The 71,289-nt window shown below is 48.5% G+C and overlaps 1 protein-coding gene across 1 annotated transcript; it reads right to left on the bottom strand.

The window, feature by feature from the left end:
• Positions 1-13,884: 13,884 nt before the first annotated feature.
• Aldh1a3 (aldehyde dehydrogenase 1 family member A3) lies at positions 13,885-48,971 on the bottom strand. The gene is made up of 13 exons (XM_041649390.1): positions 48,823-48,971; positions 44,116-44,220; positions 41,583-41,723; positions 35,637-35,766; positions 35,017-35,078; positions 34,160-34,288; positions 31,587-31,700; positions 30,384-30,486; positions 28,497-28,681; positions 24,258-24,422; positions 22,451-22,608; positions 20,802-20,876; positions 13,885-15,845 (listed from the first exon to the last, which is right to left on the bottom strand). The coding sequence occupies exons 1-13, from the start codon at positions 48,919-48,921 to the stop codon at positions 15,773-15,775; spliced, it is 1,539 nt and encodes a 512-aa protein (XP_041505324.1). The 5' UTR covers positions 48,922-48,971; the 3' UTR covers positions 13,885-15,772.
• Positions 48,972-71,289: the final 22,318 nt, after the last annotated feature.

Raw genomic sequence — 71,289 nt, 5'->3', positions numbered from 1 at the left:
ATAAGTACTTAAAGAAACAGTGATTGAAAAAAACAAAAGCAAACTCTTGCTGGGTGGTAGCTGAGCAGTAGAGTACCTTCCTAGCATAGACAAGGCCCTGGGTGTGTTCCCAAGCACAAAGCAACTTGCCAATGTAGCCTTCTGGCTTGCAAAAGTAACACAGAACAAAACAATAGTAAGGTGCTTGTTGTAGAAAACAAAGACTACAGATAAGCAAAGCACAGTGTCTGTAATCCCAACTCAAACACTACCTTTTGACATTGCTAGTCCAGGCCCTGGATGTGGGCTTGGTGTACATGGATGTCCCGACTCACATGGTTTTCACTTACGATCTTTTGATTTCATAACAGTGCAACAGTATATGCATACACGTTTTCTGTTTTTCACTTACAGTATAGTATTTAATCAACTGTAGGAGGTGTTTAACACTTTATTATGAAATAGGCGGTGTATTAGATGATTGGCCCATCTTGGGAGCGTACAGGTGTTCAGAGTGCAGGGAAAGCCATGTTGAATGAGTGAGGCAGACATGATGTCTGTTTGGATTAGGACGTGTCTCCAACAACGAACCTCTCTGTAGTTAGTACAAACTGGCAGTCTGGCTGGCTTCCTGCAGGGGTTGGAAAGGGGTCCCTGGGGGCAGAAAGGTCTTCTGAGCCCCTGATGACAGCCATGAGGGAGAAGGGACCTACTGCAGACCAGAATTAAGCTCAGGCACAGACCTTCAAGGGAGGAACAATAGTCTGGCCTCTGGGTACTTGGTAATGTTTTCCAGGTGTCTGTTCTATCACAAACACACAGGTGGGGCTGGTCCAATTTTGTACAGTGCTCATCTTGTCCAAATTCCTGGGAACTGTAATGGATGATGGGGTCTTTAAAAGAACCAATCGCATGATACCTCTGTTATTCAGCAGCGCACATGCGCGCGCGCACACACACACACACACACACACACACACGTGCATGTGGAGGTCAAAGATCAACTCTCAGGAGCTGGTTTCTACTTTTACTATATATGTCCAAGAGATCAACCCAGATTTCAGGTTTAGCAGTGTAATGTATTTTAGATTGGTAAGTTGTCATGTGTTGTTTGAGTTTACTGAGAAGTTGGCTCTGGAAGAGCCTGCAATATGGCTTAATAATGCTTGTCTCATAGTTATCTTGTCAGACCAAGAACGTTGATCTTAAGGTGTCCTTCAAGGCTGCCAGCCCCCTAACTCTGTGAGAAAGGGAAGAGAACAGTTAAACAGCCCCAAGGACAACTAGAAGGTGAGCAAATTTCTAAGGATGTTGTTGTTTATCCCAAGATATACAAGTGTCTACAGTGAGCCTTCCGGTCAGTTTCTGTTGGATGTCCTGAATGCCTGATAGATGATCTTATTTTATCTGTTGTCATTTGATTTTTTTATCTGGAAAATAAAAAGAGGGGATGCTCTGCTCTGCCTAGACTGTCTTTATTGGAAACTCCAGCTGACTACCTTAAAGGGACTTCACTAGTTGATTTCTGTTGGATGTTTTGAGATTTGATGATATTTTTCTATCTATCTATCTATCTATCTATCTATCTATCTATCCCTGTTTGCTACTTGCTATTTATTCTTTTACTTGGACTTGCTATATACTTAATAAACCACTCATTCAAAGCGGAAAATATAAGCATCACAGATCAACTGTACATAACAACTGACAAGCACTGTTACCCCTGATCTCAAGGGGCCAGAGTCTTCATTTATGAAGAGCTCCAGAGAACACATGCACATAATTCCAGAAGTGCTGCCCTTGGGGTTCTGTGGATGGCTCTCAACCCCAGCTGCATATGAAAAACATGAAGGATCCTCTGAAACCAGCCCATGCTTGACCCCTCCCATAAGGACGCTTGTGGGTCTGGATGGTGTCTGGCTATTGGGGGTTTGAGAAGCTCCTTGGCGGTTCTGTCAGCAAGGGTAGAGAAGCTTGCATTGAGATCACCACTCTTGACAAGAAAAGGGATGAACAGAGTCGTCCTCGGAGCTTTATCAGGTGTTATAGCCATTGGCCCAGAACGGCACTGAACAAATGTCCCTGCTCTCATACTTATTCCTATCTTCATCTTCAGGATGGCCAAGAGGAGCAGCAGATGGGAGGATGGGGCTGAGCATACACTGGAGAGGAAGAGATGCCACCCATTAAAGGACAGCATTCTACTGCCCAAGTCACCGTGACCTCACTCACAAAGCAACGTCTTGCTAATGAGTCACTGAAGGATGATGCACTTTACTTCTCCAGGGAAAATGAAAGATATTTTAAAATTTAAGATGTAAGTTTGGGACATCTAGTTCTGGGCAATGTCAAAAAAAACCTTTTTTTAAAATTTTACTTATGTGTAAAGAAACATCACCCTAGTTAGCTCCTAGATATTTAAGATGGAGAAAAAACAGCCAACTGAACAAATGTCTGCTGAGCTAGCTCTCAGTCACTGCTACGGCTGAGGGCACAAACATATAGGCCTTCATACTCAATATGCGGGGTTCTCAAAATCAACATGGCCCTCTCAAACCATACACGACAGCCTATCATTTTAAGAATGAGACTTCTAGGGGTCAGCCAGGGTACAGATGGCAGTCCTGTGACTTATGAGTTGTTGACCTTAAACAAGGTTCTTGTCGTCTCTTATCCTCAGTTTCCCAGTTACAGGATCAGAGCACCCTTCTCAGACTATGTATGGAGGCCAGGGGTGGATGGGTTGTCCAGAGTACGCAAAGCCTTGGGGAAAACAAAACAGGAAACTAAACACACCACACACCACACACACACACACACACACACACACACACACACACACTAACCAAACAAATAAAAAGCATTAACTCCACAGATTGCTGTGAGAATTTAACAAGATGATTTGACAAAGTACCCAGAGCCTGGTACTAAGAGACAAACACTGCCAGCAACATCCATCATAGCCAGTTGGTATCAAAAGTGGTGCAGCTCCGATGGAAAATCTTTAGTCTGACTTTTATCAAGCTGTCTTGTGGGAAGATCCTGGCAACTACGTATAAATATATAGGAACGGGGTACTTCACAGGAGAATGAACAATTAGATGTAACTCAGAGGTCCCAATAGAAATTAGGGATTAGATAATCTTACCAAAAGCAATCTACAGATTCAACTCAATGCCCATCAAAATCCCAGCAAAATTCTTCAAAGACCTCAAAAGAATGGTACTCAACTTCATATGGAAAAGCAAAAAATCCAGGATAGCCAAAACAATTTTGTACAAAAAAGAACTTCTGGAGGCATCACAATCCCTGACTTTAAACTCTACTACAGAGCTACAGTACTGAAAACAGCCTGGTATTGGCATAAGAACAAACAGGAAGACCAATGGAACCAAATAGAAGACCTGGATATCAATCCACACATCTTCGAACACCTGATTTTTGACAAAGAAGCAAAAAAAATATCAAATGGAAAAAAGAAAGCATATTTAACAAGTGGTGCTGGCATAACTGGATATCAACATGTAGAAGAATACATCTATCGCCATGTACAAAACTCAAGTTCAAATGGATCAAAGACCTCAACATAAAGCCAGCCACACTGAACCTTATAGAAGAGAAAGTAGGAAGTACACTTGAACGCATTGGCACAGGGAACCACTTCCTAAATATAACCCCAGCAGCACAGACACTGAGAGAAGCAATTAATAAATGGGACCTACTGAAACTGAAAAGCTTCTGTAAAGCAAAGGACATGGTCAACAAGACAAAATGACAGCCTACAGAATGGGAAAAGATCTTCACTAACCCCACATCAGACAGAAGTCTGATCTCCAAAATATACAAAGACCTCGAGAAAATGGACACTAAAAGATCACATAATCCAATAAAAAAAAATGGAGTACAGACCTAAACAGAGAACTCTCAACAGAGGAATCTAAAATGGCTGAAAGACACTTAAGGACATGTTCAACATCCTTAGTCATCAGAGAAATGCAAATAAAAACAACTCTGAGATTCCATCTTTCATTTGTAAGAATGGCCAAGATCAAAAACACTGATGACAACTTATGCTGGAGGGGTTGGGGGGTAAAGGGAACACTCCTGCATTGCTGGTGGGAGTGGAAGCTGGTACAGCCCCCTTGGATATTAGTATAGTGATTTCTCAGAAAATTATGAAACAACCTTCCTCAAGACCCAGCAATATATAACCAGCCAGTGCCCATGAGAAGGTTAGGGGACAGCAGCATGTAAGAGCGCATCAATCTTTCAAATGCCAAAGAGCAGTGTTTCTCTACGTGTGGGTCTTGGCCCCTTTGGGGGTTGAATGACCCCTTCACAGGGGTTACCCAAAACCATCAGAAAGCAGATATTTATGTTACGATTCATAACAGTAGCAAAATTACAGCTAAGAAGTAGCAACGAAAATAATTTTGTGATGGGGTCACTACAACACGGGAACCGTACTGAAGGGTCGCAAGCCTCAGGGAGGCTGAGACCCACTGCTGTAGCGTGAATTCAGAATCGCTCAGCCAGAGAAACAGACTAAGATAACAGGTGAGACAGGGACTATGCTGCTCTTGGGGTGGTGGAATTCCGGGTGAGCGTTTGTTATTTTTAAAACTTCTCTCTTTTTCTTCTCAGTTTTTCTTTGGTAAACAAGTATTTCTATAGTATGAAAACAGAAGGCAGTCCCCTTTTAAAACAACAAATTACTTGTCTAGTTCAATGTCCACTTTCAAAGTCTTTGAAGCATAATAAATTTTGTCTATGGCCTCTCCATTTTAGGAATTTAAATGAGGATCCCAAATAATCACCAAATAATCTTAATTTTATTTCCTTTGGTTGAAAATGCCTGTTCTTGATGTGTCTACACTCTCTATAAGCCAAGCATGGCACCCTGCTCAGCCCCTCACTTACCATTTTGGGTCTCCATGGCAGGTCCTGGAAACACAGCGGATCCCTCTGTCCCCAAGGCAGATCCCTCTGTCCCCACACACCAGTACATACTGGGTGGTCGCTGTGACGTGCCAGCCATCAACCCTCGAGGCAGCAGATCTCTAGAAGGAGGTCTTGCTCTTGTCACCGGAACCGCCACTGGGCAGCGGCCACCACTGTGCAGGCGGGCTAACGCACGGACACATAGTCACAGTGCTGCAGACTCACGTTCATTCTGGTGGCAAAAGGCATCAAATTAGAAAGCTCCTCCCTTGCAAGCCCTTCTAGGGACTCAGTATTTTCTTTGGCTTTCCCCCTTTCTCTGCAGTATTTCTTCATAATCCATGTATCTATCTGGCCAGCTCTATCAGACAGGAACACTGAAAGTACAAAGTCTCCCCCCATCTCACCTTGACACTGGGCTTAGATCTTGTTTATGTGAAAAGAAACTCAAAATTATCACAAGCAGCTCTTGCAGTGTTTAGTTGCTCAATCAACCCTTATCTATTTTATCTGGCAAAATAGCCAGGCCCTGTGTGGAACCAGGTGCCACCAACATGGCAAAAATAAGTCCCCTATTGGCGGGACTTATACTTCCACTGGGAGAGGGCAGGCACATGGTTGGTCACAATGTAAGACCATCACTTGCCCAGGACTGATATCTATGGATGTCTGGGGGTGTGCATGTGATCCCCAAATGGGAGCCAGGCAATGGTCCCAAAGAGAAGGGGTCTGGAAGGAGCTGTTGCTGGTTATGAAGTCAAATGAGCCCTGTAAATGTTGCGTCTCTCCAAGGTGACATTTGACAATATCTAGAGATATTTAGGTTGTCACAGCTTGAGAAAGGGGTGCCACAGGCACACAGTGGGTAAAGGTCAGATGTGTGACTGAACAGCTTCCCGTGTATCTGGCCACATAGAGTTCTAACCAAAGTAGGACTCATCTTCTAAGACTGAGCAGACTTTGCTCTATGGCTCAACTGCTCTTCTATGCATGGATTCCCCTGACCCTGGAGACCCACCAACCTGAATGCCTGTGCTGCTTTGCCTGAAGAAAGGTACAGACCGATTTTAAAAGGCCTTCTTAGACCTGGCCCAAGACAGGAAGGTTTTTAATTAATATGTGTATGTATACATATATATATTTAAATGCATGTTCCCATAATCCATCATATACATAAAACACTTAAGACAATCCTAAAATGTGGAGTGAGGATATAACCAAAAATATCAATAAAAAGAACTAAGAGTCATGAGACAGCTCAGATACTACATATGTTGTGGCTGTCACACTGAGGGCTTTCTGTTAGGTATCAGCGGTGTGACATTCAGTTGGAACTTTTCTTCTCATCTGCTAAGAATAGACCCACACCCTACACCCCCACGTCCCCACAACCCCTGGCAATCTCACAGAACTACTGGGTGACGTCACATTGTAGACTTTGAATAGTCACTCCAACAGGGCTAGCGTGGCCAATATTTAAAGCAGAGCGAGGACTTGGAAGGTCAGCAGGGTCTCATGCCCTCTTTTGATGAATACACTCAGAACATCCCTGGATCCCAGTTCACAAGTTCTAGAAGCTTCTCTCAAACCATGTAGCCACTGAGCAAGCCACAGAACAAAGAAGAGGTAAAGGGTGTGTCTGATTTCTCCTCTAAAAGCTTAGGAATGAGACACCTGCCCTGGAGGGGTGGCGCGGTGGGGACAGGATGGGTCTGGGGGCAGACTATTCCAGGCAGGAGCAAATGTGGCCAAAAGAGTCCACAAAGTGGCCTTGCTCCTAATACCCACTCTTCTCTGAACCAGAGGACTAACCATCCAAAGAAAGGTATTTAGAGTCGAGAAGAAAGCGAACACAGGAGAGCCAGGCAAACTCCGGAACTGTGTATATGTCTTACAGCCCAGTAGAACAAGAGAGGGAAAACATCGAGACAGAGTCTGATTGAAAACCAATCAAGGCTCCACATCGCTCATGAAAATCCAGAAACTGAGACCCACAGCTATCATATCATCTGCTTTCAAGCGACTTTCTAAAGCCACTGAACACACAGGATGCATTTCAGAGAGCCCCCCCCCCCCCCCCCATGGCAGCCGGTCCTTCTCAGAACAGAACTGGCCTGGTATATAATGTGTTAAAGCTACACACACACACACACACACACACAAAGATATTTTAGGCTAATTCTCACCCAGCACGCTTGGTTCCCCTTTCAGTTTCCTTTTGCGAATCACTCCACAGATAGAGGATTCTGTCATAAGGAGCAGTCTTTAAACTGCAGCTCTTATTTGGGTTTACACCCTAAGGTAGGCGTTTTAGGACAAGGTATCTGGATTTACTCCATTTCTGCCCTTAAATAGCTCAGTGCTTCCTTGTGCTTCCCTTAGGCAGAACAACGCAACAGATCATCACCGTGGTAAATTATGACTTTTCATTTTGTACCCTGCAGAGGGCCTTGAGAGTCTTCTTCAGTAGTGACCACTTTAATAATGTTTTAAAGACCATCCTTTTCCTTTTGGCAACTCTTCACGCCTATATGAATGAACATTCCTAAGTGATTATTGACAAACAAAAACAAGGAGCTTGCCCTTTATTCTGAGCAGGCTTTACTGAGCCATTTTTGGTGAAGAGTGAGCTCTGATGAGCTCGTGATGCTGGAGGGGAGGGAAGGACAACAAAAGAAGTCATTGCTCGGAGGTTTCTGACTGAGGAAAGCCAAGGGTGTTTCTGCAGAAGGTTTGGGAAGGACAGTCAATATGGGCGCTGAATATCGAGTGAAGCATGCTGGGACTGCTCACATCAGTTAGCTCCTTGGGTCAAAGCCTGGTTGAGATGGATAGCCAATCACTGTAGATACCGCTAGTGCTTTCGCTATCCTCTGAATAATACTGGTACCTACATACATGGATGTCAAAGGATGTTGTTTGAAACCCCACATGAGTGCAGAAAGGTTGGAGGACAGAAATGTTCTACATCTAACTTAAGGCTATTCTTTCACTATCCTAACACTGTACATACACCACCATTCACAGGGGCCTGCTGGCATGGTTACGAGGGGTGCCACAGTGAACAAGGAGGTCTCTGCCTTAGGGGGCCCTAGTAGAGACCTTGAGTAAGTGGGCGGAAGATGAACATATGAAGGAGGATATAGAAGAAAGGAAAGGGAAAGGGGGCACGGTAGATAGTGCATGGTGAGGGAAGGCTTGGGAAGTCACAGGCGGAAACATGGGGCAGCAAAGCAGAGGCTTCATCCATGGAGGCTGGGGGCAGTGGCCTGGGCTGTGCAATGGAAGGGGGCTAGACTGAACGGAACGGGGAGAGTACTTAAGATTCCATGAAGAGGAGGGATGCATCCCATCAAACTATTAAGAATGTATGTACATCATCCTGTTTCTAGGGGAAAACCTATTGCTTTCATTCTGCTAAACGGGCATAGCAATATAGCAATAAAATGGCCTCAATGACACATGGCTAGCCCCATAAATCAGTGCATAGTTCACCCCCCCCCCATCCGAGAAGCTTCTTGCAGTAGATGGAAATTAACCCAGAGGTCCATAACTGGACAATACAGAGAGTATGAGACTTTGGAACACTCCGTACTAAATGGTAAGTCTTGGTCATACACCTCCCCTCAAGGCTCAGGGATCTATGGGTAAGAGGAGGTGGAAAGATTGTAACAGACAGAGGTAGTAGATGACCCCAAGGAAACAGCAATGTTGAAACACAATGGGGCTGATGCTCACAAGAGACTGTGGAAGCATGCACAGGGCCTGCACAGGTGCAACTCAGACAAAAATCCCAGCCCTGAGAAGGGGAAGTGGGCACCAAGTCCTACCTCCCAACCGAGAAGCTGTTTGTAGTCGTCATTCCTGCTAGGACAGAGAAAATCAGTTTTCAGCCACACTCCAAGGCAGGCCCTACACCCAGGGAGTTGTTGATCAACACAAAGCAGATTCCATGTTTTTTGTGTGCTTTTTGTTTATTTGGTTGGTTGGCTTGCTTAATTTGGTGTTTTGTCTGGGTTTTGATAAAAATAATAAAAAGAAGAGAAGTATATGGGAGGAGTTGGGTAAGAGAAATAATATGACAAATACATTGTATAAATAATTTTAAAGAATATTAAAAGAAAGAATGTATGTCTACTGTATCACTGTGTCTGGCAGCTAGAGCAGAGGGAGGAGGACTGTGATCATATAGCAGAGGCAGCAGCAATTTCCACTACGGAAGAGGTCGTGAGAAGAAGAAGACAGACCAGGATACTTTTGGGGGATGGAGCCAACAAGGCGGTAGACTGAACTCAAAGATGATAAGACTTTCTAGGGTTCTTATTTTTAATTCTCTTTCTCTTTCCCCTCTGTGTGTGTATGTGTGTATGTGTGTGTGGTATGTGTAGTGTGTACGTGGTATAAGTGGTGTGTGTGCGTGTGTGTTCTGTGTGTGTGTGGTGTGTATACTGTGTGGTGGTGTGTGTTGATGTGTGTAGTGTATACATGGTGTGTGAGTATGTGGTGTCTGTGTGGTGTGGTGTAGTGTGTGCATGTGTGTATAGTGTGTGATGCGTGTACGTGTTGGAGTGTGTTGTGTATATGTATGGTGTGTGGTGTGGGTGTGGTGTGTGCATGTGTGTGCTCTATGTGTGTGGTGTGTAGTGTGTGATGTGTAGTGTGTGATGTGTGTACATGTTGGTGTGTGTGTTGTGTATGTGTGTGGTGTGTGGATGTGGTGTGGTATGGTGTGTGTATGTTGGTGTTGTGGTGTGTGTTAGTGTGTGTGTTGTGATCATAGGACAATCTTTGGTGTTGGTCTTTGCTTTACACCATGTTTGAGATTCCCAGTCTCTTCTTCATTGCTGCCCATATCAAGGTAGCTGGCCAGTGAGCTTCCGGGAAGTCTGCTCTGCACCTCCCATGAGGATTCCGAATTTGAATTCAAATCCTTACACTTGACCAGCAAGTGCCTTACACACTGAGCCATCTCCCCAGCTGGTTTACTCTTCTTGTTGTTGTTGTTATTATTATTATCATCATTATTATTAAAATTTATCTAAGCTATCAAGGAGATGCAGAGGTCTGGGTGGAGGTAAAGCTTGGCTGGCCCTAAAGCTTCCTTTAGGCCAAATTAAGTGTTGGTAAGCTATTTTTTTCTGGACTGTGAGCGAAGACAATGAAAACCAAACCATTAGTTGAAAACCAATTTAGTTGAATGCTAAAGTCTTTCAAATGTGCATATTGTGGCCCCTTTAATACTGCTGTGTGAGGGTCCAGCTCATTAAAAACAGGGTATTTGGTGAGCATTTGCTAAGAACATAACTCTTATGACTTTTTTTCAGCCTGCTCCAGTCCTTGCAGGGGTGGGCGCATACAAGAGAAAATTTTAATGGCCTCGAACTGACTGTTGGCATCCTTAGAGCTTCTCCATCGCTATCTTTATTGCCACCCCTTGCCCTTCTAGGAGTCTGCCCTCGTCTGCACTGGGAACACAGCGGCTCAAGCAAGAGTTTTTCTCAGTAGCCACAGAGAGGCGACCACTGGCTCAGAAACGCGCCCCAGGAGTGGAGGAGGGGAAAAACCTCCAGGCCACCCCGCGCCACCCAGGTGCCCAGAGCGTGGAGAGCCTGCTGGGCGGTCGCTTCCCGCCACCGGCGCTCACGCACCCCCATGCGCACACACGCTCAGATCCCCGCTCTATGTTCAAAGTCAGGCTTTCTTCAAACGCAAAAGAACTTTGTAGCCGCCCTGGTGTTTCCTACTTTTGTTTCTGAACTCTGCTCCCCGCCCCCATTCCGCTCCGGTCTCGCGCGGGATTTCGAGGTCCCCCGGCTCCCGGGTTCCAGAACCGCACCCGCTTAACCCTTCAAAGGACGAGGGTCGCGGCGCGGTCTGAGAAGCAGAGAGGAGACCCGGGTCGCCCCGACATCCAAGCGCCCCCAGAGCTGTGACCTGCGACCTCTCGGGCACAGGCCGGGGTCCGGAGCACGCGGCAGTCAGGGGCGCGGGGTGCCGGCCTGGGGAACAAGGCTCGGGGGTTGTGGCGCGGGAAGCAGGGCGCGGGGCAGGCGGCCGCGGCTGCACGGTGGGGGACCCGAGTATGGGTCCTGGAGGCATGGGCGAAGCTTTGCTGTCCAGCCGCTGGCTTCAGTCGTGTCCCCGACTTAAGGGCAGGGTGAGGGCCGGAGCAGCACTTACCTGCAGCGGTGGGGTCGAGGCGCTGAGGGTGGGCGACATCAGCGGGCCAGGGCCTGCGGGTCCTACCGTGCTCTGCCCTGAGAGGCTCTGGCCGCCAGACACACTTCCTCAATCCTGCGGCCGCCTGGCGGGCGGAGAGGGCGGGTGGCGCGGAAGCAGGGCCGCGCCAGAGGGTCCGCTGCCCACGGCCTGGGCAGACGAGGACGCGGACCCCCGGATGGCCTGCCTCGGTTTCCCTAGCTGCTAGATTTTGGTGACCAAGCTCACTGCTGGCGCTTTGGTAGACGCTAGGGCCCTGGGACTTTGTAGGGTCTTCTCCAAGTTCGGATGCCCTGCTGTCTTCCCTGGGGACAGACACAGTGACAAGACTGCTCCGGTCTCTGCTCAGCCTTTAAGGAAGGAAGCCTTTAAGGCTCTGCTCTAGTAAATGATTGATTTCTATGATTGATTTCTATCTTGTATGTTTGTCATATATTCTGGCTGTAAATATAGAAGGACAAGGATAATAATGTGTGTGCAGGTCTTTAGTGAGCAGTACAGAAACTGCCTTTTAGACGTTGGTGTTCTGTAAACGGTACCTTTCCACCACTAGTTCGCTAAATTAATTATGGACATTTGCAAAGATATTACTAGTTGGTGAATCGTCTCAGATTTTCAACCTCTGGAGTATCTGGGACTACAGGCCCATGCCACATTGCCTGGTTGATTGTGGTAAGGTGTAAAACATGGCGCGATGTTGTGCCAGATGATGTCACTGAGGAGAATAACCAAACTCTGGCTAAACTCTCATGGCTAAGCTGCCGGCAGGCTTCTGATGCGCCTCTGATTTTCCCTCAGAGAGGAGAGTGCTCTGCCGAAATGCAGTTCCGTACCTAGACACTTCCGCGGTAAGGTAACAAGGAATATTCCCGAGACCAGGCACAAAGCGCATAGACGGATCGCCAGAACTCTCTCTGCCAGTTCATAGAATTTGAGCAGCTGTGGGCCGCCTGAGACACTTGAGGAGCAGGGCAAGTGTTTACCTAGGATCGGTGTTCGCCAGGGAGACTGTCGCGGTTCTCCTACGCTCTGTTTTCCCTTCACTGAACATGGTTCAGAAAAAGGCGCAGTTCTGCACTCCTGTCCTCACCACCGAGGTTCTCAGACCAAATAGCAAGGGCAGCAGTATGACTGCTATCAAAAAGTCCCTAAGAGTTTGCAAGGCGTGGCGTCAGCAGTTTGAATGAGCCTGCTTTGGCGTCTACTTCAGAGCATACATCGCTGCCACCTAGCGTTACTAGGAGGAAATCCATGCCTCGTGGTAGGACAGACACTAGGACACTTGGTTGCCAATACTTGCTGTGGCAAGAAAATTTCCGTTTTAAACGAGGTTGGGAATAGGCTAGGAAAAATGCCCAATGTAGAAAATCATCTGGAACATTCGACACATGTATGGCCTGATCCCAGCATTTAACTTTACCCAGTAGGCGTGCATTAGTCCCAAGTTTGCAAAGGAGACTTTCCTGCAGCACAGTTAAGATTCCTTTTCCCTTCTTTTTCATTCCCGCAGACTCATGTTTTTGCTCGCATTACAACCAGTTTTCAGAACCCTGAGGTTGGAATGACCGTGTCCAACGGGGTTCAGCTGGTAGACCGTGGTCAGAGGTAGGTCAGCCACCTACTTCTCTGAATGAAGTCCACCGAGGCTTACTGTTCTTTTTGTCTTTTGATATTTGTCTTTATTCAGTCAGATCCTCGCTTTCTTCTGATATTCCCAACAATGATTTAAACCCCAATCTCCACTGTTGCATGGACTCTAGCGAGGAGTGAACATTAGAAAGTAGCCGCCCAGCTGGGCGGTGGTGGCGCACACCTTTATCCCAATACTCAGGAGGCAGAGGCAGGCGGATCTCTGTGAGTTCAAGGCCAGCCTGGTCTACAGAGAGAGTTCCAGGACAGCCAGGGCTACACAGAGAAACCCTGTCTCAAAAAACAACAACAAAGCAAGAAAGAAAAGAAAAGAAAGTAGCCACCTACCAAAAGGTGACGCTAGAGCACCCCAGTGTCTTCTTTTAGAGAATACACCTAACCCCAGCCTTACAACTGCACATATACACGCCCCTGCACACCTTTTACACACATACTCAGACACACCTATTCCACCTATTGTCTCTAGAGTGCTTCTCTTCAGGAAGCCATGCCCTAATTCGTCAAACAACAGGAAGTGTGATTTTATACCATCTCTTCACCTTCAGCTGAGAGCCAAAACATCCATAAGTATAGTAACACACACCCTAGTGCATGCTAGCAGAGGTCCCAGAAGACAGTAAAAGTCCAACCTCCCCTGGGCCATTTTTAAGGGGGCGGGGCTTCTCACACATGTCAGCCCCCTGGACTTTGGGCAGCTTGATCTTTCCAGACCTACCCAAGTCCAGTATCAATGTCAGGTCACAGCCATGTGACTGACATTTCTTGGCAATTAGAAGCCTTAAGAACTTCAGTTAAGTCAGTTCCACACCCTTAGATCATCATAGAGAAAAGTCATACACACACACAAAACCCCAAAACTAAACAAACAAACAAAACATGGTCACTATTTGGGGACAAAATGGTTTCCCTAAATGCTCATTTTCTGTACTCAATCTTCATTAGTTTGTGATTAAAAGGGGCTTGGGCAGCATAGAGAGCACCTTACACTTAGCCTGTAAGGCACAGGGCTGTTCAACACTCAAGACTATAGGAATGGGCATTACCATCAGGTAAAAGAAGCCCTGCGTGTCACTGACTGAAGGAGTACAAGTTTATTATTGCCATCCCCATTGCTTATCAAAAGCCACAGTATATAAGTCTCGGAAAGAAGACTCTGCCACATAATTCAAATGAGGTTAGTCCTTCAGTGAAGAAAAAAAGAATGTTTCTCAAGTGTCCAATTTTATTTTTGTCATTGCTGAACATGATCTGAAGTTAGCATCAGAATTCCCAGTCCAATCAATTGAAAAACCATACCACAGGGGTCAACCTTAAAGAAGTGAAATCTAACATTATATAGATTTTCATTTCTAAATACAGTATATTACAGAAGGTTAAATATACTACCTCTGTGTACTTACAACTATAAAAAGATACATTAATGATACCAATTATAAATAATGTAACATTTCATATTAAAGGCGTTATTGTACAATGGAGGACTAGCAACCCTCTAATGTACTACGGTGAAGGGTAGTGCCTAGAGATATTGAGATGCTGAAAGGTCAGTGTATGAGGCCAAATCCCGGTTTAATCAGTTACTGGTAGTATAAGTGCTGAGGGGGAAGGAAGGTAAATGGAATATTGCTCGTCTCTGGCATGGCTGAGAGCCCCAGTTCATGCATCATTGTCTTGATGCACACACTGGTTCTGGTAGGAGGCTTTGTTTTCGCTGTTGCTCAGTCCAACTTAAATCCTTTAGTGGAAGCATCACAGCCAATTAGAGAGGTGTGAGTTACTGACAGATAAAGTACCCAAACAGCAGCCAACCCAATCCGTTCGGTTCTATTCTTAGAGCATCCCGAGAACGGCTTTAGTTTTCCAAGCTAAACTATGGAATTTGCATATCACATGGATGCATCAAAGAGGAGAAAATGTAATATGAAGGAAATATCCAGGTCACTTGGTTGGTGACCGTGTCCCTTATGGGATTCGGGTGTCATTCGCTAATCAATCAGAAATGGAAACCCAAACGGGACTTTATAGCTACGGAGCTGTTCAGTGGCAGCTGTCTCTCAGTTTACTGATCTAAAATGGTAATGGAGCTGGAGAAAAGAAACAGGGAGCGGGTGCACCCATCACCGAATGGGGTGGAAATGGGTAATTTGCGAAAGTGAATGAAGGCTCTGAGTGTCGAATGTGTGGTTCAACTGCCTGGGTTTGCTCAGCTAGGGTAGCTCTAAAATGGGCCATCAGTGGCAAAGGTGGTACTAAGGATGCTCTCTGCCTGAAAAGGGCCTTTGGGATGGCTGACCATCTCAGGACTACAGGGCAAACTCTTTGGGATGTTGACTTGCTCATTTCAATGTCAGGGTGGTTTTCAAGGAGAATCCCGCCGTCAGTGTTAGTATGCAGCCCTTGGGACCAGCACCCTTACAGATCAAAGCCTTCTGACGTCTTTCCTTGGCATGTGTTTCCCCTAAGCTGCCCGCACTGGGTCCCTGGGATCCTCCTTTCCTACCAACACCTACCTTCGCTTGTGAGTAGTCCCACTTCAACCTCAGGATGAAGAGGGACTTGTTCCCTGCACAGGTGAGGAGCCCGTGAGAGAGCCGCACAGGCAGTAAGCTCTTTCCACATTCCTCCTGGGGTCAGCAAAGCATTTAAAATAACTGCAGGACACTCCAGAGACCATCCTTGTATTAACAGAGCCCTGGAGGTCTTTGCTGTGTCCTGCACTTAGGCTAAAGGCAAAGTCACAGCTGGAGACCAGTTCCTCCCCAGGCAGGCCTGCAGCTTCACACGTAACATCCAGCCACCCACAGTTTGGTCCATAAAGTATGAGTTGTGAGAGGAAAATCAAAACCAGCAAACTCTAGTAGACCGAGTGTCCGGAAGAGAAGGTCCTGGGAAGATGAGCGTGGCCGTCCTGCTCTCGGCTCGTGGCAAGTTGGAGTTGCCACAGACAGTTGTCCAGCGTTGGAGGAAGAAACTGGTCTGCTGCTCAGGGGTTCTTGTCATTCAGTTTGATGGTGACCGTTTTCACTTCTGTATACTCAGCCAGAGCGTATTCACCTCTGTGAAGACAGAAAGGGGACAGTTCACAGTGTCAGCTCAGGGATCTGGGAAAACTCTTCTAATGCCCGAGCTCTCAGGTGCACAGTTTGAGTGCTGGGGTTTGCGGTGCCTGGAGGGAGTAGGGGCAGTAGGCACTCTGATGTCCTTAGTAAGTGTCGGGAGCTGAAAGAGTGAGTTTAAATGCTAAGTTCCTGTGTACGGTGCTTTTGAAGCCCTTAAAAGAGCTAGGATTTGCTCCTGAGCCAGGAGAGAGGAAAACAACAGAACAAACCAAGGGTCAGTTCTCTGGGTCAGGCAGGTGGCTGCAGAAGAGGGGCCCTTGCAGGTGGATGAGGGGAATCTGGGGTGTGAGAACTGCACAGATTGTGGCAGTTTTAAGCCATTTTTTTTTTTTTGGAACTTGAAGAGAGAGAAATAGCTATGTCTAAGCCTGAGGAGGCAGCCCGGGGCCCACAGGGACATCTGGCTCTGAAGGGCACAGCTGTAAGAGGAGCTGGGTCAGACTGCAGAAGAAAGGGAACAGACACTGGCCTAGGCTAGACACAGGGATGTGATGGACCTCGGGTTAGCATCTTTGGAATGGTTCTTTCTCTAATGACTTATAGGGGCCAGGGACTGGAGAGGCCATCTATATATTAAAAGATCACAATCCTGTCTCATCTCTAAGACCTGCAGGTGAGCTGCTCAGCTCAGTGTCATCAACACCACTTCTGAATGTGATGGAAATGCAAAATCCGGGTCCTCCCCCAGCACTACTGTGGCAGATAAAACAGGGAAGGCAAAAGAATAAACGGTGTCCACATCCCGCTCCCCTGTCCTGGAGCATGTGGTAGGTGGCCCAGCAAGGGGGAACCGATGCTGGAGATGAAATTCTTGTGGTTAATCAATTGACCTCGAAACAGACTTTTCTGGGTCATTTGGGTGGCCCAGTGGTTCTTAAGAATTGAAGAAGAGAACTGAGCAAAAAATGAGACAATACACAGAAAGGTACCACTGGGCTGGTTGGGAAGATGGCCGGGGCCTTGAGCCAAGTATGAGGCTAGGAAACTCAGCCCTCCTAGCCTCCGGCCTAGCAGACACCTCCATCTGAGCTCAGAGAGAGCTGCACCTGTTTGTAGAGCTTGGTGACACATGTTGGAGTCATCAAAGCCAGTATATTGATGGGATGAGAAATTTGCTCAGTGGGGTCAAGGGGTTTGTTTGTGTTTAGTAAGTTCCCTGGGTGGTTCTGATGCCCCCTTGAGTGTAAGAGCCATGGTGGCTCAGGACTATGGAGTAAAGATGATTGGAGTCCCCAAGATGGATTCAGCTGTGCCGTGGGAATGCCACCACTCAGTTCCAACACCTAGGGAGAATTCACATAGGCCACTCACTCTCTGCTGAGTAAGGAATGTCACCGTTAAGAAGGTGTGCGGTTTTTAATGTACTATATGTACTTACAAAGCAACAGGGAAAACACAAATCACCAAGTGGAAAAATTCAACAAAGGACATACTCACTTTTGCAGAAAAAGAAATTCAAATTCCAATAAGCGTGAAAGGGACACACACTGTCTTACACCTGAGGACATGTAGAATCACACAGAGACACTTTCATTTGGCTGGGCACTGAATTCTAGGAATTCATTCTGAAAACCACCACCCTAAGTGCATAACTATATACAAGGAAGCTTATAAACAAGGTTTGTAATAATAATAACAAAGGCCCGTGGAACTAACACCAGTGCCCATTCTGACGTATCCAAAATGCATCTTCACGGGCAAAAAGTAGCTTGCTTCCACAAACAGAGAGAATGAGTTGGATTTGTGCATAGCCACAGAAAACACACCATAAAATTTCCAAATGAGCAAATAGTATTGCTTTGCAAAAGTCCTAAGTGCTGGCGGTTTACTCGATCTTGGAAAGAAAAGGGGGTGAAATCGTCCCGAATTAGCTTGTGTCAAACAGCTCTGAAGGGTCAGCACATTCTCGCAGGAAGCAGGCTGTAGATTCCTCCTTCTTCTTTCTATTTCCTCATCTGTTGTTCTGGTTCAAGATGCTGCTGTCCTCATTCAACCCCTCACCCAGTCTTTTTGACATCAGCCACCAAAGCCAGTTGGGAGCTTAGCCTTCCTCCTAATAACCCCCTTAGGATATAGCTGGGGACAAGGATTGATAATGGTTCGCTGACAAATGCCCAGAATCTAACTCGAAGCTTCGAATATTAAAGATGCTTAACAAATATTTCAAGAGGAAAATTGACAAGAGCTCAGAGATCATGTCCTTTGTGAAAGTGTAGGACCACACTCACCTCTCGCCTACAGGGTCTGCTGAGGATATGTCCTTGAACCAACTGTGGTCAGCAAGGCCGTCTTTAGAGACTCAGCTGGGAGTCTCAAGGTCAAATTTGAAGAGCAACACAAGACAGGCCAGAACAAAAGCTTTTTCCAGAAGCTTTGGTTTAGGTTTCTATTTGTTTCTGCCATTAAATTTTTAAAAAATTTAAATTTAAAATTAATTTTCTTTTAATTTATAAAAACAAAACCAAATGAGACTAAGGGTCAGGGAGGAAGGTCTGGCCTTGCTGCATCTCTGTTGTATGAGTTTTTGTTGGCTGTCTCGGATGCCTTACTTACACGGCAAAGCAAAGAAGCAGAAAGCAATGCACCAAAAGGAACAGATTTTTCAGGCTCCAAGACCATCCCAGAAACACACTCTGGAGGGGCCGGCAGATGTGCAGCCAGTAGCCAGCCTAGCTCCGGGTGACCAGTTTGGGGAAAACCATGGAATCCACCTTATGGTGCTCCAGCACAGAAAAGGGGAACTTGTTACGACAAGGAGACACTAATTCAAAACAACTGAAAATAGAAATTGTTTTCAAGGCAGTTTCCAGGTTCCTTACAAATGGATTTTAAATATTTCATCAAAAAAATAAGCTTTGGAAAAAATAAATGCCAAAGATTAAAAAAAAAAAAGACATTCAAGAAAGTCCCTAGCAAAACTGTCAAGATGAAGCATGGCCAAGGTCTGTGAGCTTAGCAAGCGAGTCTGTGGCAGGCACAGGGACCACAGACCCCAGGATATGGGTGGCCCAGGTGATTAAGCTTTGTCGGACACCTGCAGAGGTTCTAGGGTGGCAGCGGCCAGGCAGGTGTCCTCCGTGTGCCCTGCAGTCACTCTGTGTCCTTCCAGTGACTTTCACTTAGGGAACTGACGTGCTTGCTGCCTCCCCGCCTCCAGAAGGAAGGCTGAAGATTGCTGGATTCCCTGGTCCTCACAACCCGCCTGGCTGAAGACAAAGGACCAGAGGAGACAAGTGACCACTTGCGCTCTGGTGGCTTCATCTGAAGGGACTGACAGAGATGACTCCTAGGGCCAGGGTCGGCTCAGTGGTAACGAAGTTGCCTCACATGCGGGATGACCTAAGTACCTTTCCCAGTACTGCAAAAAAACAGAACAAAATCTCCCCAAACAAAATTTAAAAACACCAGTAAGACACAGGTGGGCTCTGCTTAGCAAGTTCTGAACTACGGAAAGCCCAAGGCCAGGGTGACAGTCGGTGCTTTTCTTAACTCTTGTCCTTTTGGTTCTGAGCCTAACCTATAATGGCTGAGCCCTTTCTCCAGCCCTACTTTTAACACTTATGATCCGCTAGCCTCCTGGGTCGGTTTTGTCCCCTGAAAGCTGTTATCCCCTCTTGTGGATTGTCTCCACAAGAACATGAATGACTTTTCGGGGGCTCTTGCAAAACCTTCTGGAGTCTGTGCTCAGCAAATGTCAGCTGACACCAGCGTTACTATTGGAGGAGCCTGGAAGGAACTCGGGTGGTCCTAGCCCTGGCCTCCCATGCTCGGCTGGAAGGCTCCTCTGAGAGGCCATGAAGTAGAGACTCCAAAATGGCAAACACAACAGGCTGCCAATGGGGCACCGAGCTCCTGCCATGGGTCTTTGTGGCCAAGAATCAATAAGTTACTGCAGGAGAACCAGTCACAGGACCAAGGAGGGAAGAAGATGGTGTGGGTTTTGTTCCTGTGTGCAGACGATTCTTGAGTATCTTATGAGTCAAGGATAGTCTGAGCAGAGCGGAGGTGGAGTAAGGGGCCCTAATTCCATGCAGACCAGTCAAGAGCTGGTGGAAGCCAGTCTCTACCCGTTGGAACAGCCTCAAGACTCTACAAGCAGAGCTGCTCGGTGAGGCCCAGGCTGGTCTGTTCTGACTACAACGACAGACTTGTAGAAGGTAAAGCATTTGTATATAAATGACACAAACTGTTTAAACAAAAGGGAGAACATGAGCTCTCAGAAAGGTCCAAGAACAGCCTTGGGGTGTTATCACAGATGGCTCCCTGGGATCATTGAACCTACCAAGATGTTTGTCCACACTGGCTAATAAAACCCAGGACAGCAATAAGAGGGAATGGAGAGAGATGCCAGCATGTAGTGACTCCACCCAGGGACACTCTACCCAGCTTTGGGCCTGGGCCAGAGGCAAGAAGGCCTATCCATTAATCTTAGGAGGTCAGGCAGGAAAGAGACACAGAAGAACTTGTTCAGGCCCAGAATGTTCTGCTGGGGCCATGGAGGTACAGCACGGCCCCTCAAAAAAAAAGTATCCAGAAGGAATTAGAGTCACCCACAGTATGACCTCAAAGCTTGTGCCAGGCTCTGAAAGCAAAAGCAGGTGGATTCGGAGCCTGACCGAGCCAGTCTGTTTTCTCTGATCAAAATGGAGATGTGTATGCTAAGACTTACAGTCACCACCCCCTCACACCCATCCTGCTATCCTAGGCCAAAGAACTGTAGGGTGTCCCTGGGGTGATGGTACTGCGCAGAGCATGAAGCTGAGGCTGCAGGTTGGTTCTGGGGATCAGGGCAGGGACAAGGGTGGGAGGAGAAGGGATAGATCCTGAGCAGCCTCCATCGAGGACCACTAGCCTTCATGGAAGAGTGGAGGGTGAGGGGTCAGAAACACTTACAGTTCTCTGCCATTTCCAGACATTTTGAAGCCACCAAATGGAGCCTGTGTGTAGAACGCGTTGTAGCAGTTGATCCTAGAGAAAGGGAGAAAGGCGCTCTGGTTACCTGGAGCGAGAGACACTCGCCTGCATCTTGAGACTCTGGAGGCATAGCGATGCCCACCCAATGCATGGCCTTTGGGCAAAATTTCTATAACTTGATCACAGCACACCCCTTACGCTCTTTACTCCTGCTTCCTTTCTTCCCGCCAAAAACTACAGCTGGAATATATGGAGGAAGAGAGCTAGGGGAGGAGTTAATGTGAAATGAGCAGGCCTGACCTCAGAGCTCTGCTTCCTACACTACATATATGCCTTTAAGCTTATTCAGCCCCTTTGAGTCTCGCTCCATTTTTCCAGAAACGGGTATGAGTACCAAATCCTCAGAATTATCAGAGAGAAGTGTCCATACTTAGCGGCTTAGTTATGTTCTGCCTTTAGAAGCCACCAGAGACAAAATCAGAGAGGTCGGGTGACACAGCTCAAAGGTCCAGGCTTTGGAGCCTCCTCAGCTATGTCCCGTGACCCTTGATCACCATGGGTTCTGCACCCTCAGAACAACCAATTCAGATCCAACCAACTTCACACACCCAAAGTTCTCGTGCAGAAATATTTTTCTCTTTGACAGTATTCTCTAAGCAATAGTGTGCAATAAATATCAACACAGTATTGTATTAGGTATATTAGGTATCACAAAGCATGTAGATGATTTTGAAGTATGCAGGAGGGGATGAGGTATATCTTAGTAGTAAAATGCCTTTATAGTATGTTCCAGCTCCTTGGTCAGTATGGTATAGATAGAGCGATAGATAGATGGATAGATAGATAGATAGATAGATAGATAGATAGAAGATAGATAGATAAATAGATAGACAGATAGATACACAGACAGATAGATAGATAGATAGACAGACAGATAGATAATAGATAGACAGACAGATAATAGCAAATAAGCAATCAAGCTGGAGGATGTTCCTAAGCTGTCTGCACACATGAGAGACTTGAGTGTGGTGTAGGAGAGACTTTGTGTTGCTTTCATTGGTTAATAAAGAAACTGCTTTGGGCCTATTGGATACCAAATGAAGGACACTAAAAAAAAAATCCCACACTAGCTCAGAATTGAAAAATTGATGGTTATTTATTTAGGGGTAGACTCACAAATCAGAGTCCTCTGCTTAAACAGAGATCAAAAACCGAAATCCGCAACCAAAACAGAGAGGCCAAAACAGAGGCTAAAGGCATCCTCTACACCAGCATATATAAGAGGCCACGCCCCAGTGAGCGGGTAACCACCAGCTGTAAGAATTCCTACAGCATGAGTGGCCGTAGACTTTGGTCTCTCAGCAAGGAATGAGTGCTCTACGGTCAAACCCTGAGGGCCAACTGTACTAGTTGCATGATGCTGGAGAAATTATTCTGTCTCTTTCTATGCCTTGACTTCTCCAGGTGAAAAATGAGGACTTAAGGCCATTGGGTGCCCATTTCACAGGACGGTCACCAAGTCACTCAATGAGAGCACATCATGCAATCTCCGCTAATGGGAAGAAGATGAAGCTAGCAAGCCTGCAGCTCAGATAACGCAAATGCTCCAGCATGCATGTTTGGCTCACCAGACTGTGCCCGACTCCAGCGCAGAAGCCAGCTTCAGGGCTTTGTCGAGGTTTTTGGTGAACACTGCCGCCGTGAGTCCGTAGTCAGTGCTGTTCGCTCTTTTGATCACTTCTTCAAGATTTTTGAACTTTAGTATTGGCTGCACTGGTCCGAAAATCTGTAATCAATCACAAGGAGAGTAATAGCAGACCTGCGTGGAGGGGATTGTGTGCCCTGATCAGGCACCCAGTTTGTATGTCTTTCCATAGTTCCAGGGTGCCTCCCTCAGGACAAAGAACCCCCAAGACCTCTGTAATTGTGTGATGGCTAAAATTTGAATGAGGGGGATTAAGATAGAACAGAAATGGGAGACCCAAAAGCATATGCATTGCATCTATGGTCCCTCCATGCCAGCACTGTTTTTGAGAACTGTGTCAGAGCCTGCACAGCAGGGTATACAGAAGGAGAACCATTGGCTGGCGCTCTGCAAAGTCCTCTAGAAGGGTGTCCGCACGTGGGTGAGCGCTGCTCTCCTGGTGGCTTTGTACCTTAATAAAGATACTTAAACTGTTTCTGTAGTGAATTCCAGGGGAAGGATGGGGCCAATGGTCACCGAACAAAGGAGAGAGGGAGAGGAGCAGTACAGGGTTGCCCACTTAGAGGGATTCTGAAGGAAGCTTGGGATTGATTCACTGCTGGGCAGGATTACATGCCAGGACTCTGGAAATGGCTTCTCGCCTTCCTCAGGACATCTTATCAAGAAGTGTGCAAAACAGCAACAGCATCGAAAGAACAATTTAAAAAGAGATGCATATAAAGATCTGAACTCTGACGCTGGGCCGTGGTGGCACACTCCTTTAATCCCAGCACTTGGGAGGCAGAGACAGGCGGATCTCTGTGAGTTCGAGACCAGCCTGCTCTACAAGAGCTAGTTCCAGGACAGGCTCCAAAGCTACACAGAGAAACCCTGTCTCAAAAAACAAGGGGAAAAACAATCTAAGCCCTGTACCACCACAGAACTGTGAGAAACCTTTCAACACATCTAGGAGAAAGTACCAGGCCAGGCAATGGTGGCACACACCTTTAATCCCAGTACTTGGGAGGTAGAGGCAGGCATATCTCTGTGAATTTGAGACCAACCTGGTCTCCAGAGCAAGTTCCAGGACCGGCTCCATAGCTACTGAGAAACCCTGTCTTGAAAAACCAAAAACCAAAACAAAACAGAAAAGGACACTCTCCTTACAGGGAAGCCCATGCCCACCCCTCACATGGCCGTTCTTCTGTTCTTGAAAATCTAGTCACTTGACCTCAAACTCGCTTCTTTTGAGCCTGTGCAGAAACAGCCACCATGTTGGGATTGAGAGGCAAAGGGGAGATTTCCGCTTTTACGGGGATCTGCTTAATCTCCATTCTCCCCAACTGTGGCAGAAAGGTCAACGAGAAGAATTACAGCTGGGGCACATTCCTTGAGGGACTCTTGGTGTTTAAGAACAGTCTGAGGAGTGTGAAGTACCACAGGTCCTGAGTCCATAGTTTGGCGCCTGGTAACAGTCACAAGGCTGAGAGATGTTGGCCCCAGGGCTGTGCATGAGTTGGAAAGAGATGAACTGCTGTTGCTTGGAGACCATGAGCAAGGATGGAAATGGGGCTGGAGCAACTACAGCTGCTGTAGGTCTCGGGGCTCACCAGAAACTCCAGATCCCAAAAGACAGCAGGGCCACCCAGAATGGAACTGTCCACCCTGTAAAGACTTCTGGGACTCCTGGGGCTTCAGAAGAATTCTTTGAAGGAACCCTGGGCCCCAGTTTTGGCTGTAGCCACACCCACCTCCTCTTTGGCAATCCTCATGTTGTCTGTAACATCTGAGAAGACAGTAGGCTTGATGAACAGCCCTCTGTCCTCCATGGCTGACCCCCCGCATTCTAGCTTGGCTCCTTCTTTCTTCCCGCTCTCAATCAGTTCGAGGATTTTGTCAAACTGCTTCTGATCAATCTGCAAAACACAGAAGGGAATCAGAGGCACTTCCTCCCAGAAGGGGACTGTTGTCTTATTTTCAAGGGCCCTCAGCACCATCAGGGGTCCTCTGCTCTGTGTCCTTGTCAAGTCCTAGATCAGAGAACAGACAGCCTTGTGGGCAGATAGTCCTCCCGTGCACAAACCGGGGCTCTTTGGAACAGGGGACCACGAAGAGGTTGGCCGTTCTCACCTTCAGCTTAAGGCCTCGCTCACATGTCTAGCTCCCCTCCTCGTGCTGAGAGGTCAAGGGTAAGGGTTCAATGGGTTCTGAAATGGTTGCATTCCCTCAGGTCTTGGCATTCTGCTAGGATTACTAGATTTAACAAGTAAAAACACAAGATGCCCAGCTAAATGCGACTATCAGAACCCCAACGCGTGATCACTTGTAGTATAAGTATACACCAAACAATGTTTGGGATATATTTAGGCTAAGACACCTTCAATTTGTCTAAATTCAAGTCTGGTGGTGTCAATATTTACCTGTGCACCATAGCTTGGGGGATGGGTACTACTGGAATTATTCCATCATAGTGCAGAGGAGGGGGCAAGAGCTTGATTCAGCATCCCTGGGAACAGGGGCATGAGCCTCACAGTAGGGGATGGGGGCTGCTTCTTGGCTGGAGGAAAACAAACTCAGAAAGGTCCTTTCTACCTTTCACTACCTCCTCATTGACTCCAAGGTGCCCTGTACGACAAGCTACAGATTGACACCCAGCTGCAGGACACAGTACTCAACCATCTGTCAAAAAGCCTCTTGGGGATGGCTTGGCATAGAAGATGCTCATTCCATCCTCATCCATAGCTTTCTTCCTCAAATCCAAATGTTCTATCATGACCCAGTTGACCCAGTTTCTTCCCTCCCAGGCTGAGAGAGATAGAATTTAAGCAGATACACTATTCCTGAGGCTTTTAGATAGCAGACTTGGTTACATTCCAGTAACACTAAGTAGGAAAGAAAAATTCAGGGCCAAGGAGACAGCTCAGTTGGCAAAACTTAAGGACCTAAGTTCAGATCTCTGGAATCCATGGGAAAACCGGGGCATGGTGACCCATACCTATAATCCTCTCAAAAAATAAATGGTGGCCAGCGATAGAGGAAGAACCTGACCTTGACATTTGACCTCCACACAAACATATAGTACATGCACATACAATGTAAACATGGCTGCACACACATATGAACACACACAGGCATACCATAAATATGTAATATAGAAAAAGGATGAAAAATAAACAAGCACATTTCGAGGATAGAAAGTTCTTTGAGTTTCTGTGTAAGGGACAATAAAAGAAGAACCAGATATCAAATGGTGGTACCAGCATGACCTCTTTCGTGGCGAGATGGGGAAGAAATCCAAGTGCATAATCACACTTGCTTGCCTACCTATAAGGAAATCCTGGAGGAAGATTCTAGGAATAAAGAACCATGGGACTCCCCACGATGGGGAGAGGTAAAAACGGGTGTTGGTGGGGTGGTGAAGGCGGGGGAACCCCTATACTGTAATCTTTTGTACACAGTTCGGGTTTAGAGCCACGGGCTGACACACCCAGAAAAAGTAAGGAAAAAAACCGAAACACCTGAGTTTTAAGCCCCGTCAGCTTCTCTGGGTGAACCGCATTTTGGCTTAAGAGTTCCAGATGGGGCTGTTGAGATGCTCAGCAAATACTGGGGCAGGCCATCAAGCCTGACAACTTGAGGACAATGCTGGACTCGGCAAGGGGTCCACACAGTAGAAAAAGATAGCTGTCCCTGTCAAGCTATCCTCTGGTCCCCACATATATACACAAATGTATATACACATGAAAATTAAATAAATAATACCACTTAAAACATCATTTTAAATATGAAAAAAAAAACCCTCTCTCCTCCTAAGGGACCAACTTAGCTCACCGTAGCAACTAGGTCAGGCCTCAAGTCTTTGCTGGCTGGAACTTTGTTGTACTGATAGATCCCATCTTCTCTGTAGGCAACATGGGTCCCTGTCAGAACCCCTACACTCCCAAACTTCACTCCACCCCCATGAGTCCTCATAAACACGCTGTTTAAATCTAATAGCCATCCATGAACTGTCAGCTGGTGCCTACAGGACAGGAAGAAAGAACTGTCAGGAAGCGAAATGACAGGCCAGGGCGCAGCACCAGAAGTAGGAAAAGATAGCTCCCTCGGGACCATCCACGGCTGTGCTGGCTCTGCAGAGGACGCCTCCGGATCCCGAGCAGGCCAGGTGGCCTCCTTGCTCGTCTGCCAAGCTAACCCGAGAGATGATGGGGCGGTCCAGCAAGCGGTCTCCAGTCCTGGCCCCCGATCTAGGTCAGCTAGCTCTTCCACAGGCCTGAGACAGACAGGAGTGTTTAGGCAGCTGGACATCCTTGCAGAGGAAAACCTTAAAGGTCTTGGAAGGAGGGAGATCACAGGATCCTAATATAATGTACAGGTTAGATAGGCTAAGTGAGTTCCAAAGGGAGTCTGCGCGGCAGAGCGCAGGTGGGATGGATACCCACTCCAGGGAAGAACCTGTGTATCTGGCTTCAAACACCACACTGGAGACTTGGGAAGAAAAGGAAGGAAATGAGAGGAGAAAAGGCTCCTATTCTGTTCCAGATTAACTCTAAAACTTGTGAGTTTGACTAATTTGTGGCCGTGTTTGCCCGGAGCCCACAGACTACCTTGCGTCAGGACTTCAGAATTTGTGATTGAGGTTGGGAATGAGGTATTTACACCACTTCCCTGCCAGAAACACAGGACATCAGAGCCACAGAGCACAGAGCACTGGGGTCACGGTTGGCATCACCTTGGCTGGAAAATCTCCCTCCACTTCTTCCCAGTATCCGCTCAGGATGGCTAGGCAAAACTGACGGAGATGTCCTGAAATCACACAGGGATGTGTGTGCCTCCTAGGTTAGAGCGCTGCCAGTCAGTGCTTCTCCCTATGAACAAATCTGTTCCCACCATTGAGTACTTTACGGTGATGAGATACCCTCTGAAACTGAAATAAAATTTATGCCCTGGCAATGCTGAAACTTGTGTGGGCAGTCCATATAGGGTAGTTCTGTTGAACTTGTCCATATTGGCTTTCATGGTCTAAGTTTATGAGGTCTCTTCCTCAAGAGGGCACCAGATCTCATTTTAGATGGTTGTGAGCCACCATGTGGTTGCTGGGAATTGAACTCAGGACCTTTGGAAGGGCAGGCAGTGCTCTTAACCACTGAGCCATCTCTCTGACACCCTTTACTACTCTCATTTCTGAGATGAGGAGATTAAGGGCTGGGAGGAGCAAAGCCGCGGAGCTTAGTTTGAGCTCAGTAGCTTCCTGTGTAAACATTTGGTGCTGACTCAGTGGTAAACTATGAGCTTCTGGGATAGACAATGGTGGGTAAGTCATGGATATGGCTAGAAACTCAGGGTTAAGCAGGAGCCTGGCAAAAACACAAAGAACCGCCACCATGTTCTGTTGCGACAATGCAGGGATGGTCAGGTGGCCTTCTTGAATATCCTTCCCTTGGCTTCACTGATCATTAGCAAGAAAACCACACAGAATGTGCCCTTTACAAACGTTATTAAACTCAATGGTTCCATCCATTTGCATCCTGTTCAGGCTTCCCAAACCAGCCCGGCAGAAACCCGTTCCCATTGCCCAGAATATAGTCCAATCCCTAGACTTTCTCCGCCCTCTTGCTCCTGGGGGTTATCTCATGATGTAAGGCACATGGCCTTGAGGGCTCCTGAGTCAAGACTTGTCAATCATTGCCCTGGCTGTGCCCCTCTTCTTCAGGGTTCAGGAAACTCTCTCTGTGACTTATCCCTAGGGTTTTCAGGTCACCATATCAAGAAGGTTACACAGTATGGACCTTGTGGCCCCAGATCCATTGGCCTTTCCCTCTTTCCCATGACTGTAGCTCCATTTTCTGACAAAACCAGGTTCTTCAGCTTCCACGCGACAGTGCAATCTGGTTCTTCTCCTTGCAGGGAACCCTGTCTGTGGCCATACTTCTGCCTAGCTTGGCCCCCAGAGGAGCATTACACGTGGAGATGTGTTTTTTGTTGGTTACCTGGGGCCCCTGCTCCGTTTTGGCATCGAAGGGGTCTCCAACTAGCCTCTTCTTGGCATACTCCACACTCCTCCTCACGAACTCCCCGTAGACCTGCTCTTCCACAAACACCCTGGAGGCCGCGGTGCAGCACTGGCCTTGGTTGAAGAACACTCCCTGGTGAGCACACTCCACCGCCAAGTCCACTGGGGGTCGGGGGAGGCAAGAGGAAACGATTAAGTTGTTACTGCAGGCCGGGCGACAGCTGGAACTCTAATTGCCCCCACAAGAAAACAGGCCCCAGATGACTGCATTTCAGAAACTAATTTTTCTTTCTCAGTGCTTCCCAAAGGAGAGGATGGGGGGAAAGGATTTTAGATCCATCAAGTCTGAGTTTACTAAGTCCAAGAAGCAAGATTTCTCAGCGCCATTAATATGCTAATGAGCGCCAAACCAGAACACTTCCAGCTCCTCTGTCCATGGGACCCCCACCCCAGCTTTCCTGTCCCTACCCCAGCAGGGCTGTAACAGGACAGTTTCTCAAGGCTCCCTGTCCTTGCTGCACCCCTGCAGCTGAGCCAGGGGCTAGGCTCAAATGCCTCTCCTCAAGACACCAGTTCATTTCCTGTCCCTCATGACAGCCGGGAAGGATGACCGAAGTGGCAGAATGGCGTGTGACACCCTGGACATTATGTCAGGATTTAATTTTGTGGGGTGGTGGTGCCTAGAGGAGCAGGCAGGAGGAAAAGGGGGGCAGGCTCTGTTTTCATGACCCTGGAAAACCAGCCAGTCCATAGCCTGCTTCTAGGGCTTTGTTGTGGGGTTCCCTTCAGCTTCACCCAGTGGACAGAAGGTAGGACCAAAAAAAGTCCTGGCTCTTTGGGATGGGAGTTTGGAACCCCACGTATGCGCCACAGTAGGAAACATATAGAACCTCTTTAAGTGACTCCAGCAGCGACATTTCTCGGGCAAGAGCTGGGCAATCCCTCTCCACGGTCTCCCTGGCTTCCTTCCTTGCTCTTCTCTCCCACTGAAAACCAGCTTTAGGGGAAGGAATGGCTACCACTCCTTCACATCTTCGTGAGAAATAGTGTCATTATTTCTCAGGGCTATTTTCAATTCCAGTCTTATCTGAGTGTGGAGTGGAAGGCTTTGTTCTCTGCGCAGGGTTTGGCACCAGCAGACAGCGGAGGAGGCTGTTCTTTAAAGTTTAGGTGTTCTAAGGCCTTTGAGGGTTAATACCTTCTGAGAGGTGACCTAAGATCAGGTGACCCAGCGAGCAGGTGAATGGATGCCCAGTGTGTTTCTCTCTGCCTTCTTCTGGACACAGCAGCCAACAGTAACATACATTTTAATATTGTGTCACAGGGCTCTGGCAAGACACTAGTTGGTCCCAGCCGCCGTGTAGGTGACTTTCCCAGGGAAGAAGGGACACAGGAATGACCCCCAGAGCTTGTTTCTGTTTTGTGTTCTGAAGGGTCAGCAAGGCTGTCCTCTGCTGTGCCAGGCCCAAAAACGTAAGAAGAAAGACTTCAACTCGTTCAAGAACCAAAGTGCAGGGATACTGGCTTGAAGGACAGAAAAATAGCGGACTGAGTGGGGAGCCCGCCTCCTCCTTCCCTAACCCAGAAGGGGCCCTGCAGGAGAAACTGGACCTGGTCTTTGGGCTCCTTGCATCTCCCTCTATTTTCTTAGGTGCAGGAAGGTGATCTTAGCCTTCAGAAGGCATAGCCTGCAGTACCTGTAAGCCACCCACAGGCTTGCCCTCCATAGGCCTGGCTCTGAGAAGGACAGCAGGTGGCCCGTCTCATGAGGGAAGCATCCCCTTACATGTGCTTGCTCCTCTTTTCATGGGTTCTGAACAGACACCAGGAAGTGAGGAAAAGAGCTACAGCCCCTGTGACTCACAGTCCGCGTCGGCACACACGATGCACGGGTTCTTGCCCCCCAGTTCCAGTGTGACCCGCTTCAGGTTGCTCCGGGAGGCAGCCTCTTTAACCAGCTTGCCAACCTTCAGGGTGAGAACAGGTTTCGTGAACTCTTAGACACGGTGAACTTGGCCCCAGCAGAGGCAGGCAGGCCTGGTGGTACCGTGATTATCTGACTCAGTGAAGCACCTCAGTATCACATTGTCACACAGCCTCAGTTCCCCAGGATGGCCACTGCTGCTAGTCACCCTGCTAAGAGTGACAGCTAAGACTCTGCCAGCTTGCTATGGAGATCATGCTGAGATGAGGGGACTGTCAAGTTAGGGAAACAGTAAAGATGGCTTATCTTATCTTATGCCATGTGGCCAATCTAGAACCCTTAGAGACTGAGCCCACCTCAGGAGGAGGAGTGAGAACTGGTAACTGATATAGTGCCACAGGATAACACCCCCACCGTGACAGGGTCTCTCTGTACTCTGGGTACGCAGATAGAGGTGCACTGGCCTAAAATGCCCCCCCTGACACATCCTGGCAACAAGTGTAACTAGACCCCCAGAACCTCTGAGCTGGGAAAGACCCAGGAGTCCAGCACAGAGCCTACAACTTGGAGCTGAATTTCTCAGTGTGCACAGTGCCAGGACTGTTTAATGCCATGCAGATGAATGGTGGATAGAGTCTATGGTCTAATTCTGACTAGAGTCTCTAAGGATGCTCACCCTGGCTGCTACAGGGGGGAGACAGGAGCCAGGGAGGAGCTTCTAGCCAGACTAGATAGTTCAGAGACATCTCTTTTCCCCATCATCCTGCTTGTCTTCTTCTTTTTCATTGATTTTTAGGTGCTCTTCACATATGAAGGACATATAAACATTTGGAAAGCTCCAGGCAATACAACTGGTTTTCTACCAGCTTGTTTATCATCTCTTAGCTGTAATTGATATGCTATTGTTTACTATACAGATGTTTTACATTTTTATTTTATCTTATCTCTCATTTATTTTTTTAAAGTCTTCCAAGTTCTAACAACTATTTATTTAGCTTGGAGACTGGAACAGTGACATTTTACTAATAATTAGGTTTAGAATAGAAGAAGCGAATTGCATTTGAGCGTCTCAAGAAAATGTCTGTGGGTCTCAGAGGACAGAGTGGTTGTTGTGGCTGCCAGAAGCTCACAGAGGAAGCTCACCTCTGTGGACCCTGTGAAGGCTATCTTGTTGATCTGTGGGTGAGAGGAGATTGCTGCTCCCACTGTGGGCCCAAAGCCTGGCACGATGTTCACCACACCCGGAGGGAACCCGACCTGGGAAGAACAGAAATGGCATCAAAGGATCAGAAGGACAGCGCCAGCTGCAGCTGCAGACCCATCTGCAGGGGTGGCGAGAGCCGTAGCCCTGTGATGTTCCCAAGCAGAGCAGCATCCTCAAGGGAAGCTGGGTCATGCACTGGCCAGGACACACCTACATCGGCAGCGTGTCCCCCTTCCCACCCCTCATCCTAACCCTCTGCTGCAAGCTGGGAATGAAAACCTAAAAGTACTTAGGTGAATTGGTCACCTTCTCCCTGTAAGAGCCTCTCACACTACAGGACTCAGGGGGACAAAGGTTCAGGAATGCCACTAGGTGGCAGTGGTCCTCTTGTATAAGATTGCGTGTGTGTGTGTGTGTGTGTGTGTGTGTGTGTGTGTTGGGAAGAATGTGTGTGCACATATGTGTGTGTGCTTGTATGTCTGCACGTGTATATATGTGAACATGAACATTTATATGTGAGAATTGTGTGTATATATGTGGGTACAAGAACATGGGAATGTGAAAACGTGTGTATTTGTGAGAGAGTGTGTGTATGAATGTATGAGTATGAGTGCGTGAATGGGTGCACCTGTATGTGTGTAAGAGATCATATGTGAGTCTGTGTGTGCATGTTTGTGTAAATATTTGAATATGAGAGCACATGACTTGTGTGTGACTGTGTGTTTATATGACTGTGTGTGTGACTATGTATGTGTACATGACTGTGTGTATGTGACTGTGTAAGTATGTGACTGTGTGTGTATGTGACTGTGTGTGATTGTGTGTATGTGACTATGTGATTGTGTGTGTGACTGTGTGTGACTGTGTGTGTGACTGTGTGTGTATGTGACTGTGTGATTGTGTATGTGACTGTGTGTGATTGTGTGTGTGACTGTGTGTGTGTGACTGTGTGTGACTGTGTGTGTGACTGTGTGTGTGTGACTGTGTGTGTGACTGTGTGTGTGACTGTGTGTGTGACTGTGTGTGCGTGACTGTGTGTGTGACTGTGTGTGACTGTGTGTGATTGTGTGTGTGACTGTGTGTGTGACTGTGTGTGTGACTGTGTGTGATTGTGTGTGTGACTGTGTGTGTGACTGTGTGATTGTGTATGTGACTGTGTGTGTGACTGTGTGTGATTGTGTGTGTGACTGTGTGTGATTGTGTGTGTGACTGTGTGTGTGACTGTGTGTGTGTGACGGTGTGACTGTGTGTGATTGTGTGTGTGACTGTGTGTGTGGCTGTGTGTGTGACTGTGTGATTGTGTATGTGACTGTGTGTGATTGTGTGTGTGACTGTGTGTGTGACTGTGTGTGTGTGACGGTGTGACTGTGTGTGATTGTGTGTGTGACTGTGTGTGTGTGACTTTGTGTGTGTGTGACTGTGTGTGTGTGACTGTGTGTGTGTGACTGTGTGTGATTGTGTATGTGACTGTGTGTGTATGTGTGTGGAGCAAGGCATCCATGCTCTGGCCAAGCCAGTGTCGGGTCTTCCTCTGCCCCACCCCCGTCCAGGTAAAATGAGAACTTCTTCCCCCTGCTGGCCCCACTGGGCTCATCCAGGATTGGCACTTGCTGAGGCAGGGGGCTGTTGATTCTTTCATACTCACACCCATGCAAGGTGCGTATGGACAAACTCTCCATTAACAAGACTCTCACCAAACTAACCAGGAAGAAGGTGCCCTCCCCAACAGAGCTGGTCTTGGCTATCACTTTCTTGGCAAAATGACATTTTTTAGGGCACAATGTTTGCATCTTTACTTTCCTAGACATTATTATGTAACACTTGTGAATGTTGGGATCCTAGAGCCTCTTTTCCATGATAAGTGTGCCCTATGTGGCCCCTGAAAGAAAGGTGAGACCTGGCTGATTCCAGAGGTCCCAGCCTCCCTCAGCAGTCCAGCAGGTACTTTCCAGCTGCAATAGTCTGCGTCTTTCAGCTCATCTTTCTTCCTGTCCTTTCGGTCTTTGCTATGTGCACGCCGATGACGGAATAACTGAAATATGTTGCCAGGTGTGTCTGGTAGGTGTCCCTCTAGGTCACTGCTTGCCTGAGTTGTGGCTCCCCTGGGGTGGGAAGGACACTGTGGAGGCTCTTGGGGACCTATGCACAGCTGTAGCTATCTAGCTAGCTGGCAAGGTCACCCTTCCCAGAGGAGGAAGAACCTTTTCACATCCCGTGGCCACTGAGCCCAGGACCTGCGGAGTTTGGGGCTCCCTCTTTTTTTGACCCTCCTGCAAATGCTCTAGATAAAACAGAGTGCTCACAACCAGTTTGGGACTTAGTGAGAGGAATCAGATCTTATTAGGACTATGATGCGGAACAGCGGCTTCCAGATCAGCTACCACAAGCAAAATACAGTCATGTCCGTCCCTCTGCTCTGTGCATTGGAGGCTGCTGTCACGAATTTTCATGGTGCTTAGCTCCATGATGATTCTGTCTAGAATATCTAACATCTTCTTTCCAGACTTCTTACCTCTTTGATGAGAGAGCCCAGGTACAGGGCGGTGAGGGGTGTCTGCTCAGCTGGCTTCAGGACCACGGTGTTCCCACAGCACAGGGCAGGAGCTAGCTTCCAGGCCAGCATCAGCAGGGGGAAGTTCCACTGCACCAGAGCACAAGAAGAGGGCCCTGAGGCTCAGGTCCACTGTGTCCCCAACCCAGGGCCTACTCCCCTCTGTGGAGGAGGAAACCTCCTTTGCATGGTCAGAATGGGGCTTTGAAGGACAGCATTGGCTCGTGCAAGACTGCAGGAGCCCAGGGCTTGCTCAGCTGCACCCTGAAAATGCTAACACAGAGACACGTCTATCCCACGTGTCTTCCCCTTCCCTCCAAAATGCTTGCCAAAGGGTGACACTTTCCTTGTCTCTTCTGTCCTCATTTACTCAGTTACTATGGAAGTGGCCCACACAGGCAGCACTGAGTTCCCCATCATGCTCAGGTCTCAGTGGCCTGGCATCCTAGGCTGCCAGAATGGACCCTGCTATCTGACAGGTGTGCTCATCTTAGCCTAAGTGCCCACTTGCCAGCCTCCCTCTGCTTCCTTCCCAGGAGGCTGCCAATCCATGCCTTTGCCCAGGCAGGTCCCACTGATTGCAAAGCACTTTTCCCTGTTGACCAAACCTCCCTTCTGCAGCTCCAGTTAAGAGATTCTCCATCCCAGAGGAGCAGGCCACGTCTGGCCACTCTGCTGGAATCTACCGTGTCTCCTGCCAAACACCCTGAAGCACCCCAGGCACCCTCAGGCACAGAGGCCCGTGCCTCTAGGCTGCACTCAGCCAATGGTCGTTGCAGCGGTAGGAACAGTCTGTGGCGGCAAGCGTCCATACTCACTGGGGTGATGGCCCCACACACTCCGATGGGCTCGTGCCTGGTGAAGCACACAACGTTGTTATCTGGAAGGGAGGTGACACAGGGAAAGAACACAGTCATGGTCAAGAATTCCACATAGACCCAGTGCTTGGCAGCATACACCTTTAGTCCCAAAACTTGGGAGGTAGAAGCAAGTGAATCTCTGGGAGTTCAAGGTCAGCCTGGTCTACATAGCAAGTTCTAGGACAGCCAGAGCTATACAACAGATAGACCCGGTCTCAGAAAAACAAAAGCCAACAACAATGAAACAACCCCACAACAACAACAAAAACACACACAAACAAGAAGGAATTTCACATGGTTAAAGAAGAAGAAAAAGAAGAAGAAGAAGAAGAAGAAGAAGAAGAAGAAGAAGAAGAAGAAGAAGGGAACAGAGGAGTCTGCAAAGATGCCAGGTCTGATCTGTTGCACAAAGACGTGGCCTGAGCTCAAAGCAGGAATTGAGTTCCCTGGAAGAATCAGCATGTTGCCCTGTGGGGAAAGGGCTGTGGGGAGGCCCCAGGGGAAGCACCTGGAGGGAGAAAGAGACAGAGTCCCCAACAGACCCATGGGAGGCTACAGTCTATCCTGGGCAGACTCACCTGTGGGGATGGTCCTGCCCTGGATCTTGTCTGCCCATCCGGCAAAATATCTGAAGGTCTTAATACAGCCCTCCAGGTCCATAAAAAAGGCATGAAGGAATGGCTTGCCGGTGTCCATGGTCTCCAGGGTCTGCAAGAACAAGATGGCTCCTTTGTAGACAGTTTTCTTTTCTCTTGGGGTGGTTAAGTAGAGGGGTGCAGGAGAAAGTACAACCCTCCGTCCTCACATGCCACGTCAGAAAGCCTGCCTCAACACTGAAATGGACCTGCCCCCTACTGGCAAGGACTGGCCAGGCTCTTTTGCCTGGCGCTTGAAACAGGGGACTGGTGAAGCATAGGCCGTCTTCCTTTCTGCTCATTTGGAGGTTCTGGGCACTGGCCACTCTGACCTTTGCTCTTCTATCCAGAGCACTCTCCACTGTTACTATCCAGACCCGCAAATTCGTGCACCCCAAGGAGCTTCCGAAGTTCGGCTAGCAAGAGGGTGGTTTCTTCTAACAAAAGAGAAGGGGGAGATATTGGCTTTTCCTTCTCGGCTGAGCTGGGTAGTGTGGCAGTGGAAAGAATGATGGCGCTCAGGAGGGTCAAGCCACCAGCACAAAGATCTGATGCTTCCCAAGCCGGCTGCAGGCCAGATGCGGAAACAGGGCAGGGAGGGCAAGTTGGCTGGAGTAGGCGGTCACCCAGGCCAGGGTGCTGTTACCGCTCAATGTTGGGATTCTTTTCTATTTCTAGCCCGGGTGAAAGAAACCCCTTTGTCCCTCACACCAGCAGTCCCGTGGGGCACTATGCTGAAACCTCCAGTTATCCGGCTTCACAGGAAGTAGCCACCCAATGCGTTGCCTAGGGCTGGATTCCTGCTGAAGTGTCTATGGAGCTAATGATGCTCCAGCAAGGGAGGCGCCTCCTCATTCCTCACCCAGGGCTTTATCCCCCAAGCCCTTGCCTACGTCTTGGGTGCTGGATGTCTCTGTTCCCATCAGAAGATGAATGGGCAGATGCTGACACTAATGGGGCCGATGACTCCCTAAGTCATCACTGACCAGCCGCCACTGCCTTCCAGTGATCTCAGCCATCACCCTAGGCATTTGGAAGGCTTACGATATTCAGGGCTCTTCTGACTTTTGCTTCAGAGACAACCCAAATAAACAACCACCTCCCGTGTGTGTGGCATGCACGTATGTACATGTTCACGTGTGTGTGTGGACACATGTGCGCATGGGTGTGTATGCCTATGGAAACTTCTTCCAGTCACTTGACACCACACTTCTTTTGAGATGGGCTCTCCTTGAGCCTGAGTTCACTGATTTAGCTAGACTGGCTGGCCAGTAAGCTCTAGAGTCCCCCTCTCTATCTCCCCTACCCTGGGATTTACAGGTACATCCTGACATGCCTAATGTTTTTAAGGGGTGCTGAGGATCCTAACACTGGTCTTCACGTTTGTACAGCAAACACAGTGTTGACTGAGCCATCTCCCTTGCCATAAGAGCAGTCTCCCCTGATTGATGCTGGCTGAGCCCCCAAATGTCTTCCCCCTCAGTTACCTCTGCTGTAAAATGAAGATAATAATGTTTTCACCCTCTTGGGGCTGGTATGCGAGCTAAGGGAATCGATGATTGCACTCATATAGGCGGCTAATGCAGTGCGATTGTGCAGTTAGCACAACTGGCAGGTGACCCAGCTTTTATCTTATGCGCTAGACAGATGCTTGGTGACCCTCACTATGTCCCTGAGGAGGAAGGACTCAGACTTGCTGAAGATGACAGAACTTGACTAGGTCTGACTGAGGCCTGGGTCCTACCTGCAGCATCAACGTGACCCCTTGGAGGCCAATGTGACCCCCTGTATCTATACCTTTGGCCTCTGTGGATCAGCATCCGAGTTGGCACTTTCGTCTTCTGAAGAGAAGCCTAGCATTTTCAAGAATGTCTGAAGGACCCCGGCTCTGTGAATCTCCTAAGAGCACATGCATACCTTTGCATGAAGCTAGGGGCCTGTCTGTTCTTGGCTCCTTGCTGTGATAGAGCAAGAGAGAGAGGACATTGGTGGAGCATGGTGGGAAGTTTGCGGCATGACAGCCCCCTGTCTCCCATCCTGGATTTCTATCTTTGGCTGGCTAGTCTTGGACAGGGTACTTCCTTTTTCTGGGCCTCAACTTCCTGATTTTGAGATGGGATAATACATACTACAAGTCCAGAGCCTACATCAGCTTCTTGGAGGGCATTCAGTAAGCACTGCCCACAGATTTTTTAAAAATCCTTAACTTAGACATGTTTGCTTGGTAAAGTAATAACTTGAATTTTCTAGGTTGATTGTAAAGAATTTGTCCAGACAAACTCAAGTTCGCAAGAAATTTAGACAGCAGGTTCCTTAAAGGGGAATGGCTCAGTTGGTTAAGTGCTTGCCTTGCAAGCACAGGGACCTGAGTTCAGTCCCCAGAGCCCATGTTTAAGAAAAGCCAGGTATGGTAGCACAGTCTCTCTCCATGGGGGAGGCAGAGAAGGATCTCTGGGGCTCGCTGGTCAACAAATCTTACCTCATGCGTGAGCTCCAAGCCAATCAGAAATTCCATTTCAAACCAACAGTGTGGAGCAGCACCACACGCTGACCTCTGACCTCCACATGCACACTGAAGAGTGTGCATGCACACCCACGTTCACGTGTCATGCTGACTAGTGTTTTGTCAACCTGTCACAAGCTAGAGTCATTGGGAAGATAGAACCTGGACTGAGAAAACATCCCCACGCATGTGCACAAGTCTGTGTGGGCATTCTATTCTTTATTACTGGTTGATGGAGAGTGCCAGAGCTCACTCTGGCACACTGTGCACAAGTTATCCTGGCTGGGGTAAGAAAGCAAGCTGTGCAAGCCATGAGGAGCAAATCAGTAAGCATCACACTCCCATGGCTTCTGCTTCAGCCCCTGCCTCCAGGCTCCTGCCTGGAGTTCCTGTCCTGACTTCCTCCAGTGATGAGTGGGACCTGAGAGTTGTAAGGTGAAATCAACCCTTTCCTCCCCAGGTTGCTTTTTGGCCATGGCGTTTTTTATGACAGCAACAGAAACTCTAACTAAGACGCATGCACATCGTCACCTGCACAAAAAAGAAATGAAAGATAAAAAAAAAAAAAGAGGGAGAGGAGGGGAGAGGAGGAGATTGGAATCAGAGGACTGAGCTTGAGAAAGCAAGTGTTCGCTGCTGACAGAAACAGACGGTTGTCAGGTGACTTAGTGCTGTGATTCAAACATGAGCCACCTCTGCCACTCCCAGGCTTACTTTCTTGAGCTTATTAAGAGAGAAATGCACCTTCTGAAAGATGAACGCATCTTAACGTTCGGATGCTACAGGACGAGAACGTGCTGGGATGCAGCCCCGAATGCCCGTATGCCCACACCATACAGGAGGTTCTGTAAAGGGCACTAAATTGAAAGCTGATCTTCCCTTGAGGGAGGGAGCCCCATTTGGCACTTTACTGGATGAGCACCCAAAAGGCTACAGCTTGAGCCCAGGGTGCCCCAACATATCAAGAAAAGCCACAAGCCACTGAGGCTCCCACATCTGTTTCTAAACTTCGAACACAGAATAAACACCCAGCTCCAACAAACCACTGAGCTGGCAGGAGACTATGACAGACTAAAAAGCCCTTTGCTGCTCAAAAAGGCAGGAAACCATATCAAGGTGGAGAGCGAGGGGCACCCTCCTATGATGTGGTCAGAATTTTCAAAGCCATATTTCCCAGTCATTCTTGGGTCCCTTTAATGTTGTGGCCAAGAGCTGGATCCAATTCTTGTGGGCAAGCAGGTTGCGGTGGCAGGAGCGATGCGCTGGGTGCCGTCCCCTTTCCTCCCACCTGCGTCTGTCTGCTATCAGAGCGATGGGACAGGCTGGCGAGGAAGGTGGCCTTGCACTACTGCTCCACAGATGGCACTGACACTTGAGGACAGGGTGGGTCGGGTCGCCCAGGGCACATCCTCTTGAGCCTGCTATTAGTACTCACGGACATTGCAGACTGATGAGCTCATGCGGGGGAAAACAGAAATGTTTTTGAAAAAGCCAGTTTGGCAGCTTGCACAGTGCGGCTGGTTTTCGGTGCAGGAAGAAAGCAGAGGCTCTCTGGAGCTTTCGCCCTGGGAGGGAGCTACACTCACTCAGATTCATTCCTGGGAACAGGAGGCCTAGCAACTGGGAGGAAGGAAGCGGAGCTCCTGGTATCCACAGACACCCTCGCAAGGAGAAATCCCCTAGTCCCAAGGAGCACACTCAAGACAAAAGCTATTCAGTGTCCCGCCTGATACTGTTCTTCGGAAGGATGGCTACTCTCCTGGTTTTCAACATCAGAAAAAAAAAAAAAAAAAAAAAAAAAAAAAAAAAAAGTTTTCTAAATCAAAGACCAAAAAGGAAATATCCCTGCCCACAAAATGGGTCTCAAGGTTTGAAAAAAAAAATTAATTAAGAAATTGAAGTGTACAACAGCTGGAGTGAAGGCTGCAATGGTTTCAAGGCTTCCCCACTGGGCTAGTGACGCAGCTCTGGCCCAGGGGCTGGCCACCCAGCCTGAAGACCCGAGCTGGATGCTTGGGAGGACCACTTCCTGAAAACTGTCCTCGGATCTCCACACCTGCACCGTGGCAAGCGCACACCGACACGCATGCCCACACCCGTTTCCCCACATTTAAGACACAAAAAGCTTCCTGTGGCCCAGAGATATCGCCTGGGCATCTACCTCAGGACCAAAGGAAGACTGAATCTTGTTACAGAACAGGCTTACCCACCCATGGGTAAGCTGGATTACTATATCTGCCCCTGTGTCCTAGTGGAGGAGCCAAGGTCTCTAAAAGGTGCTGGCCAGCAGGGAGGTGGGGCAGCTTGGGTCAGAGCCTGGGGCTCACGTAGCATCAACACGATGATCACAATTATTTATGATAGCTGTTTCCTCTTTGGTACTTACAGCTGGGGACTCTGCTGAAGATTTTAAACAGTCCCCCCCCCCCCCAGCAATACTTGGATATCATTATTGATGTTATTTTACCTGAAGAAATAAATCTCAGGCAGTGAAGAAACTTGCATGTAATTAGTAAGTGGCAAAGCTGGGATTTGAACCCACACCTTTTATGCCGTGGGCCTTCCATAATCGAATCTTGTCCTTGCCAACATTCTGGATGTGCTCCCCCACTGTCCAGGTCAGGGGTCATACAGGGCTGTATTTAGATCCTACAAGGTCTTCAATTTTCTATAAACAATGTCGTTTGTTTTAATAATTCAAACGAAAGGACTACAACCAGTTCATTAGGCCTGTGGTTTCACGTATATTCTGTGATGGCCGAAAACTTCAGGTAGTGCCTGATCCCTACATACACGCTGCCTTTTCCCCCATTCTCAGTTCCCACAACAAAGATTAGCTTGCAAATCAACATAAGAGACAAGAATCAGCTGTTAATAAATAAAAATCTAACAGTTCACCGCAATGTAAGGCCAATTGCTTACTTCTGGGATGTTCCATGCAATATTTTTGAGCTGGGTTGATTCTGGATAAACGAAGCCTCAGATGAGGGAGACTAGCATACCTATGATGAGGTTCTATTTATGTTTGCAAGGAACTTCATATAAAGAAGAAAATAGTCAGTACAGAAATGTGCTGGCGAGTTCAGGTGAGCTCAGGTTTTGGTGACCAGCCGTGAATGTCCCTAGTCTAGGAACCACAGAAGCAGGGGAACTTCCTTTACACAGCTTGGCCAAGAAGCAGAGCTTCAGGGAGACAGTCTGACTTTCAGATGAAAAGGATGAAGTCCTGTGGCATGGCCACTCAGTATCCATGTCCAAAGACCAAAACAGACCCATGGCCACACAAAACAAGCACCTCAGATGCTTCCAGCCACATCCCATGGTCCCTCAGTGAGGGGAGCAGTGAAGACAGCCCCCCCCCCCACCTGCCCAGTGCCTGTACTCACTGCCAGGATCGCGCGATCCCTTTCCAGGAGATCAGCCAGCTGGTGCAACAACTGGCCTCGCCTCAGGGCATCCAGCTGGCGCCATGGGGAGTCCCGCTGGAAGGCAGCTTGTGCGGCCTCCACAGCCTTGTCCACGTCGGGCTGCATGGCGAAACAGAGAGACTGTGTCACTTTTCAGGTGGCTGCAGTGTGAGGGCACAGAGAACAGCAGCAGTGTCTTGTCGTGGAGCCAAGGAAGGAAGGGAAGCCCATAGCTTCAAGCAACAAGCTTTTAAATTCTTTGGATGACTGGGGGCTTCCAAGTAATGTTTTTTTCTTTGCATGGTAAGTATTTTAAAATATTTCTGTAATGGTCAAGTATTAATGTTTTATAGAGTCATTGAGCTCAAATGTTTTTCTTGATGACCCAGCTCTAAAAGGTTTTCCAGGGCAGCGATATGATAGCTTAGCCGGTAGACGGTTTGCTGTGAAAACCTGAAGACCTGAGTTCAGTTCCCAGAATCCATAATGCAAAGGGAGAAACGACTCCCAGAAGCTGCCCTCTGACCTCCCAGAGAACACAGGAGTGTCTGCAGGCACACACATGTCACATACACACTAACAATAAGGAAAATAAAATGCAAAATTAAAAAGATTTTCCATGCACCAGCTCCATTTCAGCGCCCACAGAGACCCCATTTCCACTCTGTTATACTTACAGAAGAATAGTAACCACGGATCTTGGTGATTTTATTTTTATGCTGAGAATTGAATTGGAGCCTTGCATGTGCTAGAGAAGCCTTCACTATTGAGCCTCTGCCCTCAGTCTTTTAAAAGGGCAGAAGCGAGAGGTCTACAGAGGAGAGGAACCTGCCCTCATTTCAGGAACACGTGCTCTGAAGATCTGGTGCTGATGGGCAGTGGTTCACCCTGCCCGGAGCCTGTTTCCCTTGGGTGATGTGGCAGGTAGTTGATGAGGATCCCAGCCAGGAGATGCCTCTGCTAGGACCATCCCCAAAGGCTTCATGGAATGAGGGGAAGCTTTAGCAGGGGAAATGTTGGACACTGTGGTTCTTGTCCTGGTTCCCGAGGGGAGGCCAGGGCCTCTCCGGCTGCAAGGGACAGGCAGCCTCTGTCTCTGGGTGTGTAGAGCAAAATGTTCGTCCAGTGGATGGGAGGAGCCAGTGCCTGCCATTGGGTTCCCACTTTCCTCCTGGGGTGGCCCTCCCAGCTTCCTCCCAGCTCCTACCCACTTCTTTGCTTTGCAGTGTAAGGAGCCACAGAGAGTGGGGTCTATGCAGGTGAGCCACTGTGCTTCCTGCAGATCCAAAAGCTGTCTGTTGTGGAAGAAAGTCCACATCTTCTTCCCTTGGGCCTCACCAATGCACCTAGTAAGGATATCTGCCTGCTCAGCAGGTGTGATGGCACACACCTATAACCTCAGCTCACGGGAGGTGGAGACAGGAAGATTAAGAGCTGGAGGCAAGACTGCTAAATAGAGAACTATCTCAAGAAACCAGGGGCTGAGGGTGGGAGGGTGTTGCTCAGCACTGGAGTGTTTACCCAGCATGCAAAAGGCCCTGGGGTTGACGTGCAACCCCCCACTCCCCCCAATATCTAGAATCTGTAGTCCCAGGAAGATCCCCCAGAAACCTAGGAATTTTCCTCTAGCCTGGAAAATAATGCAAGATGGTATCTCAGAATGGGGAGGGGAGAAAAGAAAGAGGGGGATAGGGGAAGGAAAGGGCAATGGTGATGGGAAGGGATGGAACAGAAGAGAGGAAAGGTGACAAAGAAAGAAAGGAGGGGGAGGGAAGGAAAGGAGGGGAAGAAGGGAGGGAGAAAGAAAAGCAGGAAGCCAGGCAGGCAATCCATCCAGTACTCCAGAGGTTAAGCAGGGGATCATGTTTTTCTTCCCTCTGTAGGAGGTTGTTATCCTAATCATCTTTTATTTAGAGGCCCTTCTATTTAAAACACATTTTATGGCCTTGAAAAGTAAAAAAGATACATGCAGAAGTTCCTTCATGTCTGTGTGATAAAGGAGACCTTACACTAGGCACAAGGTTGACTCACATGGGCATGTGGGTTTCCACTAGCAAAGAAATCAAGCAGTCATGTGACATATTACTAACCCCCCCCCCGGATCATTTGGGGGCATCCTCCCCATCCTTCAAGGTTTCTTTTCTTTTCTTTTTTTTTAAGTGTCTCCTGCCAGAAAGCTACTTTTGGTGAAACACCCCAGCAGGAAATGCCTTCTCAAAAGCTTCTTTAATGCTTACAGGTTGAAATAATTGATAAAAACCTTCCCTTTAGCTGTGTGATGAAGACAGCTGAGGTCATCCTCAGAGATGGAGAAACATCCATCAAAGACGGTGAGTCTTCGCAGAGGACCATCTGTAATTGATCCCACGCTAGGCCGCATCTGAGCTGCACATACCGACCCGTTCCCGCGGCTCCCCTGGCCCTACCTGGAGATGGGCCCGCGTGGTTTACAGCCAAGCCGCACAGCTTCCTCAGCCTTGACTTCCCTCTAACGGAATTACTCGGGACCCACCTTATCTCCTTCCTCCACCTCGCATATTTTCTCGAGGGTCGAGGGGTTGTACGTGGCGAACTTCTTCCCGCTCTTGGACTCGTGCCAGCTGTTGTTGATAAATATCTAACCGGGAGAGGAAGTGCAACAAATTAGGTTTAAATCAAAATCATACAATTTCAACATGCTAAGGACCTTAGGTAACGTCTTGTCTACTTTCTCCCCCACCCCCTCCCCTAGATGCTTTATAGAGGAGACCTGGAGTGGGGGAAACAGAACACAGAATCCCCCCGAAGCATTCAATGGGGAATGGCCTCACAGTTAGAACCAATTTGACATAATTAATCTAAAGTCCTCTAGAGTTATTTTTCTAAATTATATCTTCATTTGTAGCAATAGCATGGATTTGTCAAGGAATAGCTAAATTCATTGGTTACAAGGATGTGCACATTGAAGTTCGCATAGTGGTAGGACTTTGACAGAAGGGTGGGCAGGCTTGTGCACGTACAATCAACCACGTCCCACAAGGCTGTAAGCTATGCACACCCCATCCTCCTTCCAAGCAAGATCCCCAGAACCTAGGTTTATTTGAGATCTTCCCATAACTCCTTGGGCTTCTTTAAGCATGGTCTCTACCTCCTCTTTACAATGCTTGCTTCCTGGAGCCTTTTACAAAGCCGGTGTTGGAACACAGCATTAAATATCTGGGTTAAAAAACCTTTTAGATTATGTTAAGTAAACTACCATTTATATTCAGAAATAAGTAGCTCACAAAACATTATTTTATAGAAGCCTCCATTACCCAAAACATAGCTGAAAAGACAATATTTAAAAAGAATTTATCAGATCGGCACACTGAGACCCAAGCTACTTACTCTGACGTTTTCCTAAGCTCTAGTCACCTTTAAAAGATGGCGTTAAAAGTTGTAGCTTTTGGGGGCTGGAGAGACAGACGACACAGCGGGAAAGAGCAGTGGCTGCTCTTCCAGAGGACTTGGTTTCAATTCCCAGCACCCACGTGGCAGCTCACAACTGTCTGTAATGCCATTTCTAGGGGATCTGTACTTTTACATAGACATACATGCAGGTAAAACACCAATGCACATGAAATAAATTTTTTAAAAAAAAGTGTGGCTTTTGGAAAGAACCAGAAACGGAGGGAACCCATAACACACAAAGCAGGTTCTGACGGCATAGTTTCTGTACTTTCTGGACCTTCTTTCATGTAGCTCACCTGCAGAAAAGCCTGCCAAGGGCCTGCCTCAGTTCTACAGCCTGAAACAGATTCCATAACTCCACAAGTTAGTAAAATGATAATGATAATTTTTTTTTTTACTGTGGGTCTAATTTCAGTGATGGAAGACAATTCATTTAGTACAGGACCATCCCCTACTGATAGCAGACCTGAGAGCAGTCATGCTCTGAGCGTGTGACTTGGCTGCCATGGCTTCAGACTCGTATAGGTTTTAAAGCAGAAGGAAACCAAGTCAGGCTACCTCTGGAGGGAACCTCAAACACCAGGCAGGCTTTGGCCAGGCAGGTGAGCAGAGGCTACTCCAGACCCTCAGTATGGAGTTTGGAGCTGAGAGCATGAAGTTCTAGTAGGGCATAGCCATCCAACTTCTGGAAGCTCAGCGCCTTCCATGTGAGGCCAGGCCCCCAGGGAAGCAAGCGAGGAAAAGGCCTGGCTACAATTACAGGTTTATTCTTCCAGCTGAAACCAAATCCAAGAGTTCACTTTTGCCATGCAGCAAATAATTCCTCGGCAGCAGCGAGAAATTAATAAGCAGGGAAGGGGTTAGTGCCGAGAGGAAAGTGAAGCCAGGAGCAGGCCCATTTGAAGGAAGATGAAATTTCGTCGCTTAGATAATAGAGACTGTCAGTGAAAATTGCTGATTCTAGGTCCTTCCTGGTGTCGATTCCAAGAGGGAGGGAAAATGAGAAGGTGGTAAAAACAGAGCCTAAAGAGCAGGGAGTGGAGGCAGATTGCAGCGATCGGATGTCTGCTGCATACACCTCACCTCCAGGCAGACTCTTCAAAAAGAATACATATATATGTATATATTACCCGATTGTCCGTGACATTGATCCTTAGACCTTGCAGACCAACAACCTCAAATAAAAACTCCATCATGGACCGTATTTCTCCATCCCAGTGTTTCTCACTGAGCAGAGCTGTTTCCATTATCCTACTTGTTTGTTTGTGACCTTGTAAGTGATTCCCACTGCTAGGTTTCTTTCCACTAAAGCAGCTCATAAACACGAATGAAGAAACAGTCCCGGGCGGGGCCTACCACTAGTGCTGGCTGAGTTGTTGTGAATCATAACGTACTAGCTGACAGGTCTAGGGAGGAACTGTCTTCATCGACTTGTGAACCGGCAGGGACAGGACATTACTGAGATATAAGGTTAAAGATGCTTTGAGATGTAAATAGAATTCAGATTTTACAGATGGACCTGGAAGGTGGGCTGGATAGAGGTCAAGGTGACAGTCACAAAATAGAACCCTGCTGGCATTATTTCCATCAGCTTCATTGGACTTGGTTAAATTCAAGATGTCTACATTTTTGGGAGATTTGGGGGAATTTTACTTTTCATGGAAGAGATGGTAACACTTTGGGTTTTGACTGATTAAAACACTTGAAAGAGAACCGCTGCTACTGGAAGAAATTTATTAAAGGAAGCGAGTCCCTCAAACGGAAGGAGCCGCCATCCTCTACCATCAGTACGGAGACTCTCCAGAGGACCCCCTCCCTCTCCTCATCAGGATCGTTCCACACGACCTTGTGCCCAGTGTGAAAACCTGAGAACAAATGAAGGAGTTTTGATAAAGTCATCCTTCTGAACACTGGTAGATCTCCCTGCCGTGGCCTGAGCTCAAACGGGTCCTCCATGTTGGAGAAGCACAGTGAGTCAGGAAAAGCACACACCCTTGCTGGTTCCCATGCTTCTCAGGCCACTGTTTGTCCTGGGCCTGGGTTCTGTTCTGCACATCTGTGGCTCCCTTCCTTAGCCCAGGGCACCCTGATGGTACAAGGCTCACCATGGCCTTTTAATTGTTATAAGAGGGCTCTGCGGAGGTGCACAAGTAGCAAGGTAGGAGCAGGCAAAACCAATAAGGGACTGAAGGTGCAGCCGGACATCAGGCAGTTAGAGAAAGCATCCTGGAATCTCCCAAGGATCCCAGATCTCAGATCCCTACATCTATCTCACCAGGGTGCTGCAGCCCCCATCAAACACACCGCACTTTCAACCCGCAAAGGCAAGGAGGGATCTGTTAGAACAGTAATAAATATCAGTTTTAAAAACGAAAAACAAACAAACAAACAAACAAAAAAACCTCCCAGGATTATCTTCATAAAGGCTGCAAGGGCACCTTTAAAGTGTTCTGGGGATTTGCCCGCAAGAGGCAAACTTTTCCTGCTGTGTAGCCAGATAGTTGTGGGACAATCCTGTACACTTTCTGGTTGCTGTGGTGTTTTACAGAACTGTAAAAACAAAACAGAACATCCAGCACCAGCACAAGAACCTCACCGTAGTCACTATCCCTCCCATTCCCAGTGCTGCTTTTGGAATTCTCCTGTTAATGCTGATCCGATTGAGGAAGCTACATTTACAAAACTTCCAGTCCTCCCAGGGTTGTCCCTCTCTTGATTACAGAGCCTTCCTTGGAAAAACAGTTCATGCAAATGTCACGCAATTAATACGTCGGCATGGCCAACTTTGGGGACTAAGTGCCAACAGATCCGAATCTGAAGGCCACACAGAGTGGCCTGCCACTTTCGCCTTTTGATTAAAATTATTCCGGAGGGATAATTGCTACGTTTGAAAGTAAAATTGATGAGGGTGGTTTCTAAGATTGTGACAGCTGGAGTTGGGAGCTATGGATAAGATGTGCAAATAAGATGGGCTGAAGTTTCCAGACCTGGAGCCAAAAGCTGCCCTGGGTCTGAGACCCTCAGAAGCCCCACATCCAGCAGGCACAGAGCCGCGCATCCCATCCCAGAGTTTACCGCTGTTCTTCCTCCAGAACACCACTGTCCCCGTAGCTCAGAGCAGGTATCTCAGTACTCTGCCTTTTCCAGCCTCCCAGCAAAGGGCAAACTCCGTCTGCGGCCGTGTTCAACCCGCAGCTCAGTTTCTCTAGTCCCAGTCCTTGAACGTTCATCACTAATCTCCACGTTCCCTCCTCAGTTCTACTGGCTACAGGCTGAGCACACGGAAAGGCACCAGATCCTTCTTTCACTGCCTAAGAAGACCTACTTCCCACTTGCAGTTCCCAGGGTATCTCATAGTTGAAGCTTAACTCATCTTGGAGTACTCAGGTACCTATACTCATCCCACAGCCCGGGTCCTTCAGACCAGACACCCCTCTGCCAAGAATTCACCGCGCGCCCAGTCACTGTTGCAAGCAACAACACTCAAAGTGGGCTACGGCCCCGGCACATGGGGCCTCTGCAGGCTACAACTCCGCAGCTTGTGGGTTGCGGAGTTGAACCCTTGCTCCTCAGGTTTTGAGGCTTAGCTCGCCGAGCCAGAGGCGCGGGTTGCCACTCTGGGTGCCCCCCATAAGTGAGGTTTCCGAGGAGCCGGACCCCACCAGAGACTCTCAGGTGTGGGCAGCTCCCTCTGGACTCCCAGCAGGGTTGGCTCCTCGTCCCGTTCTCCCTACCAGACTGCTGGGCGTGGAAGTCCGAAGCCGTCGGGTCGAAAGGGAGCTCTCCTCACCTTAGTGAATTTAACCTCCAAGTTGCGGATGGGGCGCGGTAGGACAGGCGGTTTCCCATCCTGCTGTCCGTTTTCCACAGCCCCGTTGGTGGTGGCCATGGCTGGTCTGCGTTCTCAGACCCAAGGCGTCCGAGTCCCCGAAGCTCTGCTTGGGCGGTGAGCGGCTTGCTCCGGGTGACAGCTCCGCGCCTTTATGTAGAGGCCCCACGCCTCCCGCCCAAGGGGGCCGCCTAATTGGCTGCAGGATGGAGGAAGGGAGGGCGGGCGCGGGAGGGGAGGAGGGGACCCAGCCGCCGTAGCCACCCCTCCTGCTGTCCCTGCCCCTGCGGGAGCCGGACAGTCCCGGTCCGACCTCGGCTGCGGAGGGAGTGAGCTCTGCGCGTCGCCGGGCGGCCACGCGGCGGGCTTCTGTAGCCCTGGAGGCTGCCCTTATGCGAGCTCGGAGAGGGACTTCAGGGCCGAGAATTCGCAGGACTCGGACATCAGTAAGGGCAGAGAGCTGGCGCGCCGCGATCGCCTTAACTGGCCCCTCTCTGGGCAATCAGGAGACTTTGTCCGAGGCACCTGTGGTCCCCGACCGCAGCAGTCGCTCGCTGCACTTGCCCAACTTTGGCAGAAGTGAGCGCTTGCTCTGGGGCCCCTACACTGCGTCCGGAATCTGGGCATTATGTGGCCATCACCCATCGCTGCCTCGGCTTGGGGTTCAGTAGCCAGACTTCCGCGCTCCATCCTGTCCCAGCTAGGACCGCTGAAGTTCCAGTATGAGCCGGACTGGCCGGGAGCTTCCTTCACACCCATGATAGAAGGCAAAAAAACGAAGCGACAGCTCTTCTGCGCAGCACTTGGGAGACTTGTGGCTGCTGGTCCTCCAATCTTCATAAGCACACACCATCCTCAGGCCCAGCCCAAGGAAGGCAATTATTTAATATTTGAAATGCATAAATTACATCTCTTGTTTTTAAAATGGTGAAAAAAAAATCCCCCAAACACAAAAGGCATAATGAGATCTTTGCAGCTGTTTGCTTTCAGACTCAAAACTCTTAATGTTTGTGTTGCCCAGAACTGCCAAGAAGGGGTAGGGATAAAGGCTTGTCCAACTCCTTTTATTTTGTCTTTTAGGAAAAATAGTCTTAAGTCCCATCTGAACCCATCACAGGAGAGGCGCTTTCATTCTCAGAGAGGCTCAACCATCGTCTCTTTCTGTGAGAAATCCCACGAGAGTCAGTGAAGAGCTTCCCCTGCTCTAGGTCCTCAGTGTCCAGTCTGTTCTCCACGTTCTTCCCCACTGTAGTGTCCCTAGGCGTCCTTCTGGATAGCGGAATAAGCTGTGAGTCTTTGGAGAAGCCCAGTTTGAGCTCTGCTCTCTCTCTCTCTCTGACAGTGGGAAGGTCCTCTGTTGTATAGGCCGAGTATGCAGGCAAGACTGGAGAAGGGGGACTGTGGGTCCCCAAATGAGTGAAGAGTGACAGACATCTGAGACTCTGCCACTTGCTGGGCTCTTTGCCTGTGTGGCTGGTTCCATGATTCTCACCTTGGTAAAAAAAAAAATCTGGGATGTCTCCTACCCTGGACGCTAAGTCCCATCATGTGAGTGTTTTTGAAACAGTGAAAGCCCTGCCCTGTGCAGTGGCCAAGGACCAAAGGCTGGCAGTGGTCACAAGCCTATCAGAATTCTCATCCCATAAGTTTACCTGAGATCCTGCCTGGGTTATCAGTTCATCAGGTCTTTAAGAAAATACAAGCTCTTAAAATGCACAGAGAACATTGGCGTTATTAAATAATTGCTGGCCTGATGGAGGAGGCAAATGGGCCTGGGAAGAAGCGCTCTACTAAAGGTGGCTGGTTGTCACCACCAGCCACAGGGTGGATAAAGCAGACAGCCTCAACTCACGCACCAAGACTCCCTCCTGACCTATGGCATCCGCAGAGCCTTAGAGTCCATGGTGACGCCACAGACAGACCAGCTCACCTACGACTCTTCTTGCTGATTCCCACGTGATCCTGAAGCCAGAGTAGAACACTCAGCTATAGACCTTCCCTGCAGTAGGCGGTTCCCAACGAGCAGAGAGGGTGGGCAATGAACTTGGCTCTGGGCTTGTCCTGACTGGAAGGCTCTTCCTCCACGCCCCTCAGCTTGTCGGTCAGCAGGCAGGGAGAAGCTGAGATGCTCGAGTTCCCATTTTACAGGTGAGTAAACAGAGGCAGGTGGAGACTTGCCCCAGACATCACTGTCTTGGAGGAACCAGAAGCAGACTGTGGGAGTGGAGCGGCTGGTGCAGGATGTGAGAAGTTCTCTTAAATTTCCCTGTCACATTTGTTCACCCAAGGATACGCCTGTGTCCCAAGGTGGCCCCATGTCACCTGCCATAGTTAAGGTCATAAGTGCTTTATGGGGTGATAAAATAGTGGGATTGTCCCTTCTGGGCAAGTCTACTAGGAACCAAAGTCATGGCCTTGGCCACAGGGACCTGGCCCTAGGGATATAAAGGAGAGGGGCGGAGGGGATGGACATGCATTACTTTTCAAAGTGGCTCACCAGGTGTTTGGGAACTTCCTGAGCATTGTGGTTGGTGAGAGCCCAGCCTCCCTCCCCCATCTCTTCCTCCAACCCAGCTGTGTGATCCAGGGTCGGACACTGGAGCTCTGAACTTTAATTTCCTTTCCTGTAACCCCCCCTCCCCTTTTTCCACTTCCCAGCACTTGGGAGACTCAAGAAAGATAACCCTGGATAAACTGTAAAGTGCTGTATACGTGTCTGTTCCTAATTTTCCCAGTTTTCCTAACAGACGCTTTTCCCCAGAAGTCAGCGCGCCGCCCTCATTTCTTCCTGGCTGATGGCATTGCTGCAGCCTACACTTTCCCACTAATTTCATTGTTTTTGTATTCGGGTTGGTGGTGCTGGCACTGTCTGAGGCTTGGCTCCTTGGCAGGTGTGTCATGTGATCCGGGACGATGTGGAAGGCTTGTTTGTGTGATACACATTTTATAGAAATAGGCATCATGGGGGCAGTATCTCCAGACCAACACCAGCCCAGCACCAACATGACAGTTCACAACTGTCTCTAGCTCCAGTTCCAGGGGGATCTGACACCCGTGTCTGGTGCCTGTGGCCATTGCACACGTGTGGCACACATATACATGTAGGCAAAGCACTCACACACCTATAAATGAGTAAATAAATAAATATTTTTACGAAGCATGGGTTCTGGAGGAATGGCTTAGTCACTTAAAATGCTCGCTGCATGGGCACGAGGCCCTGAGCTGGCTCCTCGGTCCACTTGTTTAAAAAAAGCTCTCGCTGGCAGCATGTGCCTGTAACTCCAGCACTAGATGAATGGTGGAAATCCTGGAGCTCGCTGGCCAGCCAGTCTCTCTGGAGTGATGAGTGATGAGAGAGACAGCAAATGTCAACTTCCGGCCTCCACACAAATACGCACGAAGGGAAAAAACCGAGATAAAATAGAGGACAGACTATGTCTCATGTATCCCAGCCTAATTCCGTTTCCAAACCATGAATGCTTGTGGGAGATGTCGAAATCTATAATCAACGTGATTAATAATGGGCACGATAGATTTTACTTTATTCCAAGTCTGGTGTCTGAGCTTCTGGGAGGAGTGTCTGTACCTTCTGGGGTTCTCTGGTATCCAGGAACTGTCTCTCCTGCCCAAACCACTCCCCTCACTAAGTGACTAGGAGGCGGACCCAACCCAGGTCCATGGCTGTGTGCTCTGAATGGCTTCCCAGAGAGCTAAGCTTTTTCGGACAAGGAGGTGTTTGATAAGGTGAAGGCAGTGGGATTCTTAGGTGACCTCTGGTGACAACTTCAGATTTCTTGGCTGTAAATGGGGTTGACAGGTGCCCCAGCACTAAGGCAAGGCTGATTGCATCGTAAGTGCCTCCTTACTGGTATCCTCAAAGCAATGTCTGCATTGTTGTGGGAATTGTCCAATGCTGGCTACCTTCGTTTGAACAGGGAACCTCTTGCCATCCAGATTTTATGAATTATGATTCATTAAGTCCTCCTCCTCTGTGCTACAACTTTGTGAGAACATGCAAATGAATTTGTTTTCCTGTGTTCTCCTAGTTTGCTCTGGTTGGGACAAAAATACTTTGGTCAAAAGCAACTTAGGTGAGTGAGGAAAGGGTTTATTTGGCTTCTACTTCCAGACCCTAATCAGTAGGCTGAGGGAAGTCAGACGGGAACACAAGGAATGAACTAGAGGCAGGAACCAGGGAGGCATGCTGCTTGCTTACTGGTTCCTTTAATGGCTTACCCTCAGCCAGCTACTTCTCATACACAGCCCAGATTCGCCTGCATGGGAATGGTGCTGCTCACAGCGAGCTGAGACCTGCAATGCCAATGGTCAGTGAAGACAGTCTTTTCACAGACGCGGTCCTAGGGCAATCTGATCTGGGCAGCTCCTCAATGCAAGTTCCTCGTCTAAGATGATCCCAGGCTGTGCCAGCAGAAACTGCTCAGCACAAGTGCTGTCAGCTGTCTGGGTTGGAAAACAATCAACTAATGAGAAAGGCTGGATCTCAGCTCATACTTCCACAGCCCCTTAGACCTGTTTTCTGGGGCCCCGTGGTGAGGTAGCAGATCATGGCAGGAGCAGGTGGCAGAGTTTGCCTCACATTGACTGGGAAGCAAGAGAAAGAGAAAAACAGGAAGTGACCAGGGCCCTAATATCCTCGTTAGGACACACCTCCAATGACTAAATAGCCTTCCTTTAGGTCCTGCCTACTAAGGGTATGGCTACAGGATGAAGACCGAAGCTGTGGCACAGGGGTCCTTGGGGTCCATTGCCCATTCAAACCATGCTAACCAGCGTCCTGAGATTGAAAAGCAGCCCAGCCAGAAGGAAGCTGTGTTGACTAACGCAAGCAAGACAAAGATTGAAAGGCCATTGCCTCTTTCTCCTCAACCTCACTCACTCTTTTTGACTCCAAGGAAATCAATCTCTTCCACATAAACACACATTAACCTGAGGTAACTCAAACCCCAACCAAGCAGAAGCAAACAGAGAACGAATTATATAAAAACAAGGAGAACACATCACAGTATTTGTGGGTCTGGCCTCGATGAGACCTCACACACACAGTCTATGGCTTCTGGAACTTTCCTGTCTTCCAGTGGTCAGGAGTTGTGACAAGGGCTGGGAAGGAGCGTGTGGGTGAGGATGACAGTGGCTTGACTTCCCAGCGTTCTCTTCTTTCTGGTCGTAAGGACCCCACGCTATCAGTGGCAGCAATATGTTTTGATAGAACATGCTATCTCTCTCAGACAGAGATAATGAAAGAAATAATAGATGAAGTCTTGGCCTGAGCTTCCATGGGGCAGAGTCAGCTCAGGGGTTCTTTTAGGCCATTGCTTGGAACACAGACGTAAGGGCTGAGGGCTGTAGCTGCCATCCTGTGACAGTTAAACACCCGAGAAGGGGGAATTTTAGGGAACAAAGGAAGAACCTGGACCCTGAGGACCCTGGAGTCAGCCTTTTGCTCTGCATTTCCTTCCCTGGGTTTCTTCCGGGTGAGCAAAGGATAGACCCTGGCTCATTAAAGACCCCCATTCAGGTTGTCACCCAGAACAGGGTGTATAAACCCAACCCATCATACAACAACAACATAAAGCCTCCAGTGGAGTGATTATGTCATTTTTGTATCAAAAGAAGAGCCCGTTTAAAAAAAAATGCTTTTTCCGTCTCTGCCACCTTGAGCTTAGCCGAATGCCCTAGGGCTAGCAAGATGGCGCCATGGTGAAAGTGCATGTTGCTAAGCTCTCCCCTTTGTTTAATTCCTGGAAGGCACTGGAGGGAGCGCATCAACAACACAGGTTCACATGTACATGTCCACACACACACACACAAACTTTTAAAATGGCAGAGACGTACTGTGTTTCTATCTTATAAGAATTTTGAAATGACAACACCAGATGGAATAAACGAATCTACGTCACTGATTCACTCACGGCTATCGCTGCCTAAATTGAGCAGTGGGACCTAATCTAAAGAAGGGAATAGCATGACACAGATGTCTCCAGGAGCTGGCCAGGCAGCCCTCCATACTATGGTCCCTTCTTGGTGTCCCCTGTGCTCTGAGTGAAGCCTTGACACCAGGAGAGCTGCCCTGAGCTCCAAGGTTTCTGTGCTGCCCTGAAGGGCGCTTGACTGGGCAGTTTGAAAGTCTACAAACTGTTACTGTCTAATCACTGTGTCTCTCACAGCACCCCGCCCTTTGCAGAACCATCGCTGGACACCTTCAGTGGCACCAGGAACGGCTTGCGCAAACTTCTCAGGTGTTGCTGGACTTGAAGGGTTCTGAGGTTTGAACCAGACTTCAATGTTTGGATTTTTGGGCTCAGTTTGATCAAGAAGAAAATGGGCCTCCTGGCTGGAAGGGAAAGGGTTAAGAGGCTGATGGAAGAAAGGGACCAGGGAGCAGCTAGGACCCGGAATGGTTCTCACTGGGCAATGGCATCCACTTGGGCCCCAGTGGATCCGAAACACACATATTAGATTTCCTCTGAAATCCACATGGGTGTAAGAATGCCGGGAAAGGGGACTTAGTGGGAGACACTCTGCCAAACCCAGAATGTTTAAAAAATAATTTGAGTATGTTAAGGTTTGGCTAAGGTTTGGCGAATCACTCCTGGGTTCGTCTCTTCTGGCCCCACAGTGGGAAGTCTGTCCCCCTGCCCTTCAGCTGGGCCAGGCTGTGAAAGGAGCACAGATTTCTGAGGAGTCTCTCCTTGGAGCTTTGCACTCTTTGGATCCTGGGGTGGAGATCGTGGTGGGGGAAGTGAATGCTGAAGTCTATGCTGTCCTGAGGTTTCCTGGTGATCCTTCTGTAGCCACGCCCTGACTGTGAGCTCATTGGCAGAGTTTACAATGCTGTGTACAGCAGTCATGTCTGTCTGTACTATTGTTTCCCTAACTCTTCCATATGACATTATGATGATCCTAATATCCTCACCCCGTTCCCAGAGTGACGTAATGAATGACTACAGCACCTTTCAATGTATCATGCTTTTCATTCTTGAGCAGACATTCATGCACTGGGTTTGCATTGCATTATATCGTGATGTTATGTATCATGTGCTTTGTGTTACTGTGAACCTAGTTTATCAATTAAGAGACAAACTGCATGTAGGGTAGTTCTCATTGGTGATAGCAAATCAGCATAAATATGAGGAATAAAACACAGACCTTTCATGTCTTAAATGTGCATCTGACTAACTCCATAGAGACTTCAGCTAATGATGAATTTCTGCCCATCTTTTATCCTATGAAACTCCAGTGTGCATTTGCACCTGCTTGCGGGCACAGCAACTGCCTTGCACTTCCTCTGTCGGCCACTAGATGTCACGATACCAAGTTGAGAAGGAAATTGCAACAAAAATGTATTCTATGGAGAAGACATTCACAGGCATTCGCTTCCCAATTAATTACAAATAGACGTTTGTATGAGCGCTTACTGAAGTCATAGCCCCAAACCTCAGTGGTACCACAGGCGCAATCAGAATTGTTGCTTTCGGGCTTCAACAAGAGACCTACAGATCCCCATTTTTGAGGTCAGCAGGATAGAGGTGCCAATCACAGGCCAGGATGAACTTGGACCTGGGACCTGCTCTGTGTCAGCCTGCTTTCCTGCTGAACTTGAGGCTGATGATCCCAGAAGCACTGCTGTCTACCTCCCATCCCAAGGCCTTTGCCCTCCCAGTCTGACCTTTGCCCCCTCAGTCTGACCACTGCCTTCCTCCCACCTTTGTAGGACTGGTCTCTTCCCACTGTAAATCTCGGGGCAAATACTTCTTCCTCCGAGGACTCCCTTGAGCAGTCTGTCTGAGGTGGTGTGTCCATACTTCCATCTGCTCCCCTATCTTCATGCACATGTTCTATTTATTTGCTCCCTGGACTCCTGATTTTCCAAAGGGAGTTCCTGGTCACAGAGATGGAGCTTTGGCCCAGGACAATTTAATCCTGGGTCTCCCAAGCTGTCGCAGGGTATTTACAAAGCTTCTTTTGTACAATACAGGGTGTATTCACCACTGGACAGTGGGTAGTTAGTAGGTATGGTAAATACATCAGAAATAATACTCTTTCTAGAACCAATGAAAACAGGCTTATATTGGAGTAATGAAAGCCATGGGTATCTCTACCCATGCTTGAGATGTTCATGGACGAAACAACATCACTGGCTAGCCCAGTGCCCCAGCCCTGACAGAGACCACAGCCATCTCCAAAACTGTCCTTCCTTTGCAGATGAATAGTAGAGCCACAGAACAGGCAGAGTTCAGAGTCGCAACCATTAAGTCAGCAGAGACTGAGTTGGGATGGAGAAGGGACCCTGGAACCCCAGTGTAGTGTTGAATAGTATGGAGACCCAGCATACGCCATATGCCAGAGCATCTCCTGGCTTGTGTCCCTTAGGAAGTGGAGGCCACTCCAGAATGGAAGGCACTCTGTTAATCCTTGGTGTTTTGCAGTGTGTTATGAAGCAGCATATGAAATGGACACCAAGCTTCAGAGCAGAGCCATAGGGCATTGCTTCTGCTTGCGATGACTCTGTAGGTGTATCCATTGGAACGGGGTTTCACAACTCTGCATCTTGATTGGTTTTAATTTTCTATAGTGGTGTGTGTCTGTTGCAAAGAGAAATTTCCTTGGAAAGGGGTGAAGACCATACTTACCTGTGGACATAAGGACAAATGTTTATAGATTGTTATTAGACATTATGTTTGGTTTAGTAAATTTTGATTGCAGATTCTCTTCCAATAGCCATGACTTCACTAGCACTGAGTGCTTAGCTAGATTTCTACTTCCCGGGTATGGCTTCTCTGTGGTTGAGTGGTCTTACGTTCAACTAGAGAGTGGATGGTTACTGCCAAGGTATGCATGGCACTATTGCACCCTCAGGGTTATCTTGCCATGTTGGCTGTCGATACGATTCATAGGCATCATAGGTAGGTAGGGTAGGACTGTTGTTTGCCGCCCTCCTTTGGAAGCTCGCACGTTGCTTTCTGGTATCATGGAAGCTAGTTCTCTGTGAGGAAACCTTCAGGTCAGTCCCAGTTTAGGGGTGTTTGAGGCCTGTTTCTAGTTTGTGTTTTAAAGAAGAGTAACTCTTCAGAGAACCACCAAGTGACCTCGAACTTGAGAAGCTCTGAGAACAGTCCTGACTTCAGTGGCAATGAGGCAAGATCTTGCCTATATTTTAATGCAACACCAAGGTCATCAACCTTTTAGAGATAGCAGAACCAATTTTAAATGTAGTTTAGAGAGCTGCCCATTCCCCAAATCGTCTCACTCCTTGGGCTGGTGGCAGGCATGAACCACCAAGACTACATGACACACCCATGGGCACCCTCCATTTGGGGTATTGGTTGTAAGAAGGAAACTGCTTTTGTAATGTGCTCTTGTGTGTGTGTGTGTGTGTGTGTGCGTGCATGTGTGTGAGTGTTTGTGAATGTGCAGATATACTTGTCAGAACGTGTGTGTGCATGCGTGTGTGTGAGTGTTTGTGAATGTGCAGGTATACTTGTCAGAACATGTGTGTGTGCATGCATGCGTGTGAGTGTTTGTGAATGTGCAGATATACTTGTCAGAACGTGTGTGTGCATGCGTGTGTGTGAGTGTTTGTGAATGTGCAGGTATACTTGTCAGAACATGTGTGTGTGCATGCATGCGTGTGAGTGTTTGTGAATGTGCAGGTATACTTGTCAGAACATGTGTGTGTGCATGCATGTGTGTGAGTGTTTATGAATGTGCAGGTATACTTGTCAGAACATGTGTGTGTGCATGCATGCGTGTGAGTGTTTGTGAATGTGCAGGTATACTTGTCAGAACACGTGTGGGGGCATGTACCTGTCCTTGGGTGCTAGCAACCTTGGGTACAGTGGCTGTCCTCGGGTGCCAACCACATTGGGTTTTTCATTGTTGTTGTCTAATTTTGTTTAGGGACAGGGTCTATAACTGGCCTGGTGCTGGCCAGGTAGACTACTCAGTGGGCTCCAGAAAGCCGGCCGTCTCTGCTTCTCTGCACTAAAATTCCAGTGGGCGTTATGTTTAAACACGCTTTGTGGCTCGAGCGCTGGTCTCCAGGCTTGCTAGACAAGAACTGCATTGACAGACCTGCCTCCCCAGCCCAATGGTGACCACTTCTCTTAAAACAGAGCATGCGTCCTGGTCTGCTACACACAGCTATTTCTGCCGAGCCCTGTGCAACAGGACTGAGAACAAGTTTTCATCCCCTCGCTGTACTAGATCCATTGTCTGTGCTACATGGACTAAATATTACCAATGCTTGGGTAGCCTGCATACGATTGCCCATGACAGCTCTTTCTTAGTCCTCTGGTGACTCCCTCTCTGCTAATCTTTGTGACAGAGAGCATTTAGTTTTGGAAACTTTACCATTCCACAAACCAGTCCCATTTTAAGGTGGAAAAGTACAGTGTTGTAACAACGGCATTACTGTTGTGTGTGTGTGTGTGTGTGTGTGTGTGTGTGTGTGTGTGTGTTTTATGTTGCTGCTGACTTGGAAATGTTCAAGCTTGACCCTGACACCAGTGGCATTTGAAAGGTACTGGCTGGCGCAAAACACCAGACCCAATCCCAAACTGTCTGTTTACGGTTTTCACGGTTCACTTCCTTAAGCCATAACTCCCCTAGCATTCTTTCTGCAGCCCTGCCCTGCAGGCTGAGCTGAGAGGCCAAGGGGTTGGGCTGCCTGGGAGCTGCCCATCCAGAATTGTACCTGAGGGGAGCAGATGATAGGTGGGCAAAGAACTCTCACACTATGAGGGTGCCTCTCCTCCTGGGAACCCTGCTCCCCAGTCTGGAGCGCCTTGTCTTGAGGGCTTCTACCTGCTGTCTGCAGAGATTCGACTGCTGCACTCCTAAGTGAAGAAGGTAAAACACGTGCCAGGACACGTGGCAGTCTGGCATGGTGGCATCTGGTTGGCATGAGTGAACAAGAGATCTGCAGCTCTGGTGAGGCATGGCGGATGTCTCTGGCTCTGCAAGCAGCTGCCCCTCTAGCAAATCAACTCTTCATCTTGGTGGCAGGTTTCCCAGGGTCCCGTATTGCTGCAAAAGACAGGCAGCAGAGATGGGAGCCCACCTTCAGCCCTGTGTGTACAGACAGACGCACCTTGAGGGGTTTGCGTGGAATGTCCCCACCCAAGGGCCTGTTGACATTTAATCTGCACGGTCATAGAGAAACAGGATTTGAAGGTGGACCCTGCAATGAGTGAGTCATCAGGTCGGATGAGGTCATGAGGGCCCCATGCTGGCATCAGTAGCTTTTACAAAGGTAAAAAGGCACCCAAGCTGGCATCCTTGATCTCTCTCACCTTGTGCTACACATAGGCCGCTGTAGAGCCCTTACCATCAGGGGCTTCCACAAATGCTGCCCTTGCCTTGGACTTCAAACTATGCCTTCTTTATAAATGATTCAGTCTACGGTGTTGAGTTTTAGCAACAGAATTTAGACAGTGATGGGGCATCTGCTCCCATCCTTAATGTAGTAGTGTGAGTGGTGGTGGGACCTTTAATAAGTGGGGCTAACTGGGAGGTGATTAGTTCACTGTACAAGGACCCTGTGATGGGACTGAGGTAGCTCTTGTGGGTCCCTGTGAGTAAGTAAACTTGACACTTTCTCTCCAGTATCCCATTTCACCAAACGGTATTTTCTGCCTATGTTTCTGCCACAGTGCCATCTGCCGTGAAACCTTCACTAAAGGTTGCCTGTTCCATACTGTTTGTCGCCCCCTGCAGACAGGGTTTCTCTGTACAGCTCTGGCTCTCTAGAGACCATGCTGGCCTTGAACTCACAGAGATCCTCCCGCCTCTGCCTCCTCTGCTGGGATTAAAGGCATGCACCACCACTGCCTGGCACTGTTTGGCCTTTTAACCCTCGAAACAGTGAGCTAAATAACTTCCCCATAGTTCATACATTCCTCAGCCTCTGACATTTTGTTATAGTCATTGAAAAGAGACTAAGATCTTATAACTGTTCAAGAGGCCAGGAGTGATGGACAAATGAGATCAGGCTGAAGAGACAAGGAACCCGAGTTTCGCTCTCAGCCTCCCTGGTGTGCTGTCCTGAGCAAGCCCCCCATGTCTCCCTCAGTCTTGGTCTTCTCGCCTGCAAGGGTCAGAGAGTCAGATCCACTCAGGAGGTGCAGCAGGTAGACCTCAAAGACAGCCCTGACTGGTGTATCTTGGTGCCCACATCCTTATGCCATCCCTCCCTCCACACGAACTCAGGGATGGCTTCATTGCTACCTTAGTGCTAGAACACACCAGATAATGCCACACCCAGGTGATTCTAATCTTTTAAGGTCTTTCAGTTTCTTCCTCTGCACGTCTGTGGGCCTGAGCCTCCATATAAGAAGTTCAGATAACTTGTGGGAGTGACCACATGAAGGAGTCATGCAGGGAGGGGGGAGGGCTCTAGGACTCCAGAGGGCTCTAGGTCTCCCAATGTCCTCATGAGGCTCCAACTAGGTAAGTGAAGTCATGCTGGATGACTATGGTTGGTGAGAGGCTCCAGGCAAGACCAGCAGAGGGAAATGTGAGCTGAGCCCAACTTGTCCCTTGAGCCATAAGAAAGACTAGAGTAGGCCAGGGGTTTCAAACTTTGAGTCTGGGGCAGTCTGCTATGTGACCTAGTCATGGGATATGGTCTAAGATAAGGACTGCCAGTTACCTAGGTAACGCCGACTGGGAGGACTGGATGTACTAAGTCCAGATATCAAAGACTCATCTTCCCATCTCTCTCCTCAGCAATCAGGCCTTGCTTCCCATGCCCCAAATCTGTCAAAGGTTGCCTGAACTCGAAGGTGATAGCTACTGCACGTGGGGATGGGGATGGGGAGGAGACATGAAACTAGTTTCCCCCAACCCTTGCAACTGTAAGGTAAGTTTATGATCCTATCTAGTGCCTGGCTCTGTGCCCCTTGGCAGGTAGACTAGGTCAGGCTAGGTCACATGGGGTGGAACTCCCTTTACGCCGGCCCCCACCCCGCCACAAAAGAGCAAAAGCCAGAAATCCTCTTTATTCTCCAAGGTTTCCAGCAGGGATTTGAAGGCTCTTCTCTTAGGCGTCTTCATGCCATAGATGGGGCCTGTCTCTCCCAGTGTAGCTCCCCTCTGAACCTGAAGGCATGTTCTCTCTCCTCCAGGGTCCTGACTTCTCTTAATAAAGTTTATTCTGGAGGGCAGGCTCCTGGTAGCCCCTTTCCAGAACCTGTAGCAGGTGCTCAGACTCAGTTGGTGCCGTCACATGTGCAGGTGGCAGATGGTTCTACTGCATGTGTGCCCTGGCTTGTGATATCCCGGAATCTTGTCTAACTCTATGGCAAATGGCAGAAGTTGAAGGAGAGACTGGGGCTACGTAATAAAAATCAGGAAACAGGAACCTTCAACACTAGGGTACTGTCTTCCTTTCGTGAGCCGAGGTGGCGTCCGGGACAGATAGGTGTGCTCCCCTCCCCAAGCAGCAGCAGCTAAGAGATTTTGACAACTTCAGGGGGGAACCTACAGGCTGCTATTTACAAACTCAATTTAATAAATGCACGAGACAAATATTTTAAAATCTTCCCCTTCTTGGTTCCATCTTCAGCGCCGTTTGTTCTCCTTGCCCATATCAATGCTGGATGTAAGAGGGTCCGCAGAGAGCTCATCTAGATATGCAGGTCGGACAAATGTAAAACACGTTGATTTTTCTTCCTTTTTCCCTTTCGTCTTTCAACAACCAGGCCTGCCAAGCCCACTTCAAGGAAAAGGGCTACATCATGTTATCCCCATTTTGGAGAATGGGGGGAATGTCTTCTTCTTTTTTTTTTTTTTTTTTTTAAGGTTTCCGCCTGTGGTTACCTTGCAAGGCTTCTCAGGCCCTTTGGTCCCTCTGTCGGCTGCATCCCAGCCCGTCCTGGCTCCGTTCCCCGGCACATCTGCTGTGGGCTCGGTGCCCAGCCATTGTCCATTAGCGGCTCCGTACAGAGAGGCCTCCACAGCGGCACAGCTGGAGAGACAACATACCCAGTGTACACACAGGCTCCCTGCCTGTCCCCCTCCTCCCTGCGCGTCAGAAACTCTGGTTTCCTGGGAAGCCATTTGCCTTTGCAAAGCAGGGAACCGTGTGGCCTCACTCCGCCGGCCAATCTAGCCCTGTTTCCTTCTCTCAGGAGCGCCCCTTCCCACCCACACAGATGTTTAGAAAATCTGTGGTTTGAGATGGGGAGGAGTAACGATGAGCTTTGTAATCTGGGCTAAGAGTCTTCACCAAGTGCCATTAGAAGTCCAGGAGGCTGTACATATTGGCAAATGTGTTTACAGTTGCTCCCTTGAAGTATGAGTTAACAACTTTGCCTTGCCTAAGGCACTGCTTTCAGGATCAGCACGGCTTCCTTCGAAGGCATGGCACTAGTTTAATAGGCAACAGTCCGGCATGACAGTAAATCATTTTTTAAAGTTTCATCGGGTTGAGCCAGAGCCAAGGTATTCTCGGGCTGGATTTGCATGTCAGCCTTTTTAAAATAGCTCTAGAGTTAAAAAGAAACACACTACAAAAATACCTAGCGAGTGAGTTCACTCTTGTCAGGATCCAACGCTGACCTCGGCATGGGACTCCTTAGGACCCCAAAAGGTGGCTTCATTTCTGAAACACCAGTAACTGCTCTCTGAAGCCTACCCCGTACGCTGCCACACTGCAGTAGGAGAGGGTGGGAAGCTGCGGCAGACCAGAGCAGAATGGAAGTCATACTCTCCCAATGATGCCACAGTTGGAGACACAGCTAACCCAGGCCTAGGAAGGTACAAGTGTCTGTGACCCTCAGTGATGCTTCAGGAAAGCTGTTGTCTCACTGGGCTCCGCCCCTGCTGAGGACCCTGAGGCCAGGAGTAAGGGCAGTTCTCTCAGGAACCTTCCATCCTCTCTCTGTACCAAGTCTTTTTTTTTTTTTTTTTTATGACACAGAGTTTCTCCATGCAACAGTTCTAGCTGTCCTGGAACTAGCTCTTGTAGACCAGGCTGGCCTTGAACTCATAGAGGTCCAGAGTTCCCTCTGTCTCCCGACTGCTGGGATTAAAGGCATATGCCACCACTGCCCAGCTTCTCCGTTCCAAATCCTGTCATTTCTCCCCCTACCATTGGAACCTCTGCCTTGACTGTGGTTGGTTATACACATGTTGGTCTCCCCACAAGCTAGAGCATGGGCCAGAATCTTGGCTTTGAATAGTCCAGGCAGCTTTGGTGCAGAAGCCCCAAATGTACTTCGAGCAGGACAGGGAAGCACAGCTTCCAGGACAAGTTCCCTGTTCCTGCCCCTGCTCGGCACAGATCCACACCCATTTCTCAGCTCTTCCTCATTCCTCTCTTGTCCCGGCCCTGTGCTGGCTGCTACCTGGGACTCTGCAGCCACAATCAGTTCAGAACAGACAGTCGAGAGGCAAGATGTGAGGACATTGGGAGTGTGTGATGGGAATTTTCTTCTCTCACAATCAGTTCTAGGAAGCTTCTAGAGACCCCGGGACTGGGTAACACTGAGGGACTAGTTGTCTAAGAGGAGGGCAGTATGGTGGCTCAGAGTGCGAGGAAGAAACACGAGGTGTGGACTGGTCTGTGGCCTGGGAGTGTGACCCTGGCCTGGCATGCCTAGGGCTAGAATTGCTCTCCTCCAGCACTGAGGGAAGAAGTGGAAAGGGGGAAGGAAGTAAAGAAGGAAGAAAGGAAGGAAGGCAGGTCGATTTTTGGAGGTCCTGGTATAGAGTTTCCAGGAAAGTTCTGTGGGCTCACTATATAACCCACCTTTGAGCCTGTCCCCTCTGAAGCTTCCTCCCAAGTCCTTGCTGGGGTGAGAAGTGGGCTGGGGAATGAGCACCCCCTAGCCTCTGCCCAGGTCTTGAGCATGTCTAACAAGGCCAGTGCTGGCTACCTCCCAGCTCCGCAGGAGACACCACTAACCACCAAGGTTCTGTGTTGCAAGCTACTCCCAGATCGCCTCGGCTCCGGCCTGGCCTCCCCAGCAGGCTTGGCCAGTCTGGAAGCAATGACCGTGAGCAAGAGAAACTGCTTCTCAAGGGGGTTTTGGAAGTAGGACTGGGCATCCACCAACATGGTTTGCACAGGGCTGTGGCTCCAAAGTGGATGCTTAAACTGGGCGGGTGGAGGGGAAGTGACAGAGACAATAGGAGCCATTGTCTCCCAGGAAGCTCTGCTACACATTGCTTTCAGGGAAATTGACTCTGGGGCAGTTGGGGTCCGTTCCAACCCTGCAGCTTTATGTGATTATGTCGGCCCAGGCTTGGGTGATCCCACCCTCCCTACCTCATTAACAATGCTGCGGGGTCCAGACGTGCCATGGGGGGGGAGGGGGCTCTGTGCCCTAATTCCTCAGGGCCCAGAAGCATAGGAAGTCACAACAACAATGCATCTCCAAGCAGGAGCAGCCTGTGGAGGCAAAGGCACTTTGATGTGGCCCCTGGACCTGATTGGGGTTGACGGCTAGGGACCGCCAGTGCTCAGGGAAAGTGGCATAAGCTGGGATGTGGGCTTTGGCACCTGAGTCTGATGAAGTCTGATGAGGTTTAACACATGTAAACAGTAGCTTTTGTTCGGTGGGACAAAAGGCCTTGCCCAACCTGAGTCCAGGCTGGGATTCTGGTGGCCCTGCTGCTTCCTCACTGTCACCTCTTGTCTCGCCTCTTGTCGAGGTTTAATCAGGACCCCGAGCTCTCACAGGCTCCTTTCTCACTCCACCAACTTTCTAACACTTCGTAATGAGGGGCCAGAGCTGGAGAGCTGGGGACGGAGACGGAGCTGCAGCGAGGGGAGGCAGACGGACAGTTGAGGGGCTGGGAGGAGGGGAATGTGTGTGGTGAAGATCGAAGGAGACCCAAAGGAAGTTCAGAAAACCACAGCGGGTCTCTGGGGAACTGTGGATTGGTCTGGAAAGAAAAGAAAATAAAACAAATCCTAACGCCCTTTGTTTTCTGGGTGGCCAGACAGTAATTTCCCCCAGTTCTCTACGGTTCTGGAAAAGAAAGCGAAGGATCTATCACAGGGGTGGCTACTTAACACCTTCCACTCCTCTCTCGGCCTCACTAGCTTCTCCCATCCATGGCTTCCAACTGTTGGAGCCATGATGACTGGGCCAAGCCCCCTGCCCTCTCCTTAATCGGGCTCCACACTTTCCACCTGGCAGGAATAAGTGCAGCTCCTTATGCAGAATCAAGATGCTATCCTGACCTCAGTGGAGACACCGGCTTTGCTGGGCCCAGAGTGTAAACAGCAGAGGGTGGAGAGAATAAGATCCTTGCATGTCTTTGTCTACATCAGTTAGGGCAGGGCAGGGTGTGCTGCAGTAGCAAACACCTACGACGGAGACGTGGAAAGCCCCAGTTGTTGATTTATTCTGCTGTCCATGCTGGGTCAGGGGACATGGATAGAGTTGCATCTAGTTATTCATAACACTCCCCATGCTTTGGCAGAAGGAGAGAGTTGGGGACACCCTGCTGGCAGCAAGGTGACATGTATTCATTTTATTCCGTATGTAATCCAAGGATTTACATATACCTAGCTAACTTTCAACAGAGGAACAATTCTATCATGATTCTGAAAGCCAGACTCAGAAACATTTGATGAACAGTCCTAATAACCTGTTGTAGTTAGCTAGTGCTGTGTAACAAATCACTCCAAGACTCAGAGACTGAAAACTTTCACCGTTTGTTGTTTTCCTCGGGAATTTGGGGGCAGCTTAGCTGGGTAGTTCTTGCTCATGCTTTCTCATGAAGTTGAACTCAGGAAGTGGCCAGGGCTGTAGGCATCAGAAGACTTGACTGGGGGTGTACAGGCTGTTTCCAAGAAGACTTACCCACGGGGATATTGGCACAACGCTTCAATTCCTTACTGTGTGGGTTTGTCCACTGTGCAGCCTGAGGGTGTTTGTGATGTTATTATCCAGCTGTTATTATCCAGAAGGAGGAGGGAGAAGGAGAGAGAGAGAGAGAGAGAGAGAGAGAGAGAGAGAGAGAGAGGCAGACACAAGCCTTGGAAATTTACCACTGAAAGGTCTGGCTTATTGGAACCAGGATCTCTTCCTGGTAGATTGAGCCATACCCTTTGTTCAGAAGGTGAATAAACAGCTGAACTCCCCAGAAGCTAAACATATGCTAAGCCCACAAGTTCATCAGCTCTATGCCACAGCTCACTGACAAGCCACTATCCCGTAACCCCAGGATATGGGGTTCAAGAACCTCTAATCATCCTGGAGCAATCTGGATGGAGGTGTTAACTAACCTGTCCAGTGATGGAGAGGCCACCAGAGGCCACGAGAGAAAGCCTGATAGAAAGATGACCAGGATGGAGCCTACACAGCTGCTGTGGAAGATTCTCGGCTGGGGGTAGGGGGTGGGGTATTTATTAAATGTAAAAGCTGGTCTTCCTAATGCCGTGACCCTTTAATACACTTCCTCATATTGTGGCGGCTGCTGTTATGATATCGTAAAATACCTGATACACAGGACCACTGATGTGGGACCCCGGCAAAGGGGTTCTGACCCACAGGTGGAGAAACATTAGTGGGTTTGGAAAAGTTGTCAGGGTCAGTACCTGATCTAGCAAGGGTCTGAGTTCAACTCCCAGCCCCAAAGGAAAGAAACTTGAAAGGAAGGGAAGGGGAAAGAAACAATAAGACAAGCTGTGAGGGGGAGTGTGGTCTGCTTGCAGCCTTATCTTAGGTATTTGGAGAACTGGAAGGCAGGGAAGGGTGCTTGAGATTCTCACCTCCTCTGGCAAGATGGTTGCAGTTTAGCTAGATTCCAGAGTCTAAAGACACCTTCTGTTATGGTTTAAGTAAAATGCTGCAGGTCCCTGAGTGGCTGCAGTGGGCAGCGGGTCATGAGACCACTCTACAGGTCCCTGAGTGCATGGGAGGGGGAGGGCAGGCAGCAGGCAGCCGGTCCCCAGAGCAGCCAGTTCCAGGCAGGGACAGCACAGTTCCCCAAGTGGCTGCAATGGGCCACAAGGGGCAGTGAGTCCTGGGCAGTGAGTCCTAGGCAGGGAGCCACGTGGTGGTGAGAGACCTCAATGGGGGCAGCTAGTCCCACGAGGAGAGAGAGATGGATGGGCATGCCACGAGACCACACCATAGGTCTACGAAGGAGGCTGGTACCAAGCAGGGAGCCACGTGGCAGGCGAGAGACAGACAGATAGGCACGCCATGCAGAGTGAGGTTGGATATGTATTTAGTGGGTTATGAGGGGAAAGGAGAGAAGGGGGAAGAGCAGAGAGAGAGAGGGAGGGGAGGGGAGAAGTGGGGAAAAAGGAGAGAAAGAAGCTGCCTCTTCCAGAGGAAGATAGAAAAGGAGGGACTCAGGCTAGAAGCTGAAGATCAGCTTGCCTAGGAGGGCCAGGGAAGGGAGTGGGCGTGGCTTGTCTCATAAAGGGACAGAGCAGACCATTACACCTTCCAGAACGTGAACATCTGCATAGAAGAAGAATCGGGTATATTGTCCCAAAATCAGGTAGGGAATACATAGGGTGTGATCCACTGTAGGGAGAAGTTTGAGAATGTTGGCTATAGAGTGGTAGGTTTCCTCAAATAGCCTTACTTGTTACGTTTTGATCAAGAACTAAAAAACTTAATAATAATAATTCTAAAAGAGCATATGGACCTTTGGCCAAAGGAGAAGGGCTCCCGTAACTTACTGGATCCAAGATGAAGGTGCTACCAATAACACCCTGTGGGGCTGAGCCCAGTGGAGGACTCTGGAGGTTGCCTGACCCTAAGGAAGCCTTGAAGGAATGGGTTTTCCAACCAAGCCCCTCACTTTGTTTAGCCTGAGTGGGAAGCGACCTATCCCAGAAGCACCTGTCCAAAGCTCGTTCAGTATGGGCTAGCTACTTCCCTAGGGGCTAGCTCACTGCGCCCCATCCCCACACAGTCCCTTCCCTTCCACAGGGTTCTTTCTGCTTTATCACTGGCCAAGAACAACAGCGCCAAACAAAAGCTATCCGAAATCAGAAACCAAAATCAATTGCTCATCATTTTACGGCGTTTATTCAGTATTTTGTAGCATCGACAGAAAGCTGGTTAGCTGAACAAGGACATACCAAATTGCCCATAGAATGTAGAGTGGATAGATGCACTGTGGTGGCCACACAAAGGAAAGCACCCTGCAGTAGAAGGGTGAGTCGGATTGCAGACCAGTGGAGTCATGATCCCATCCCCGGGAATCTAAATCGTGAGCTGGGGCGTAGCTTGCTTCCGTGCTCACAGGAAGGGTCTGAGAGCCTTTAGAGGATGGAACTGTTCTCATGCTGGCGCATACACAGGGAAGGTGAATAGCAGGGCTGTGTGAGGACCCCAGAGATTTAGCTTAGAGCTAGAGGACTTGCCTAGCATGCTCAAGAACCTAAGTTCAAACGGCAGCACTGGCAAAGAGAAAACGGGAAGATGTGTTCCCTTTATATGTCCTATGTCTGTGGAGGAGAACGCAAGTGGTCAGTGGTTTTGCGGGATCTTTCTGGAGTATTCAAATTCAAAGACATTTTTCATTAACAACGAGGAGTTGATTCCCCGCCCCCCCCTTCCCCAGCAATCAAACAGTTTTCAACTTTGAGATGTCCGAGCCTCGAGTTTCCATTCCAGTCTGGCACCCTGGCTATTGGCTACAGGACGTAAATAGCTAAGCTACCAAACCGGGCGAAAAACGATGACACGAGAAGGGCTTCTGGCCAGGTTTGTTTTCTGTTTTTTTCCTAAGTTTTGAAAAAGCTCTCCCTCAGTCACCCCATGGTTATTAGGTATGTTCAAAAACTGCCCTAATTATATATTTAAACAAGAAACCCAAGAAAGCAAATTCAAGAAAATGTTGTGTCCATCTTCTGGATAAAATAAAAATAAATGTGTGGTTATGAGCTTTAAATAAAGGTGGTTTATATTTTAAAATGTCTAATTATATATCAGCTTGAGGAATTTCTGCACATCGCGGTAAAAATAGCACGCAGAGTACATTACCCCCCCCCCCGACGATATAAACACACAGATACATATAAAACATCCTTTCTTCTGGTTCTGCGCTAAGTCCTGGTCAATAGGACGGCGTTTGTTTCACATTTGCATTAGCCGCGGCTGTGTGAATCTTCTAGGCAGAATTTTTGTGAAAGAGGTCACAGAGCGACAATACATTTCAAGAACCAGCAATGTTTTCTTTTGCTGATGCTTTTGATAACAACCTTTTATCCTCCGGGCCCCACTTCTACCCCAGACAGCATTTCTTCCATCAGGGTGGGTAAAAAGTGGACCCCTTACTGGTTTCTTATTGTTCCTATAAAATCTATGTCACGCCTACAAGCCCAGAGAACGCCCCCATGAGAAGCGCTGCCACGTCCCTCTACTGCCCGGCTCTGTGATATCAGATATGACATGAAAACTAAGAAAGCAGGGAACACAGAAACACTGGGAAACAAAATCTGTATATTTTATTTCAAAGGGAAACTCTTCATTAACGTCCCTTTCTGGCCTCGTGAGACATGCCGAACACGGCTGCACTTTTAATCAAGGAAATTAAACCTGCTTTAGAGGGGGATGAAGCTGCCGAAATGCGCTTGCCAAAGAGAACAGCTTAAATGAATGAAAACACACTTGCTCGGTGAAACCTGACACCGCGCAAGAAACGATGGGTGCCCACCCCCCATACTATCCTACAGGAGCCCTCTGCAAGCAGCGCCCTTCGCCCTGGTTCCGAAGCAAAGCAGAGTGCTTCAAACAGGCAGCCAGGCAAGGGCGCCAGGGTGCAAGGATGAAGAACCAGAGCCTCAAAAGCGGCTGCACCCGGGTTTCTGTCCCCTCTTGAAGTGCACCATGTAGTTTACAGTCATTAAAATCTTTTTAATTATTCAAAGTAGTCATAGTTCATCAAGAATGCACTTTCTTATCTTTCTGGCTACAGGATGTATTTATTGCTTTGTTTTCGTTAATTATCATCTAAGATTGTGTGAGAATTGATTGGCTGGTTATTGGTTACTTGATTAATGATTGATTTGTGTTGGGCACCCAGGCTTTGCATATGCTTGGTGAGATGGAGCTACCACTGAGCTGTATTCCCAGCTCTCCATCTCTGTTTTTTTTTCAAACTCCAATATGATATTAAATTAAATATGATATGATATTAAAATTAGGACAAAGACAGATTTACTTTATTTGCTGCCATTTGGCGTAGAGAGAAACCTATGTTCTCATAAACAGTTTTAGATGCCCATTCGAAAATGGGCATTTTATTGGCTATTTGAAATCTCTCATTATGTAGGCAAATGGCTGTCATTATGACACCTCTTTTTAACTTGTCTGTCCTGGCATCTTCAGAACGTGTGGGGAAAATACCTTTTCAGGCCTCCCCTGGGGCTGTCTCATCACCTGCTTGTGCCTGGCTCCAGGACACTGCAGTATACTCGAGGGTCTA

Source organism: Microtus oregoni, unplaced genomic scaffold, assembly GCF_018167655.1.
Source record: "Microtus oregoni isolate MIOR12 unplaced genomic scaffold, Mior012 000000F_ref0000247, whole genome shotgun sequence".
Lineage (NCBI taxonomy): Eukaryota > Metazoa > Chordata > Mammalia > Rodentia > Cricetidae > Microtus > Microtus oregoni.
The sequence above is the reverse complement of the archived record's forward strand: the minus strand, read 5'-3'. Positions and strand labels throughout refer to the sequence as shown.

Coding starts and splice junctions, on each gene's coding strand:
- Aldh1a3 (XM_041649390.1), bottom strand. CDS start 48,921: ATGGCCACCACCAACGGGGCTGTGGAAAACGGACAGCAGGATGGGAAA. Junction 35,767..41,582: donor GGGATCGCGCGATCCTGGCA/GTGAGTACAGGC, acceptor TTGTTCTTGCAG/ACCCTGGAGACCATGGACAC. Junction 28,682..30,383: donor CGTGTGTGCCGACGCGGACT/GTGAGTCACAGG, acceptor CCCGACCCCCAG/TGGACTTGGCGGTGGAGTGT.